Source organism: Sphaerodactylus townsendi, linkage group LG02 (genome assembly GCF_021028975.2).
Source record: "Sphaerodactylus townsendi isolate TG3544 linkage group LG02, MPM_Stown_v2.3, whole genome shotgun sequence".
NCBI lineage: Eukaryota > Metazoa > Chordata > Lepidosauria > Squamata > Sphaerodactylidae > Sphaerodactylus > Sphaerodactylus townsendi.
Genome location: NC_059426.1, coordinates 22,228,995 through 22,300,614, shown reverse-complemented (window position 1 = coordinate 22,300,614; position 71,620 = coordinate 22,228,995). Strand labels below are relative to the sequence as shown.

At 44.6% G+C, this 71,620-nt stretch overlaps 2 protein-coding genes across 2 annotated transcripts in view; both read left to right on the top strand.

Annotated features, from left to right (window-relative positions):
- Positions 1-17,290, top strand: part of LOC125426208 (zinc finger protein 420-like) — a 32,437-nt gene extending 15,147 nt beyond the window's left edge. Inside the window, exons 3-10 of the mRNA XM_048484464.1 lie at positions 408-464; positions 4,331-4,823; positions 5,004-5,112; positions 5,703-5,773; positions 5,987-6,113; positions 6,889-7,302; positions 7,507-8,334; positions 17,154-17,290. Of these exons, the coding sequence (XP_048340421.1) occupies positions 4,401-4,823; positions 5,004-5,112; positions 5,703-5,773; positions 5,987-6,113; positions 6,889-7,302; positions 7,507-8,334; positions 17,154-17,290 (2,109 nt within the window). The 5' untranslated portion in view covers positions 408-464; positions 4,331-4,400. The remainder of the gene's footprint in view (positions 1-407; positions 465-4,330; positions 4,824-5,003; positions 5,113-5,702; positions 5,774-5,986; positions 6,114-6,888; positions 7,303-7,506; positions 8,335-17,153) is intronic.
- Positions 17,291-36,765: 19,475 nt separating this feature from the next.
- DUSP19 (dual specificity phosphatase 19) lies at positions 36,766-47,288 on the top strand. Its single transcript, XM_048486114.1, has 4 exons — positions 36,766-37,202; positions 37,745-37,791; positions 38,317-38,469; positions 44,460-47,288. Exons 1-4 carry the CDS (start codon positions 36,977-36,979, stop codon positions 44,676-44,678), a joined length of 645 nt encoding a protein of 214 aa, XP_048342071.1. The 5' UTR covers positions 36,766-36,976; the 3' UTR covers positions 44,679-47,288.
- The last annotated feature ends 24,332 nt before the right edge of the window (positions 47,289-71,620 follow it).

Here is a 71,620-nt window from a genome sequence, read left to right as displayed (position 1 = left end):
TTTGACAGACATGAGGCATGAGGGGAAAACAATTCAAGCTAAACAGTATGGCTGCCAACATTTAGGTGGGTCTTGTTGATTTCCCAGAATAACGACTGATCTCCAGCCTGGAGAAAATGGCTGCTTAGAAAATGGGTTCTATGGTACCACATCCCTGTTCAAGCTCTTTCCCCTTCACAAACACCACCTACCCCAAACTCTGCCCCAAATCGCCAGGAATTTTCCAACCCAGAGATGGCGGCCAAATATACAGTCTACTTTTAACAATGTAACTGGAAGTTGTGATCAGGGTCGAATGATCTTGCAAACTGATACTGGATGCAGGAAATTGTGTGGATAAGGAAATACGGGGAAGATGCCCCAAGGGGTACAGTTTCCTACTTGGTGTTTTCTCCTCCCTTCTCCAGGCACAGTTGTTGGAAGAGAAAAAGGTGGCACATGCATGAAGCAGAATCATACGTACAGTGAGTTTTTCTTCCTATTTTAATTAAGGTTAACTAATTAAGTGACCGCTGAGGGGTGGGGGCGGAAAACTCAGATTTTGCACTGGGCTACATTTTCCCTAGATACGCCTCTGCAAAGATGTTCAGGAATACACAAAAGAGGGCTCTGCTGCCAGCTCCCTGCCTCTCTGGGGTCTCCCAAGAAGCCCAGTTAACCTGTACCAGTTGGGGGCAACAAGTGGGTTTAATCCTGCTGTGGGGGGGGGCTGTGCTTTGACCCACAATGGATGGGCGATGCTTTGGGGGCCCTTCCCCTTCCTGACCATCTCAGCCCCACGGAAAGGAAAGCCACAAAGCCCGAAATCCCAGAAAGGCCGCCAAGAAAGGGGCCAGGAAGCCATTTCCTTCCTACCCAGCCTCCCAAAATAAGAGAGGAGACTTTGCAGCACCGCCAGCCCCTTCTGAGTGAGTCAAGGGAGAGTTGCGGGGTAGATTGGGGAGAGGGATTGCTTAGGGTCAGATCCCCTGGGGGCTCCTCTTAGGACAAGTGAGGGGAAACATATGCCCCCCCCCCCGAAAGGGGAATAAGCTTTGGGGACCCTCCAGTCCTGGCTTTTCTCTGGGGCATTCACTGCATGTGCGAATGGGGTGTGTAACAGCACCCACTCCCTGAGGCAAGACAGAGGTCCCAAAAAGGGAGTGAAGCCTGTTGCTGAGGGTGGTTATTTTGGATAGCTGACTTTGGTGGCCTAAGGCACTCCCCTCAACTCACACACACACACACACACAAACACACACACACAGAGGCCTCTTAAACAGAAAATCCTTTGAGGGGACACTAAAGTATACATATAAAGCTGCCACCAGAAACTGAACCAAATGGACCGTATAGGAAGGCTTTTGAAAGCTTAAACACAAACTGGATTTTTATTTAACAGACTTCTCAGGATGATGGTTCAGAGAGGCACTCAAGCGTTACTTTAGGCAGATACTTCTTAGTGGTTTCAGAGCAGTTTCAGTAAGATGGCTTTCAGTACAGACTTTAGGGTTAAAACACACAGGTGACTCTGTAAGGGCAAACCTCCCACTCACGGTCCAGAACCCTCTCCTTAAACAACCACCCTTATCTCCAAAGGGGATTTTCACTGGCTTAGGAGGATCTCCATGTAATAGGTGTCTCTTTAGTCTCAGCAACTAGGCCTCTAGCCTCTGGTGCGCACTGATCCTTCCTCTCAGTCTCTCTGAGATCACTCAGAGGAATCTGGCCACCTAGCCTTCCTCTCGCCATCTCTCTGGCCTCTCTGCCACGAGACATGATCTATAGACTGACTCTGAGGAAATGACAGGAATCTCTTCATGTCACACCGCCTCTCAGTCTGCTTTCAAGACTCTCAATTCACTGTCTGCTTACTGACAGGCTTCCTGCTTTTATAGCAGACGGTGGCTACCAGCTATAGCATTACAGCCTAGCCAATCAGGCTGCGATCTGGCTGTTACTGTGCCTTTGCGAATTAGCTCCATAAAAGCCTAATCTGTCACAAGGGTCATTCGGACTGGCTGAGTTTACAGAGGACATCTCTACATTCAGGTAGGCAAAGCCCTGAGCAAAGAGCTGGGGTGTGTGTGTGAGAGAGAGAGGGGGGGGGGCTGATGGGTCAAGGCTGAGGAGGGGCAGGAGATTTGGGGGAGCCCACCCCATTACTTGTTGGCAGCCTTGTCCCAGCAGGCCTTTCCTTCCTTCCAGCTTAGCATGCAGAGCAATGCAATCGTCTCCTTTGCTCTTTGGGAAAATGAGGAAGAGCCCCCCTCCAATCCCTCTTCTTCTCTCTGGTGAAATCCTGGTCCTCGGAGTTATAGGTTGCTTTCCTCCTACCCTGGAAGTGCGAAGTCACTTTGACATTATGAACCAGAGAGAAAAGATCTCTTCAGGTTCAGCAGTGCCAGGGGCTGAATGGAAGAAAACATTGAAGGCCGCTGCTCAGCACCCCTCGGAGACATCAGTCTCTAATCTGATTCATACAGGCGGAGACAGCTTCCTGCAGTGCTAGCTTTCCATGTGCAGGGAATTTTCTGTGATGCAAAGGAATATTTGCTGTTGCCAGTTTCATGGCTGGAATCTCCCACCTGCCCCCTTGAGCCTGGCAGTCTAGTTTTTAGCTGTTAGTGTGTAGCTATGGTCTGTGCATCTTTACAGGACTGGCTTGACATAGGAAAGAAAACAGGCCCAAACTGGTATGTGTCAATTCTTGTTTCTCATACTTCATAACTAAAGTCCTTTGCCTTATGAACAACAACAACAAAAAGGTTGCTGGTCATTTTCATAAATGCACATGTCCCAAGGTGAAAGCACACAAAGACTTGAACTTCCTCAGTTTCTTAATTAAAAATATTTATTTGATACCGTCTTTGAATTAAATGGAAGTTACACTTTGTTGGGAGTGACCTTAGAGATATCAAGCTGAACATGGTGAGACACAATTTCTCATGTACGCACCCCCACACCTTGTGGGAGTTTCCACCTTCTGATCTTCAGGCATTATCAATGATTTAAGAGGTATCCTTTCTGAGACCCTGAACTGAAAATAGTAATTTTATTTATTCACAAAAGCCTCTGAGGGCAGAGAAGTCAGTCAAGCCTAGATGCTGAGCCTGCCACTCTGGGGGTAAAAGTAACCCCAAAAAGCCACCCCCCCCAAAGGGTTGCTGAGTTCCAGGTGGGGCCTGGAGTTCTCCTGGAATTACAGCTGATTTCCAGGCTCCAGAGATCAGTTTCCCTGGAGAAAACGGTAGCTTCAGAGGTGGAACACTATAACATCTGTGTATGAAACTGGTGTTCTGTTGCTGGTCATTTAAATTCTGCAAAAGCAGCAGGCCTTCTTTTGCTTTGATGCGTCAAAATGGGCATGGGAGAAGGGAACTTCTTCCTGCATTAGAGTCATACGCAGCCCCACCCTAAGACCCTGAATGCTTGTGGGGTGGAGCTATGAACTGGTGTCCAAGGCCTGCCCAGTACAGGAGAAGAAAATTTTCTGAAACATGTTGCCAGGATTCACAGTCCAGCAGCACCCCAGTATCCATGGAAACACTACTGGTGCCCACCAACCATTGCACAAAGTGACTCCCCTGCGACAGGGAGAGGGGCAGAGCATGCTGGTGAGGCCACACCTCTCGGTATCTGCCTCCTGCCCACCAAGCACAGAAGGCCAAATTCTCCCTCCAGCACTGGGGTTTGAGTGGGAGGAGCATCTTTTTGCCAGGCAAGTGAGTTACAGACCCCCAAGCAGCACAACAGAGACAAACACAAGGGCACAGTCGCAGGAGGCCTGGGCTCAGGTCCTAGTAAGGCCCTAGTAAGTATTTTGGTTTGTGCTCTGTCTCATCTACCATCTCCCTTATGTGGCATTGCCAGTATCCAGGTAGGACCTGGAGATTGCCTGGAAATTGCAATGGATTCATTTCCATATGTAAAGTAGCTCCTTTGGGAGGTGGACTCTAAGCCTTTATACCCTTCCCTCCCCTGGTTCCATCCCAAATTTCCAACCTAAAATGTGCAGTCTTGTATATTCAGAAGGGTGCATTGCCACCTTACCTCCTGTTCATCCCAGCAGCCGTTGCGCCCCATTCCAAATACAAACCATACCCCTGTCGAAATCCCACTCTGTGCCAGTGTCAGATTTATATGTGCCCTAGGAGGAAACCACTTAGGTGTGCATATGTCCTGACACATCCAAAGCCCCCGGGACAGGCCCTAAACTTAAACTAACCTCTTTCAAGAGCCAGAAATACAAGCCCCAAGGAGCACTTTTGTTTTCATCCAGTGTGTATCAGCATCACCTCTTTCTCGTGTTTTGCTTGTGTCCCTCTGCCCTTCATCTCCCCTGGAGAAGCCTTTTTTCATAGCCAACGGAGAAAGGCATCTTTTCAGAGTCGAAGGTGACTGAGTGGACAAAGAAGGAGATGGAACAACAGGACCCAGAAAGAGTGGGACATGGCAAGAGATCAAGGAAAGGCCCCCGTCCCATCCAAGCTGGGAGTGGTGTTGAATTCCGGGAGAGAGCTGTGCCGGAGATCTGGAATCAAGAGCCCCTGAACGTGGAAGTACTTTGCCGACGCTTCCGGCTGTTTGGTTACCATGATGCTGATGTGCCTCGAGAAGTTTGCAGCCATCTGCATGGACTTTGCAACCAGTGGCTGAAGCCAGAGAGGCACTCCAAGAAGCAGATCCTGGACCTGGTGATCCTGGAGCAGTTCCTGACCATCCTGCCCCCAGAAATGCAGCGCTGGGTTAGAGGGTGCAATCCGGAGACCAGTTCCCAAGCGGTGGCCCTGGCAGAGGGCTTCCTCCTGAGTCAAGCCGAGGAGAAGAGGCATGCAGAACAGGTGAGGGCTTTTCTTTCTGCTTCTAGGGAATTCCTCATCCCTCCAGATAATTCCCCAGGGTTGAAGGAAAACCCTACTAGGCCTGCTAATGGATAGGTGCAGAGTCTGTGAGTGGAGCAGGATGCATTCCTCAATGTCTTCCATTCTGTCACTTACCTGTCTCCCCCACTATTACTTCAGAGGTGGGATTCCCCCGTGAAGATCAAAACTACGTTCTCTGAGAGGGAAAGAGCTCCGTTGGAGGAAGGGCAGCATGACCAGGAACTTGTCCAATATGCTGTCTTACACGGTAAGGACTCATTGTTCCAGGACAGGATTAGAACACCCAGTGAATTTGATGTGTAGAGAGATCTGGTGAGGAAAAAAGTAAAATGCTTCTTCACACAACTTGTGACACTCATTGTTCATAGGAAGTGGAAGCTAATACTTTTTCTTCTGTGTGTGTGGCTCAGGGGAAGTAGACTCGGTGTCACACATCTTATTGCACTGTAAGTTACATAAAGGCGAAAGGGAGCTTTTAATCCAACCATTGTTAACCCGTCATGTATACTCATTTATAGATAATTCAGACACAAACTCTGTAAAAATACTATTAGAAGATCATGTTCCCTCTACATTTTAGAAGGTAGCCAAATTTGGTATACTGGTAAATAACAAGTGTAGATCACTATTAAGACAGAGAGCTGGATTGTGTGATGACAATTGTAGTAATACCTGAAATCAGTGTTATTAATGAATAGATTTTATATTGGATTTTATATTTTGGATTTTTGTACAAATGGAATCCTACGTACTGACTTGTATTCTGACTTTAAAATATTGGCTGGCCTAAAGGCCGTAATAATAAACTAACTTCTTCCATTTTTTCCTCCCTCACAGGCAGTGAAGAGACAACACTGATCCCTTCTGCTTGTGGAGGTGTGAAAACAGCTGCTGCACCTTCAGTCCAGGTAAGAGGGATAAGCAGGAAACAGCCTGGTTCCCCCTCTTTCTCTCAGGCAAGCTTTTCTCCTGCAGTTGGTGCTGAGGGGCAAGAGGCTGTAAATGCCACTCCTGATACTTAATCTGAGCTCTCCATAATGCAGCCTCCCAGAGTACCCTTTTTCAGCATCCTGTCTCTGCCTGACATGACCTCTGATGAGGGAATCTGCTTTTTCTTTCAGTCTCTGGTTTCCTTTGGGGAGGTGGCCGTGTATTTCAGAGAGGCAGAATGGACATTGCTGGATCCAGACCAAAGAGCTCTCTACGAGGGCGTGATGCTGGAGAACTACGAGAGCGTGGCCTCTCTGGGTAAGGAACTTTCATAGGTGTACATTTCTACCTTTGGGATGAGGCCTGAATCAAAATCCTGAACAGCAATACATTGTGTTGAGGCCTGGTCCATTACTTGCTCCCTTTTGGAGGCCTCGGGCTGTCGAGATCGCAGCGAAAGTGATATTCAGCGTGGCCAAGTAGAGTGGCCCAAGCCACCTGGTTTGCTCAGAACAGCTGAGGGCAGCTAGAGAGTGAGTCCTGGCAGGAGGCCAATGGGGGACTCAGAGGCCCACAGGACAACTCTGACAGGAGCCACATCCTAATTTCTCAATGGACAATCATAAGAAAGCACTTACCTCCAAATGAGATTAGGGTGATGCTCTCTGACTGTTGCCTGAGAGTTGAAAAAAGGGTCTAATTCCCGACTTTGCATTGGGTGAGCTTGGGCTCGTTCCAGTTCTTTCAGAACTCTGCCAGCCCCACCTACCTCACGAAGTGCCTGTTGTGAGCAGGGAAAGTAAGCTACTTTGAGGCTCATTAGTGTTGAGAAAAGTGTGGTGTTAAAATCTTCTCTTCTACTTGTCCTCTTCAATCATCAATAACAGAGATTGAAAAGAGCTGTGTGGCAAGTCAAATGTGAATGGTGGAGGAAGGATTCCTTGCCACTTTGCCCTCTGGGATAAGGTGTAGCCAGCAGCTCAGTTGTGAGGAAAGGTTCTGATAAAGGAAACATTCACCCATTAATGAGCAGTCCCTGATGGGTGAGTTGGCTTCTTGCCTAGTGCTGACTGGACCTTTTTCTTTCTTCCAGCAGCACAAGTAGAAAAGATAGTTGGAGGATTTGAGGGATTCTCTATGGGAAAAGCCAAGGATCAAGATTGCAAAGGAAACTTTGAGGACGGAGACAGACCAGAGAGTAAAGAGGGAAGCCATGCAGTACAGAGGAGAGACAAGCCCATTCTGTACAAAGGAAGAGGATTTTGTGAAGTCCCAGTCCAAGAAGTGAGATCAACCCCAACAAAAAAGAAGGAAGGCATCCATGCTAACCAGAGAAACCTCTCCAGGAAAAATGAAAAAGTGACCTTCAGAAAGACCTTCAGTAAGAACATCAGTCTTATTTCCGAGAGACAAATTCCCTCTGGAGAGAAACTGTACAATTGCATGAAGTACGTGAAGACCTTCAGTCAGAAATCAGCCCTTTCTTCACATCTAAGAATTCACTCAGGTGAGAAAGCATATAAATCATTACTTTGCAAACCAAACCATTCTGATGCAGCGGGTTTTCATGTCTTTTTAAATTGTGTATTAATGTACACTTTACTATACAGAAGCAAAAAAGCCACTGCAGTGTTTTGTCTGTGGATGGAACTTTAAGGAAAGATCAGATTTCCTTATGTGGGTGCTAACAGGATCCCTCTTTTTATTCCAGCAAGAGATGAGCAGTTGACTGAGGACCATGAGCAAGTGCATGAGCTATTGCCAGAGAAAGTGAAGAATGGAGATTTGAAAGGAAACGTCAGGAATCAAAGCAAACCAGAAAAACAGACAGAACGTCACATGGCTGAGAAGAGGGATGAATCCATTTCCGGCCAAGGACAGGATTGCCATGAAGTAATCCACACACTAGAGGAAACATATAAGTGCTTGGAATGTAGAATGAACTTCTCAGATCACAGTCAGTATGCAATCCATTTGCAAATACACAGTGGAAAGAAGATCCATCAATGTTTGGAGTGTGGCATGACTTTCCTTCGCAGAGCAAAGCTCCGGAGGCATCAGGGAACACATCAAGGAGAGAAACCTTCTAGTTCCTCAGACTGTGGCAAGAGCATTTCACAAAAGTCAGATTTTTTTCAACACCAAAGGACTCATTCAGGAAAGAAGCAAAGAGATTCAGTCATAGTAGCACTCTTCAACAGCACCAAAGAACTCACACAATCGAGAAACCTTTTCAATGCTCAGAGTGTGGAAAGAGATTCAGTCAAAGTGGCACTCTTCAATGGCATGAAAGTGAAGAATGGAGATTTGAAAGGAAACTTCAGGAATCAAAGCAAACTGGAAAGGGAGAAAGGAAGTCACATAGCTGAGAAGAGAGATGAATCCATTTTCAGCCAAAGTCAGGATTGCCATGAAGTAATCCACACAAATGAGAGACCTTTTGAATGCTCACAGTGTGGAAAGAGATTCAGTCAAAGTGGCACTCTTCAACAGCATCAAAGAACTCATACAAATGAGAAACCTTTTCAGTGCTCAGAGTGTGGAAAGAGATTCAGTCAAAGTGACCATCTTCAACAGCATCAAAGAACTCACACAAATGAAAGACCTTTTGAATGTTTCGAGTGTGGAAAGAGATTCAGTCAGAGTAGCAATCTTCAACGGCATCAAGCAACTCACACAAAAGAGAGATCTTCTGAATGCTCAGTGTGTGCAAAGAGATTCAGTCAGAGTGGCAATCTTCAACAGCACCAAAGAACTCACACAAATGAAAGACCTTTTGAATGCTCGGCGTGTGGAAGAAAGGGTCATGTACATATTCAAAAACACAGTATAATGAGAGCACAAAAATGCTTTCAATGTGGAAAGGTCTTCAGTTGCAGATCAAAGCTCCTTGTGCACCAAAGAACCCACACAGGAGAGAAACCTTTTGAATGCATAGAATGTGGAAAGAGATTCAGTCATAGTAGCACTCTTCAACGGCATCAAAGAACTCACACAAATGAGAAACCTTTTCAGTGCTCAGAGTGTGGAAAGAGATTCAGTCAAAGTGGCCATCTTCAACAGCATCAAAGAACTCACACAAATGAGAGACCTTTTGAATGTTTCGAGTGTGGAAAGAGATTCAGTCAGAGTAGCAATCTTCTACAGCATCAAACAACTCACACAAAAGAGAGATCTTTTGAATGTTCAGTGTGTGCAAAGAGATTCAGTCAGAGTGGCAATCTTCAACAGCACCAAAGAACTCACACAAATGAAAGACCTTTTGAATGCTCGGCGTGTGGAAGAAAGGGTAATGTACATATTCGAAAACACAGTATAATGAGAGCACAAAAATGCTTTCAATGTGGAAAGGTCTTCAGTTGCAGATCAAAGCTCCTTGTGCACCAAAGAACCCACACAGGAGAGAAACCTTTTGAATGCATAGAGTGTGGAAAGAGATTCAGTCATAGTAGCACTCTTCAACGGCATCAAAGAACTCACACAAATGAGAAACCTTTTCAGTGCTCAGAGTGTGGAAAGAGATTCTGTCGAAGTGGCCATCTTCAAGAGCATCAAAGAACTCACACAAATGAGAGACCTTTTGAATGTTTCGAGTGTGGAAAGAGATTCAGTCAGAGTAGCAATCTTCAACGGCATCAAGCAACTCACACAAATGAGAGACCTTTTGAATGTTTCGAGTGTGGAAAGAGATTCAGTCAAAGTGGCACTCTTCAACGGCATCAAAGAACTCACACAAATGAGAGACCTTTTGAATGCTCACAGTGTGGAAAGAGATTTAGTCAAAGTGGCAGTCTTCAAGAGCATCAAAGAACTCACACAAATGAGAGACCTTTTGAATGCTCAGAGTGTGGAAAGAGATTCAGTCATAATAGCAATCTTCAACGGCATCAAGCAACTCACACAAAAGAGAGATCTTTTGAATGCTCAGTGTGTGCAAAGAGATTCAGTCAGAGTAGCACTCTTCAACAGCACGAAAGAACTCACACAAACGAGAAACCTTTTCAGTGCTCAGAGTGTGGAAAGAGATTCGGTCGAAGTGGCAATCTTCAACGGCATCAAAGAACTCACACAAAGGAGAGACTTGTTGAATGATCTGAGAGTGAAAGGAAACTCAGTCTGAGTGGTACTCTTCAGCAACATGAAAGAACACAGGGGAGAACCCTTACATATACTTGGAATGTGGAAAGAGATTCAGTCAGAGGGGTGGTGTTGAACAGCATCGAAGATCCACACAGGGGAGAAACGTTTTGTGTGTTCAAAAAATGGAAAGAGATTGAAGATAAGCAATGTAAAGAAAGAACAAGAGATTATATTTTAAATGAGAAAGGAAGTATTTTACTTTATGTCACTTTATATGTAGTGTATAATTTTTACAGATTTTTTCTCTTCCTCATTTTTTCTTTTCTTTTTTCTCATTTTGATAAAAAAATTCTGTTTTTTCACTATTGAGTCAGAAATTGTAACTTTTCACGTTTTCTCATTTTTCGTACAAACATTTATAGATACATGTAAAAAGGCGACTGCTAGATCAAGAGTTTCAAGTTCTGCAGGACAAGGCAAGAAGCAATTGCTCCCCCCTCTTTTTTAACATCAAATTTAAAATCAATCACATGGCAGATTATTTGAGTTTACTTCAGGAACCCAAGCATAGATGGATAATCACTAGGGCTCGTTGTAACTCCTTCCCTTGCTCTATGCTACAAGGAAGGGTTCCAAAGAATCGACCTGCAAGAGCGGAAATGTCCTCATTGTATCACAGCAATACAAACTATGGAACATATATTGCTTGACTGCCCCAAATACGAGGGATCTAGGACCAGACTCTTTGCTCTTTGTCCTGTAATCTCTGTTGTGGGGAAGATTACGTTTCTACTAAATAATTCTGCCTCCGAGATTTTAACTTTTGTAGCTAGGTTCCTTATAGAAACTTTGGAATGATTACCTGCGATGGTTTGGACAATGTTGGCTGTTATATGGATTCTATGCCTAATAAAGGTTTCTCTCTCTCTCTCTCTCTCTCTCTCTCTCTCTCTCTCTCTATCTATCTATCTATCTATCTCTATCTCTCTCTATCTCTATCTCTCTATCTCTCTAGAAATGGTTATGTATTGAATTGTAACAAAAGTTTCTGTTTTCTTATAATGTTATTATAAATTATATTGCACTTTTTAAAAATAAAATTAAAAATTTGTGGAAAGAGATTTAGTCAGTCTAGCAATCTGGCCCAACACCTAAGAACCCAGACACAGGAAAAACCTTTTCGAGTGCACAGTGAACCCAGAAACTGGAAAAACTTTTTCTCCCCCTCAGCTGAGGCACCCCAATGTCATCCCCCATCTTCTCATTGTTTCTTTTGAAGAGAACCCCTTATAAATCCTGAAGTAGAGTGGGCATATCTTTGGGATAGATTTGAGAGAGTCCATCTGCCTGCCATGGGCAGAGAACATTCCATTACAGAGGCAGGAGGTCACCAGGACTTTTATATAACTCTCCCCAGTTCCATAGCCTGTGAACAGTGGGCCTTTCCCCACTTTTCCTGCTGCCGCCGTCACTGCGCGCTGCTCTGAGTGCGCGGCATCCGGGCGTCCCAACGACCCCGCGCTCTGCGCAGGGTCATCCAAAGGCGCCGTTTTCGCCAGCGCCAGGGATGCCACGTACTGAGGGCGCGCAAGAGCGGCAGCGTCGGGGCAGCTGCGCTGTTGCCGCCCCTGACGGGGGGAGTGCAGTGGGACCCCGCGCTACTTGCGGAGAGTAGCGCGGGGCTTAAGGTAAGTGGGGAAAGGGCCTGTGATATATCTACTTCAAGAGTATTTCATTAATACAAAACAAGATCATTTCCAGTTAATGGGCAATGAGATCATAATGGAAAGAGATTCAGTCAGAGTATCAATCTTCAACAGCATCAAAGAACTCATACAAAAGAGACCTTTTGAATGCTCAGTGGATGGGCGATGCTTTGGGACCCTTTCCCCTTCCTGACCATCTCAGCACCACGGAAAGGAAAGCCACAAAGCCCGAAATCCCAGAAAGGCCGCCAAGAAAGGGGTCAGGGAGCCATTTCCTTCCTACCCAGCCTCCCAAGGTGGGAAAGGAGACTTTGCAGCACCGCCAGCCCTTTCTGAGTGAGTCAAGGGAGAGTTGCGGGGTAGATTGGGGAGAGGGATTGCTTAGGGTCAGATCCCCTGGGGGCTCCTCTTAGGACAAGTGAGGGGAAACATATGCCCCCCCCCCGAAAGGGGAATAAGCTTTGGGGACCCTCCAGTCCTGGCTTTTCTCTGGGGCATTCACTGCATGTGCGAATGGGGTGTGTAACAGCACTCACTGAGGCAAGACAGAGGTCTCAAAAAGGGAGTGAAGACTGTTGCTGAGGGTGGTTATTTTGGATAGCTGACTGTTGGCCTAAGGCACTCCCCTCAACTCACACACACACACACACACACACAACAGAAAATCCTGTGAGGGGACACTAAACTATACATATAAAGCTGCCACATCAAATGGAATGTATAGAGAGGCTTTTGAAAGCTTAAACACAAACTGGATTTTTATTTAACAGACTTCTCTTCTCAGGATGATGGTTCAGAGAGGCACTCAAGCATTACTTTAGGCAGATACTTAGTGGTTTCAGAGCAGTTTCAGTAAGATGGCTTTCAGTACAGACTTTAGGGTTAAAACATGTACAGGTGACTCTGTAAGGGCAAACCTTCCACCCATGGTCCAGAACACTCTCCTAAAACAGCCACCCTTATTTCCAAAGGGAATTTTCACTGGCTTAGGGGACCTTCCAATCAGGCTGCGATCTAGCTGTTACTGTGCCTTTGCAAATTAGCTCCATAAGAGCCTAATCCGTCACAAGGTGCATTCAGACTGGCTGAGTTTACAGAGGACATCTCTACATTCAGGCAGGCAAAGCCCTGAGCAAAGAGCTGGTGTGTGTGTGTGTCTCCATTTGGGGCTGAAATCCTCACAGTGAGGACTCAAGGGAAGGAAAGGTGAAATGTAGGACTAGGATCTTTTAGCCAGGAGTCAAAGCTTAGAGAAAGGAATGGGGGATGCAATGAATGGGGAGACGAGCCCCCTTTGTTAGGCACAGGAAAGGGGTCCTGTGTTCAGAGCTAAGGCTCTGTCCGGTTACTCACAAATAACCATCCATAAGCTTCTTCAGTGTTCAGAGTTTTATTGTTTCAATTCTGCGCAGAAGAGGGAACTCTCCTATGTTAGCAACAGGGAGGAGGTTCAAAGGGGCTGTTGCTTGCGTAACATAATTTATAGTTACAAAAACATACCTCCCCGTTCCTTGCTCATTGGGTTGAGTCAAGTAGACGTACAGACCTGGTCATCTTATCCCACCTCTTACCACACCTTTCCATCCCATATTCTTAATGTAACTTGAGTCTAAAAACACCTCATGTACAAAGTTTCTATAGCAATCAAGTCTTCTGCTAACTCTTATCTATTTTGTGAACATCTTGCTAGCTAATCTCTACTGAGAGGCCCCGTTCCTTTCAACTTTAAGGCTTGTGCCAGGCTGTTCCTTGGCAGCCCTTGCATTCCTCTGTGTTTACCTGATTTTCAGCAAACTCAATAGTACAGGCCCCATCAGTTTCGTTAGCTAAGATGAGTTTATGTAACGTCCTCCACCCTTTGTGCAGGCTACTATATGTGTGTATATATATATATATGGCTTAAAACACTGTGAACTATATATGTGTACATATCAATCCATCCTTTTCCTTTTCCATACTGTTTTAAGCCACTAAGGCTTGCATTTACATAATTGTATTATGTTTCTCTGCGTTGACTTGGTGCTCCTCTAAAATAAGTGTGCTTTTCTGTGACTAGAGCCATTGAACCTTGCCACGTGTAGAATGTGCACAGCTGCCCAAAAGTGATAAACATTGCATACAAATACATATAATAATCCATTACTATCACCATTAAAATAAACATAAAGACATTTTTCAACCACAGATAAGAAATTCAATTAGTAAGCCACCCAACCCATCTCTCAAGCAGAAAAAGACTCTCTAGAGCATACCCAACTTTTTGAAACATTTGCCACTAATAACATTAACCTTACTACTTTATGAAACTCATTATTGTAACATCCTGCCTACACCGGGGAAAGGTAACCCTCACATCACTAATATAATGCATGTACTATATGACACCACTTATATTAAAAGAATTAATTACAATATTGCCACCCATTTCACCAATTAGAGTACTGTAGGCCTCAGTCCTGATACCTCTACCACCCGTTACTCAAAAATCTATTAGTCTCAGAAGCTCAGGAGAGCTTCTTTTCTCTCCATTTCGCATAATACTTGATAACACCGAAGTGCACCCTCCCCACTATCCTAGAAAACTCCTATCTCTCCCATTTCTACACAAAGTCCTTCATTTTTCAAAATCAAGAGTCCAATAAGGAAGTCAAAGGGGTTTTAAGAAATTAAAGAACAAAGTTCTGCTTAATTTATTCTCTGAAGTATCAAAGGAGTTGTCTTCTTATATAGTTTTCAAAGCTGTGTCCAATGTCCTGAAGTTAAATATTAAAATTTAAGTTCGGAGTTTGTTGTATCCTGAAGCCTTTCTTCTCAAGGTCAGTTTAAACAGCTGGTCTGGATGCATAACAGCAGTTCAGGCTCAAGAGGCAATGAAGCTTTGTCCCGTATATAATGCGCCCATCCACGTTCTGTCCTTACTGATACCTCTGTCGTCAACAGCACTTAATAAGGCCCGTCCCACTTTGGCTCTAAGGACTCTTCCTTCCAGTGCTTCAACAGGACCCAGTCTCCAGGCAAGAACTTATGAACTGGACTCCCGTGGCGGGATCTGGTGTAATAAAGCCGCCTGCCGTAAAACAAAACAAAAACAAAGGCCAGACCAGCAGCATATTTCCTAATAAACAATCATTGATTTCAGAAATTACCCCCTCATGTGGTAAGATGACATCCCATACAAAAATGCTGCACATCACTTAAAAAGCAAAAAATATAATCCCATGGTTATGTTTAAACTCTGAATAAACTAAAAGAAGGATTTTTATTTAAGGCAAACTCTTCCTTAACTTGGCCAGAATTTGCTTGACTATATTTACCCATGTTCCAATTTCTATTTTTCCCAACTTTTCTTTATATATATTTCATAATTACATACTCCTTGACCTTTCCCCCTATATTACTTTCAAAAAACTATATATATATTTAATACATTTTACAAAAACACAAACCCTTTTTCCCCTTACAAATTTTATAATTTTTACACAATTATCTATCCTATCTCTCATTATAAAACTTTATCAAAAACATTTATTGTTGTTTTCCAACACACTAATACCCCTAGTGGCTTACCCCAAGCAGCACCAAACAGGCTACTGCTCTACCAACCCACCTAAGACCATCTCCCATAAACCACACCCTTGATTCTAGAGCAACTTCCCTTTCCCCTTCTATCCTAGAATCCTTTTTTTCCCCAAAAAAAGTATGACACTCCCTAAAAGCATTCCATCCTGGAATTTTTTTTAATTTTTGTAATGCCTAATTCAATTCCCAATTACATGAAAGCTTCGCATAGGAGAATTTGGAGCTGACCAGAGTATTAAGAGCAGAATCTCCCCTGCCTCCAAAAAATTTTACTTGTTTCCCCATCCACTACTGCAAACCCATTGTGCCTTTTCCCTTTATTACCCTAGAAAACCCATTTAAAAACAGTCACCCTCCTTTGTGCTATTAAGTGTCCCAAATATTTTTCTTCCCTTTCCACTTGGTCAGCCAAAATTTCAGAGTTACTTGTTTGATGCCCTTTAACATATAGCACTGATACTTGGCCTGGGAGTTCTAGAGCTTCTAGAACTTTTTCAACTAACTGTTCGTGTGCCAAAGATTTCCCCTTTGTATTCAAAAGACCCCTTTCCTTCCATAATTTCCCAAAGGTCTGAATAACCCCATATGAATATTTTGAATCTGTATAGATATTTACATTCCCATTTCTTCCTCTAACTGCAATGCTCTCCACAGTGCATATAATTCACATGCCTGGGGCTGACCAACCAAGGGGGCCAGGAACCTTGCTCTAGAATTTCAGTTCCATGAAAAACTGTATATCCATTATATCATTTCCCCTCTACCATTCGAGAAGAGCCATCGATGAACAAATCTGCTCTCCTTCAATGGGATCTTCCTCCAAGTCCCATCTTGTTTTAGTTTGATAGTGTGTCAATTCTAAACAGTCATGGCCAATTCCTACTTCTATGCTCCCATCTACTTGCAGGAAAGATGCTGGGTTTACTCTTGAGTCTGTGTTTAACACTAAATCTGTTTGTTCCAGTAACACAGCCTCATATTTGAGCAACCGAGCATCTATCATGAATTTCTTGGCAGTTTGAGTCAACAGTGTTTTAACCTGATGCGAGGTAGTCACGTCTAAAGCCCCTCCCAAGGTTAATTTTCGTGCCTCTTGTACCATGTGAGCTGTTCTCATGTGAACATCCACCCACAAATGAAAAACCTTTTTCCAATTTGGAAGTCCTAAAGCTGGACTTGATACCAATTTTTCTTTTAGTTTAGTAAAGTTTTGAATAGTTTCTTCTTCCCAATTTAACTATTCAGGTTAATTTTGTTGTAATTTAAAATATAAGGGCCGAGTCAATGCGGCATAATCTAAAATCCAAATCTGGCAAAATCCTACCAGCCCTAAAAAGGCTCTTAACTGTCTCTTTGTTTAAGGTAGAGGTATTTGAAGCACCGTTTGACTTCTGGCCAGGTCAATACTTCTTTTCCCTCCCCTAATCACATGCCCTAAATATTTAACTTCTTCCTCTGCCAATTGTACCTTACTTTTTGATACCCTTAGTCCTTGTTCAACAAGAAAATTTAAAAGTAACACTGTAGCCTCCTCAACTTTCACCTTTTTCCCTCCAGTCAATAACAAATCAACGTAAGTGATTAGGGTAATTTCTGGGGGCTTTTCCCACCCTCCTCTTTTTAACATTTTCAATGTATGTCCCCCCCTTCTTTTAGTACCATGAGAAAGAGAGAAAAAATTTCTCTTTGTCAACATTCCCCCCCCACGCATAATTTTATAAACTTCAATCATATCTCCCCCTTCAAACGTCTCTTCTCTAAACTAAAGAATCCCAAACACTGCAGCCTTTCCTCATAAGGAAAGTGCTCCAATCCCTCAATTATCCTCATTGCCTTGTTTTAACATACACATAACTTAAATAAGAAAAATAATTGCTTGAGCCAGATTGCCTTTCACCCCCCCCCCTTTCTAAGTGGAGCTGGCAAACCAAAAGATTGCCCTTCATCTCACAGTTAGGAAAGGGTTAATCCTTTATCTCTCCTTTTTCTTCAGGCATGCAGCCTGCTATCTCATCTTACGTAACTCAATACAGCTTGTTCTCCCTGAACAATTTGGAAGCAGACAGCCTGTCAGGAAATACTGCGTTCGTTCCTGGAGGCTCTACTCTTCACTTTAAATCTGAAATTTAAAATTTTAAAAAGTGCAAACATGTGCCCCAGTTTCCCCTAGTTTTTCCTGCAGCTATTAAAAACTGGTTCCTGATACTAAAACCTCTGTTTGAAATTTTTGGGGTCTTTGGAAACTGGGTACAAGGCTACATTATCTTTAAAAACACTAGGTTCAAATTTCTTAAAATTTCTTAAAACTACTATGCCATTCATATTTTGTTACATTACTGAAACATGTCATTTCATTAAGGAAACTGACTAACTCAGCCCCCTTTCCATCCTGTTACTTTAACTTACTCAAAACATACTTTTATTACCTCAAAAACACATTTGCTTTCTCCTAATTAATGTTGCAACATTTTAGCTCCCCTCTCCCATTTGCCCCTGTAAATAAGGACTGAGGACCAGCCTCATGTTATCCTTTTTACAATTTATGTTTTATAAATGTCCATCCTATTTTCAATTTACTTTCTTATTTAACTGCCATCATAGATTCATCTTTAAACATCATTCTGCTTCCCCCTCCTTTCTGCATTTTATACTCTGATTCCTTCTCGAGGCAGAGGGTTGTTTATTCCAAGGGTTGCCGCCCCCTTTTCTTCCTCTCTCTGCCTCTTTCTCATTTTCCACATTCCTTAAACTAAAAACTCTTTGGCCGTTTCCGCACGGCCAGGAGGCGCCCCCACGCCGGCAAGAGTGCTGCCGGCGTGGGGGCGCAAGCCCGCTCGCCGCATGGCTTGGTAGTGGAGTGAGGCCAACAGGCGGCAGGCGGCTCCGCTGTGGAGCCGCCTCTTTACTCAGCCCCACTCACGGTGTCCTCCTGCATTGATAAGCCTGCTGGCGTGTAGCCCATGCGCTGCCCTCCGACCCTGGAGGTGGGAGGGACGATGGAAGGTGAACTCGGCACCAACAAGCGACGAGGAGGACACGTGAGTGGAGCGGGGACGGGGAGACAGCGTCTTCCGGCCTTGATTCGCTTACCAGCGCCAGCGAGAGCGCTTCCTCAACAACAACCGCTTTAAAGGTTGTTGTTTAGAAGCTGACCTGGCGCCACCCTGGGGGGAAGGGGCGCAGTCAGATGCGCTGCTGCGTTTGCAGCAGCGGCAACGGCTGACCTGGAGGCGGCGTTTTTACCGCTCCAGGGCGTGGATTCAATTGGCCGTGCGGAAACGGCCTTTGCTTCTCCATGCCTCTAGTCTCTGTAACTAAACAGAAACGTTAACATTCTCTTGTATGGGGGCAGCTGCAGCTCCCCCCTCTTTCAGTCCCCGCGTACGGCTAAACAGCCTCTCTCTCTCACACACAAACATGATCGAACCACTGAGTAGGATTTTCCTCCCTCTCCTGTTTTAAAATATTGCTCTAAAAGCATTTTTACTTTTTACTTAGAACAGCCTGTTTTAATCCTTTTTATCAACAATATTTTCTTAAAATAAAAGAGCTCTAGAAATTAGCTAAACTCACAAAAGAAAACTTTAAATACAATAGACTTTTTACACTCTTGGCTAGCCATTTAAACTTTTAATTCCATACCTTTAAAACAATAGGTCATCTTGGTCCCACTGACCTCAACCTTATTGCCAGGGGGGTCTCCGGGGGTACAGGTGGTCGCCCATATGCCTTACCACTCAACAACCTCCCATCTAGAACCTCTGAAAGAGCGTACCCTTTCCTCCCTTTATTCTACCATTGCACTAGTGCCTTAAGGGGGGTCTGAGGGGCCGTGCCCCTGTCTTGGACCTCTGAGAAGGCATCCCTCCTCCTCCCTCTCCTGTGTAGTGTATTTCAATAACCACTACTCACCAACTTGTCCCTGTTTCAGGACCTACTCCAGGATATTCCCTGTTTCAGGAATCCTTGCTCCAACTGTTACCTTCAGGATAGTCCTATTTCAGGAATCCTTGCTAAAAGTCTGAGGACTGAAGAATTGACTCTAAAAGTTGTCGAGTCTTCAATTCTGATGCTGAGCTGCAGAATGAACAGTGGCCCTGTCCACCTAAAGGCCCGCAGAACTGTCAAACCAGAGCTAGATCAGATTGAATTCCCGATGCGGGCCCGCAATTGTTAGGCACAGGAAGGGGTCCTGTGATTCAGAGCTAAGGCTCTGTCGGTTACTCACAAAAATAACCATCCATAAGTTTCTTCAGTGTTCAGAGTTTATTGTTTCCAATTCTGCGCAAAGGGGAACTCTCCTATGTTAGCAACAGGGAGGAGGTTCAAAGGGGCTGTTGCTTGCGTAACATAATTTATAGTTACAAAAATATACCTCCCCGTTCCTTGCTCATTGGGTTGAGTCAAGTAGGCGATACAGACCTGGTCGTATCCACCTCTTACCACCTTTCCATCCCATATTCTTGATAATGTAACTTGAGTCTAAAAACACCTCATGTACAAAGTTTCTATAGCAATCAAGTCTTCTGCTAACTCTTATCTATTTTGTGAACATCTTGCTAGCTAATCTCTACTGAGAGGCCCCGTTCCTTTCAACTTTAAGGCTTGTGCCAGGCTGTTCCTTGGCAGCCCTTGCATTCCTCTGTGTTTACCTGATTTTCAGCAAACTCAATAGTACAGGCCCCATCAGTTTCGTTAGCTAAGATGAGTTTATGTAACGTCCCCCACCCTTTGTGCAGGCTACTATTTGTGTGTGTATATATATATATATATATATATATATATATATATATATATATATATATATATATATATATATATATATATATATATATATATATATATATATATATATATATATGTATATATATATATATATATATATATATATATATATATATATATATATATATATATATATATATATATATATATATATATATATATATATATATATATATATATATATATGTATATATATATATGTATATATATATATGTATATATATATATATATATATATATATATATATATATATATATATATATATGGCTTGAAACACTGTGAACTATATATGTGTACATATCACCTTCTCCCCCCCACACTTCTCACAATCCTTCTTGATCCAGAAAGACACACAAACAGCAAAGTCCTCCAAGAAGGAAAGAGCCATAGGAATGAAGCCCTGCAAGAGACATGAACAGAAAGGGACATTTTAGCTGCTCTAGACTGGAGAGGGGCTGATGGATCAATACTACTTGGAGGGCAGAAGGAGATTTGGGGGAGCCCACCCCATTCGCTTTGACCCCTCTGCTTGATGGCGAAGCCTTGTCCCAACTTGGAGACCTTTCCCTTCCCTTCCAGTTTAGGCATGCAGAAGTAATGCAATGGAGTCTCGCTTTGCTCTTTGGGAAAATGAGGAAGAGCCCCCCATCAAATCCCCTTTCTTCTCTCTGGTGAAATCCTGGTCCTCGAGGTTATAGGTTGCTTTCCTCCTACCCTGGAAGTCTTGAAGTCACTTTGACATTATGAACAGAGAGAAAGATCTCTTCCAGGTTCAGCAGTGCCAGGGCTGAATGGGAAAACATTGAAGGCAGCTGCTCCAGCACCCCTCGGAGACATCCAGTCTCTAATCCACAGTTCAGCTACGAAGAGAGGAACAGCTTCCTGCAGTGCTAACTTTCCATGTGCAGGGAATTTTCTGTGATGCAAAGAGGAATATTTTGCTGTTGCCAGTTTCATGGCCTGGAATCTCTCCACCTGCCCCCCTTGAGCCTGGCAGTCCTAGTTTTTTTTTTGGCGCTTCTGTTAGGTGTGTAGCTATGGTCTGTGCATCTTTTACAGGACTGGCTTGACATAGGAAGAAAACAGGCCCAAACTGAGGTATGTGTCAATTCTTGTTTCTCATACTTCACCAACTAAAGTCCCTTTTGCCTTACTGAACAACAACAACAAGAAAGGTTGCTGGTCATTTTCACTTAAATGCACATGTCCCAAGGTAGAAAGCTTACCTACTTTGAAAGACTTGAACTTCCTCAGTTTCTTAATTAAAAATATTTATTTGATACGTCTTTGAGATTAAATGGAAGTTACACTTTGTTTAGGAGTGACCTTAGAGATATCAGAAGCTGAACATGGTGAGACACAATTTCTCGTCACAGCACCCCACACCTTGTAGGGAGTTTCCTGCACCTTCTGATCTTCAGGCATTATCAATGAAAGTTTAAGAGTGTATCCTTTCCTTGAGACCCTAGAATGCTGAAAATAGTAATTTTATTTATTCTACAAAAAGCCTTACTCTGAGGGGCAGAGAAGTCCAGTCAGAAAGCCTAGATGCTAGGCCTGCCACTCCTGGGGGTAAAAAGTAACCCCAAAAAAGCCACCACCCCAAAGGGGTTTGCTGAGTTCCCAGGTGGAGACCTGGAGTTCTCCTGGAATTACAGCTGATTTCCAGGAGGCTCCAGAGATCAGTTTCCCTGGAGAGAAAGCAGGTAACTTCAGAGGTGGGAACACTATAACATCTGTGTATGAAACTGGAATTGTTCTGTTGCTGGTCATTTAGAATTCTGCAAAAGCAGCAGGAATTTTACCTTCTTTTGCTTTGATCGTCAAAATGGGCATGGGAGTAGGGACCTTCTTCCTTGCATTAGAGGTCATCTGCACATGGCCACACCTAAGACCCTGAATGCTTGTAGGGGGTGGAGCTATGAATTGGTGTACAAGGCCTGCCCAAGTACAGGAGGAAGAAAGATTTTCTGGGAAAACCCATGTTACCAGGATTCACCTGCAGTCCCAGTCCAACTGACACTCCAGTATCCATGGAAACACTACTGGTGCCCAGTTTCAATCATTACACAAAGTGACTCCCAGCTGCTGGCAGCCCTTACAGGGCAGGAGAGGGGCCAGAGCACATGCTGGTGAGGCCCACACCTCCTGGGATCAGCCTCCCTGCCCACCACACACACAGAGGCCACATTCTCCCTCCAGCACTGCTGGGTTTGTGAGTGGGAGGAGCATCTTTTTGCCAGGCAGAGTAGGAGTTACAGACCCCCCAAGCAGCACAACAGAGACAAACACTACAAAGGAGGCACAGTGCATGGGAGGCCCCAGCCATGGAGTGAGTTACAGACCCCCAAGCAGCACAACAGAGACAAACACAAGGGCACAGTGCATTGGGAGGCCTTACTAGGTCCTAGTAAAGGCCCACTAGTAAATATTTTGGTTTGTGCATCTGCATCTCATCTACCATCTCCCTTATGTGGCGTGCCAGTATCCAGGTGGGACCCACTGGAGAATTGCCTCACGGAAATTACAATGGATTCATATTCCATATGTAAGTAGCTCCTTTGGGCCAGGTGGACTCGAAAACTTATGCCACCCTTCCCTCCCTGGTTCCATCCCAAAGGTTCCAACCCTAAAATGTGCAGTCTTGTCTATCTCAGAAGGGGTGCATTGCCACCTTACCTCCTATTTCATCCCAGCAGCCGTTAAGCCCCATTCCACTGAGAACCTTACAAACCACCGATGTCATGAAATCCCACTCTGTGCCAGTGTCAGATTTACCTTATGCCCTATAGTGGGAGGAAACCAGCTTAGGTGTGCATATGTCCTGACACATCCCAAAGCCAGGGACAGACCCTAAGGATTGAGTAAAGGTGGGATCCAAAATTTTAGCAATAACAGGTTCCAAGTGGTGGTGGTGGATTCTAAACGGTGGAAGCCCAGCTGCCTTGCGTCCAGTCCCTATTGGGCAGGGAGGTTTGCTGATAACCCCTTCTCGGCACTCAGAAAAATTAGTAACCACTTCTAGGAAGTGGGTGAGAACTAGTTGGATCCCACCTCTGCCCTAAACCTCAAGCTAACCTCTTTCAAGAGCCAAGGAAATACAATGACCAAGGAGCACTTTTGTTTCATCCGAGGTGACTGTATCAGCATTACACCTTTCTCTTTTGTTTTCCTTGTGTCTCTCTGCCCCACATCTGCCTGGGAGAAGCCTTTTTCATAGCCAATGGAGAAAGGCATCTTTTCAGAGTCGAAGGCAACTGAGTGGACAAAGAAGGAGATGGAAGAACAGGACCCAGAAGGTGAATGGTACATTAGGCAGAAGAAGAGCCAGGAAGGCCCCACGTCCCATCCAAGCTGGGAGTGGTGTTGAATTCCGGGAGAGGAAAGAGCTGTGAGGAGATCTGGAATCAAGAGCCCCTGAATGCTTAAGAAGTGCTTTGCCGGCGCTTCCCGACAGAATTTTGCAGCTACCATGACTTACTTTCGTGTGCCTCGAGAAGTTTGCAGCCAGCTGCATGGACTTTTGCACAACCAGTGGCTAGAAGCCAGAGAGCCACTCCAAAGAAGCAGATCCTGGACCTGGTGATCCCTGGAACAGTTCCTGACCCCATCCCATACCCCCCAGAAATGCAGCGCACTGGAGTTTAGGGGTGCAGTCCGAGGAGACCAGATTCCCCAGCGGTGGCCCCTAGGCAGAGGGCTTCCTCCTGGAGTCAAACCAGAGAGGAGAGGAGGTAGGAACAGGTGAGAGAGCTTCTCTTTGAGCTTCTCCTAGGGAATTTCTCATCCCTCCAGATAATTCCCCAGGGTTGAACCCTACTAAGTCTGCTAATAGACAGGTGCAGAGTCTGTGAGTGGAGCAGGATGCATTCTTCAGTGTCTTCCATTCTGTCACTGACCTGTTTCCCTCACTGTTATTTCAGAGGTGGGATCCCCCCGTGAAGATCAAAATTCTCACGATTCTCACTGAGAGAGGAAGGAGCTCCGTTGGAGGAAGGCAAGCATGACCAGGAACTTACCCAAAATGCCCTCTCCACGCAGTGGAGACTCATTTGTTCAGGGCCGGGATTAGAACAACCAGTGAATTTGATGTGTAGAGAGTTCTGAGTGAGGAAAAAAAGTAAAAATGCTTCTTCACACACAACTTGGGACACTCATTTGTCCATCATTTGTGATCCCCATAAAGAGGGATTAGAAATTCATGGAAGCAGTTCCACACACTGGTTACAATATTCACATCGCTCCTTCTTTAATTAGAGGGACTCAAGATGGCTTCACAGAAAAATCTCTGCCAAGCTCTTCAGCGTTGTGAATAAGCAGAACCCCTCCCACAATTTACCAGAAAGTTTTACAGAACTTTTGTGAGTGTATATAGAATGATGGATTTCACAGCCCCAGGAACAGGGGTGTATAAAGAATTATTTATGCAGCAAACAGATTAGGAAGTGGGAAGCTAATATGCTTTTTCTTCCATTTTCCCTCCCTCTTAGACAGTGAGAGAGAAAGAGAAACTTGGTGATCCCTTCTCTTTGCTTAAAGGTGTAGAAAACAGCTGCTGCACTTACCAGTCCAGGTAGGAGGAGATGATGAGCAAAGGGACCTTCAGCCTGGTTCCCCCTCCCATTCTACCAGGCAAGATTTTCTCCCTGCAGTTGGTGCTGAGAGGGCAAGAGGCTGTAAATGCCACTCCTGATACTTAATCTGAGCTCTCTCCATAGTACAGCCTCCCAGGTACTCTTTTTTCAGCATCCTGTCTCTACCTGGCATGACCTCTGATGGGGGGGAATCTGCTTTTTTCTTTTCAGTCTCTGGTTTCCTTTGGGGAGGGGTGGCCCGTGTGTATTTCAAGAGAGGGAGGCAGAGTGGGCATTGCTGGATCCAGACCAAAAGAGCTCTCTACGAGGCGTGATGCTGGAGAACTTCACGAGGCGTGGCCTCTCTGGGTAAGGAGGGAGACTTTCATGGAGGTGTACATTTCTACCTTTGGGATGAGGCCGCTGACAGATCCAAAATCCTGAACAGCAATACATTTGTGGTGAGGCCCTATGTTCCCTTACTTGCTCCCCTTTTGGAGGCCTCGAGGAGTGGTGAGATAGCAGCGAAAGTGATATTCAAGCGTGGCCAAGTAGAGTGGCCCAAAGCCGCACCTGGATTTACTCAAGAACAGCTGAGGGCAGTGTTGTGACCATCACCCAGAAGCTAGAGAGTGAGTCCTGGCAGGGGAGACCAGTGGGGAGACCTCAGAGAGCCCCCCCCTCAGGGCTGACTCTGATGACAGGAGCCACATCCTAATTTCTCAATGGACAATCATAAGAAAGCACTTACCTCCATATGGGGTTAGGGTGATGCCCTCTGACTGTGGTCTGAGAATTGAGAAAAGGGTCTAATTCCCGACTTTGCATTGGGTGAGCTTGGGTTCGTTCCAGTTCTTTCAGAACTCTTGTCAGCCCCGCCTACCTCACGAAGTACCTGTTGTGAGCTGGGAAAGTAAGCTACTTTGAGGCTCATTAGGGTGGAGAAAAGTGGGGTGTTAAAATCTTCTCTTCTACTTGTCCTCTTTAATCATCAATAACAGAGATTGAAAAGAGCTGTGTGGCAAGTCAAATGTGAATGGTGGGAGGGAAGGGATTCCCTTACCACTTTGCCCTCTGGGATGAAGTGTGGCCAAGAGATCAGTTGTGAGGAAAGGTTCTGATAAAGGAAACATTCACCCATTAATGAGCAGTCTCTGATGGGTGGGTTGGCTTCTTGCCTAGTGCTGACTGGACCTTTTTCTTCTAGCAGCACAAGTAGAGGAGTTAGTTGGAAGATTTGAGGGATTCTCTGTGGGAAAAGTCAAGGATCAAGATTCCAAAGGAAAGTTTAAGGATGGAGACAGGCCACAGAGTCAGGAGGGAAGCCATGCAGACCAGAGGAGGGACAAGCCCATTCTGTCCCAAGGAGGAGGCCTTTGTGAAGTCCTAGTGCCGTGGTGGTGAACCTATGGCACTCCAGATAATCATGGACTACAATTCCCATCAGCCCCTGCCAGCATGGCCAATGGGCCAATTGGCCATGCTGGGAGGGGCTGATGGGATTTATGGAATCCCTTGAACATCCTGAGTGCCATGGAGTTCCACCACCTAATCTTGAGAATGAGATCAGCACACCAAAAAAGAATGAAAGCACCCATGCTAACCAGGGAAACCTCTCCAGACAAAATGAAAATGTGACCTTTAGGAAGACCTTCAGTAAGAACATAAGTCTTATTTACGAGAGGCAAATTCCATCTGGAGAGAAACTGTACAATTGCATAAAGTGTGCAAAGACCTTCAGTCAGAAATCAGCCCTTCACATGTAAGAATTCACTCAGGTGAGAAAGCATATAAATCATTACTTTGCAAACCAAACCGTTTTGATACAGCGGGTTTTCATGTCTTTTTAAATTGTATATTAATGTACGCTTTAATGTACAGCAGCAAAAAAAACACTGCAGTGTTTTGTCTAAGAAAAGATCAGATTTCCTTATGTGGGTGCTAACAGTATCCCTCTTTTTATTCCAAAGAAGAGAGATGAGCAGTTGACTGAGGGGCAATGAGCTGTGCCAGAGAAAGTGAAGAATGGAAATTTGAAAGGAAACTTCAGGAATCAAAGCAAACCAGAAAAAACAGACAGAGCGTCCACATGGCTGAGAAAGAGGGATGAATCCATTTTCAGGCAAGGTCAGGAATGCCATGGTAAGTAATCCACACACTAGAGGAAACATATAGAAGTGCTTGGAATGTAGAATGTAGACTTCTCAGATCACAGCCAGTATACAATCCATTTAGCAAATACACAGTGGAAAGAGATCCATCAATGTTTGGAGTGTGGCATGGCTTTCCTTCCATGCAAACAAAGCTCCTGAGGCATCAAATAACACATCAGGGAGAGAAACCTTCTAGTTCCTCAGACTGTGGCAAGAGCTTTTCACAAAAGCCAGATTTTTTTCAACATCAAAGGACTCATTTTGGAAAGAAGGCATTACTTTGTTTAGGGAGGAAAATGACCTTTTTTGGTAGAAGAAAGGGTAATGTACATATTCCAAAACACAGTATAACAAGAGCACAAAAATGCTTTCAATGTGGAAAGGTCTTTAACTGCAGATCAAAGCTCCTTGTGCACCAAAGAACCCACACAGGAGAGAAACCTTTTGAATGCATAGAATGTGGAAAGAGATTCAGTCAGAGTAGCACTCTACAGTGGCACCTGAGAACTCACAGAAAGGAAAGACCTTTTCAGTGCTCAGAGTGGGAAAAGAGATTCCATTGGAGTGACAGTTTTCAACAGCATCAAAGAACTCACACAAATGAGAGACCTTTTGAATGTTTCGAGTGTGGAAAAAGATTCAATCATAATAGCACTCTTCAACAGCATCAAAGAACTCACACAAAGGAGAGACCTTTTGAATGTTTCGAGTGTGGAAAGAGATTCAGTCAGAATGGCACTCTTCAACAGCACCAAAGAACTCACACAAATGAGGGACCTTTTTTGAATGCTCAGAGTGTGGGAAAGAGATTCAGTCCCGAAGTGTGCAATCTTCATGACATAAAGAAACTCACACAAATAGAGACCTTTCAGATGCTCAGAGTGTGGAAAGAGATTCAGTCAGAGTGGCAATCTTCAACAGCACCAAAGAATTCCACACAAAGGAGGGAGGCCTTTTGAATGCCAGGTGTGGAAGAGTTTCAGTCATATGCTTGCTCTTCATGACATCAAAGAACTCACACAAAGGGAGACCTTTTGAATGTTTGAGAGTGTGGAAGAGATTCAGTCAGTGGCAATCTTCCAAGCGGCACCAAAGAATTCACACAAAGGAGAGGCCTTTTGAATGCTCAGAGTGTGGAAAGAGTTTCAGTCATAATAGCACTCTTCAACGGCATCAAAGAACTCACACAAAGGAGAGACCTTTTGAATGTTTTGAGTGTGGAAAGAAATTCAGTCGAAGTGGCAATCTTCAACGGCATCAAAGAACTCACACAAATGAGAGACCTTTTGAATGTGTTTGGAGTGTAGAAAGAGATTTAGTCCAGTAGCAATCTTCAAGCAAATGTCAAAGAACTCACACAAAAGAGACCTATGAATGTTCAGTGTGTAGGAAAGAGATTCAGCCGGTACGTGGCACTCTTCAAGCGGCATCAGAGAACTCACACAAAGGAGAGACTTGTTGAATGATCTGAGAGTGAAAGGAAACTCAGAGTGGTGCTCTTCAACAACATTAAAGAACAAAGGGGAGAACCCTTATATATGCTTGGAATGTGGAAAGAGATTCAGTCAGAGGGAGAAAATTAGAAAAAAGGAAGTATTTTACTTTATGTCACTTTATTTGTAGTGTAAAATTTTTATAGATTATTTTCTCTTCCTTTTTTCTTTTTCTCTTTTTTGTTAAAAATTTTGTTTTTTCACTGTTGAGTCAGAAATTATAACTTTTCACATTTTCTCATTTTTCGTACAAACATTTATAGATACATATAAGAAATGGTTATGTATTGAATTGTAACAAGTTTCTGTTTTCTTATAATGTTACTAAGCGGGTCCAGCACACTTTGCTGTAGTAATTGTCCTTCTCATCACAGTCCACCTTACCACAAAGATGTCCCATACAGGTCCAATGATCCATAGCATAGCCTTTTGGGGTGGTCAAATGGAATCCCTCTTTTCCTTTTCAATTCAAGGTTGTTATATAGGTGATGTCTTGTTTTTTAGTATAAAGGTAACCCTTTCCATTCCACAATGGAGACTGTCCAGAGTCACAGTCCCAGCTGTCCATTAGGTTGGCAGCACACAGTCCTGGCTTGAGTTAAGGCAGACATAGTCCTGGCTTGGGTGTAAGGGCAGAACTGGGGAACAAGCAGGCTATCCCAGTCCAGGCAGCAGGAGGCAGGGTGGTGGCCTTCAGCTCAGATCAAGGCCAGCTCCCTGGGTTTCTTAAAAGGGCCATATGCAAAAGAAGCGGAGCCGGTGGGGAGTGTTGGTTCGGGCATTACCCCACCCAAAGTTTTCTTAGAAAGAAAAAGGCAAACTCCAGCTTAAGCTTTTAGCAAAAAAGAGAGCTGTGGCAAATATATGGATGAGGAAGTGGGTAAAGTGGTGTGGTTGGATGTGAGGGAGGGCAGAGTGAGGTGTGTGAGAGGATGAGCTGGATGTGTGTATGAGAGTATGTGTGTTTATTGTGGTAGCAGTGGGTGAGGCACAGAGAGTGAAAGTTACCCTGCGTGGTGAGGGGGGGGGACCCCACCTAGCCTTGGCGATCTCCTCACGACAAAAGTGTGTATGTGTTTCCCACTTCCCTACGTGCACTACCCTAACAGTATTACCCTATTTACTATTTTCACTGCTCATCTCTCTGCCCATCTGCTTGCTTGAACATTCTAAGGGTATACCAACCCCTCAAGGGACCACAGACATGCTACCTGCACGAACATTCCTAAAAGAGTGACAGTTAAATACAGCCGGCTTGATGGCCTGAATTGCGCCAGGAAAAAAGGCGTTTTACCTGGCTCAGGTATGGACTTTCCGGCGCATTTAGAGGTCCGACACTTACCTGCCATAAAGGGGGAGGAATGTCATGTGAAAATTTGGGGGAGATCCGTCCAGCCGTTTCGGCGTTAGGGCGTGACTAACAAAGTCACTGTTAGCTTTATAGATAGATAGATAGATAGATTATAAATTGTATTGCACTGTTTTAAAATAAAACTAAAAAATTATGGAAAAAGATTTAGTCAGTCTAGCAATCTGGCCCTACAATCTAGCAATCTGGCCTAAGAACCCAGACACAGGAAAAACCTTTTCGAGTGCACAGTGAACCCAGACACTGGAAAAACCCTTTTTTCCCCCTCAGTTGAGGCACCCCAATTTCATCCCCTGTCTTCTCGTGTTTTTTTTTGAAGAGCACCCCTTATAAGTAGAATGGGCATATCTTTGGGATAGATTTGAGAGAGCCCATTTGCCTGCCATGGGCAGAGAACATTCCATTACAGAAGCAGGAGGTCACCAGGACTTTTATATACCTCTCCCATAGTTCCATAGCCTGTGAACAGTGATATATCTCCTTCAAGAGTATTTCATCAATCCAAAACAAGATCATTTCCAGTTAATGGGCAATGAGATTCATAATGGAAAGAGATTCAGTCAGAGTAGCAATCTTCAACAGCATCAAAGAACTCAAAGAAAGAGCTTTTTGAGTGACCTGAGAATGAAAGGAAACTCAGAGTGGTGCTCTTCAATAACACCAAAGACCACAGGGGAGAACCCTTATGTATTCTTGGAATGTGGAAAGAGATTCAGTCAGAGGGACGCTTTCCAACAGTATTGAACGATCCACACGGGGAGAAACCTTTTGAGTGCTCAGAATATGGAAATAGATTTAGTAATCTGGCCCAAAACTTTCTGCTTGTCAATTTAGCTGCTCTTGTGCTGTAAATGGTGCAAGTACAGGATTTTCTGGAGTGGGAAATGGTCCATATGTGCTACTTAGTGTTTGATTTAGATCTGATGTTTCAAAAATGACACAATATAAAGGTGAGGAGAGTCATGGCTCTGTGCTAGAGCACTTCCTTGCATGCAGGATGTGCCATGTTCAATCCTTGGAATCTCCAATTGAGACAGACCTCAAACTAAAACCCTGGAGTGTCATTGTAAATGAGAAGATGCTGACCTTGGTAGACAAATGGGCTGCTTCAGTATACTGTCAATTCATTGTGTTCATGTATTTTTAAGGTTCTTTGTTTGCTTTTGTTTTCTGTTGTGATTGTGACAGAGCATGGAGAAACTGCCTCATAACCAAGTTCTTAGGGTAACTGACATTTTTGTTGTGCGCACATTTTGGTGCATGTACATCTGGTGAAACACACATCTTATCATTGAGGTATGACGCAGCTGCCTGACTGGGGTATACACAGAGCATAAAGTAACAAACTGACCCGTCAGTGGTACAACATAATTTGGAGGGAATTGTGGAGGGAAGGAATAATTCAGTTATTAAATTCAATAAATTGCAAGGTATCAATAGACCTGGGTGTCTTAAATTGTGGGCTGGCACCTGAAAATGAACCACAGCTCTCACAGGTAGTGTGTATCTAACCATGCACTTCCAGAAAGAACAAACGAAATATACTGTGGGAAGTAAGGCAGACAGGCAGAAAGAAAGAGTTTGGGAAGGATGGAATAAAAAACAAAAAAAAGACATAGAGGGGCTCCGCAGGAAGGGGCGAGCAACACTGCACACCCCTACAAAATGCCCTTCCTGTTTCCGTTTTCGGGAGTCTCCAGCCCCTCCCCTCTGACTTAAGCCACCTCGCCTGGAAGAGGGAGGAACCCCTAACTGGTTTCCTCCATCTAGAAAGAAGCTGTGAAGGGGGGGGGGGACACCCTGGCTAAGCAGGGGAGGCCCGCTTTATGGGTGCCTCCTAGGGACCAGGAACTGCGGGGCACCCCTCCCTGTTGCATTGCCGCCCAGCTCCCCTCCCTGTTAGCACCTAACCCTTACCCACCTTGGGGCTGGTGGCCCCCTTGCTGGAAGCCACATGTAAGCACAGAACGCAGAGACAGCGGAGCACTTGGGGCGGGCACCTCTGGGAGCCTCATAACCAGCCATCCCTGCCGCCATCAAGGGCTCTGGACATCTGGATCCCATGCAGCTGTTTCCCTGAAGCGGTTGGGCAGCAAAGGCTCCTTCCTATTCTGGCTGCAATATGCCCTGATCCAGTGACCAGCATTGGGTGGGGAGGCTGCTGACAGAATATGCCCCCATGTGACAAATTGAAGCTGGGCTGGGTGCTTCAGCACTGTCGCGCTCCCCCTTACTACACCTATGATTCTGTATTCCAATTCTAATTTTGACCAGCATGGAGTTTGCCTTTTTCACAACAGCTGCACCCTGGGTGGATATTTTAGTCCAACTATCCACTAACACCCCAAGATCCCGCTTTTGGTTTGTTGTCAGTGCATATTTGAAATGGAGATTCTTTTTGCCCCTCTACTCATTCCTTGAGTTGAATCTCATTTGTCGTATTAATGTCCATTCCTCAGTTTGAAGGGATCCTTTTGGAGCTTTTCGCAATCTCTTTGTCAAGGCCCAGCTCCCTGGTGCTGCTTGCAACCCCATTCCCTGGGGGGTGGAGATGCCCTTCCTCTGTCCTCAGATGGGACTTCTCGAGGCTGGCTTCTGGAAGGCCTTCCCACAACTGACAGGCCCTGTGCTGATCCAAGGCTGAGCGGGTCAATCCTGCCTCGCCATCCAGGTCCTCAACATCTTTATACTCTTCCTCCAATCCTGGATCCTCCCCCAGCTCAGTCTCCTGGCTCTTCTGCTAGAGTCCTTAAGAGTCTCCTATCTCCTCCTCCCTGCAGCTGTGCAGGACCGGTGCCTGCTGGCTTGTCAGACCTGTGAGCCAAGGGCTGATGAGGCCTTCCTGGGTTCCTGCAGTTCCTCTCCTGACAGCCTGCACTGCCAGGAGTCACCCCTGCCCTGGGTGTGGATTGACACCCGCTTCCTGCTCTCCCACAAGCCGTTTCCTCCAGCCTACCCCCTCCTCTTTCCTTGCCCTCAAACGGCTTCCCTATGTCCATCTCCCCCCCCCCCTAATATGCTTCTGGCAGGAGATCAGAAGCCCTTTATCCCCCCTTATTTACCTGCCTCCTGCTGCTGAGGTGAGTGAGGTCAGTGCAGCCCCCCCCCCCCCGCAAGGTGTCCTGACCGTCCCGAGCCCCAGGCCGTCAGAGGGAGGGGATACCACTGGCCCCATGAAAGACCTTCCCCCTTTGCCGAATTATTAAGCAGGCCGTTCCTGGCTATAACGATTCCCAAAAATGTTTGAAGTAAACGGGAGAGCCTCGCAGTTTGCCAGGAAGTGGAGACTCCAAGATCCCATATCCAATATAACAGTTGCACACTATAACGTAAGGCGCTTATATTTATTGCTTTTCGCTGCCACCAAAAATAAATTAAAGCCCACAAAAACTGATTCTCAAACGGACACCACCTTGACTGGGGAACACAGACACACAGACAAAAATAATAATAAAGACTGGAGAGGTTTGTATAAGATGAACACAAAACTTAAAACTTTTATTTGCTGGCTTTAACACAGAGGGCTTCTCAGGTAAACTGGAGAGGTTTTATGCTTGTTGGTTTCAGAGAGAAAGTTTGCTTAAGTGTAACGGTTACTAAGTAAGTTTGGTTCTTAAAGCTTAGCGGTTACAGAGTAATATTGTTTGTAAACGTAACGGTTTCAGGCACTTTACTTCAGTTACACAATGAACACTCGCAGGTGTCCCTTCCCTCCAGATTTTACTTTACAAAGGTTTCTCAAAGATGTTACTGTGGAGGTTTGACCCTCCCTCATAAACATAAAAATACTCAGTCCGCTGTTCCTCCTCACAAAAATAAAACACTCAGCCTATGCCCAGTGGGATTCAGGCACAACAGCCTCCCTCTCCCACACTCCCAAAATCTGGCTTCTCTGCCACAGGAGCTGGGCCTCCCAAGACTGAGGTTCACTGTGAGGACCGACTTTTGGACTGGTACAGGTTTCCCTCACACACACAAAATAAAACACCTGAGGGCGGACACACTCCTCCAAACTCAGGGTATTTAGTTGTTCTGAATAGCCCCCAGCTATTCCTGAACCACAGCAGTGAGAGATCTCTCCGATTCTCCTCACTCTGTCACTAAAAAGTACCCGAAGGCACATACGCTCACACAGAGCCAAACAGTCCGAAGACTCAAAAGCAAGAAGAACCAAAGTTCAAGAACCCTTCAGCATGCAGGCTGACAGAATTTATAGACTCTGCTTACTTTCCTCTGGCCAATCAGGGCTGGCCAGGGCTTAACTCTTTAGGGGGCGGGTCCACCCTGGAACATGAATGCAGGCTGAATGCATTCGTCACACACACCCACACACCCACACCCTTGGGGAAACAGCCATACTGGAGCTGGGAAGCCCCCAGGCAGTGGTGTGATTCAGCAGGTTCCCACCACTTTGGCAGAGCCGGTTGTTAAAACGGTGCTTGTGAACGACCAGTTGTTAAATTATTTGAATCCCACCACTGCCCCCTGCAGTGTGCCAGGGGGTGTGGGGAGAAGCACCAAACTTTCTCTCCCTGCCCCCCTCTCTGGTCTTGCGCTTTCCATTCCTGCCATCATCCTTGGGGGGGGGGATTCTGCTGTCTTGAGACCTCTGCAGTCCCCTTTTTACCTGCCTGCACTGGCCTCTGCCATCTACCAGGGCTTCAAGGGTTGTACAGGTGGGGCTTTCATTCTGCCATTCCTCCCACAATGTGACCTTACTGCCTGCCTGCCTGCCTGCCTGCCTTCCATTCCTCCCTCCCTCCCCCTCTGCCTGCCCACCCGCCTTCCCTGCCTTCCCTCCCTCATCCCTCCCTCCCTCCCTCCCCCCTGCCTGCCTGCCTTCACACAGCTAGTCTCCCTGCTCATGGGCTTCCTAGACAGAATGCTGGACTAGATGAATTTGGGGTCTGACTCTGCTGGCCAGTGGAAGGGAACCACCCCCTTCAGGTTTCACACCAGTGGGGGCAGCCACTGAAGGCAGTCAGACCTGGCTGGAAGACTCAACTAATACAACAAAAAATGAACACACACACACAGTCATTCCTCTCAGCCCCTCACCATCTTTCAAAGGGGTCAGATTATAGGAGAGGTGGAGGAGTGCAATTTCACCAATTGCCCTGGGAGCCATTTTCTTTAGATCTGTCCTTGGCCTTGCTGATGGTTTTAGCAGAAAGGCGGGGCTCAGCTTTCTTTCTGTCAGGGCTGGTCGACAGTGGAATTCACTTCCTCGGAGAGTGGTGGAATCTCCTTCTTTGGAGGTTTTTAAATTGAGGCTGGATGAACATATGTCGGAAGTGCTTTGATTGTGTGTTCCTGCATGGCAGGAGGTTGGACTTGCATCTAGAGACACCCCTAGAGACACCCTCGCTATTTTCTTTAAGCCTCAGTTATACCCTTAATTAGAATGGTCTTAGTTGTTTTTCTGTACAGTTTTCTGTGGGAGGGAACCTTAGTTAGACCCCCCCGGGCAGCCGCTGTGATGCTGGAATCCACCCCCAAACAGCATCACTTTCAATGGTGTTTAAACTAGAGAGCCCAAATTCTCCTTTTAAATCCACCTTGCAGGGAGAATCTGGGGTCCCTAGTTAAACAACATTGAAAGTGATGCTGTTTTGGGGTGGATTCTCCCCCACCCTGAAACAGCATCACTTTCAATGTGGCGTAGTGGTTAAGAGCAGGTGCATTCTAATCTGGAGGAACCGGGTTTGATTCCCAGCTCTGCCGCCTGAGCTGTGTAAGCTTATCTGGGGAATTCAGATTAGTCTGTGCACTCCCACACACACCAGCTGGGTGACCTTGGGCTAGTCACAGCTTTTCGGAGCTCTCTCAGCCCCACCCACCTCACAGGGTGTTTGTTGTGAGGGGGGAAGGGCAAGGAGATTGTAAGCCCCTTTGAGTCTCCTACAGGAGAGAAAGGGGGGATATAAATCCAAACTCTTCTTCTTCTAAACTGAGGACCTCAGATTCTCCCTTTAAATCCATGCCGAAGGGAGTGGATTTAAAAGGAAAATCTGGGGAAATTTGGGGGGGGGGTGCCTGCTGTCAGGGGTGCAATTGTTAAGCTAGAAGCACCAAACTTTCAGGGTATGTTTAGGAGACTCTCCTAATGATACCACTCAGGCTTGGTGAAGTTTGGTTTAGGGGGTCCAAAGTTATGTAGCCCCCATCTCCTATTAGCTCCCTCAGAAAGCTGCTTTTATGAGCACTGAGGCCAGGGGCGGGGCTTGGGGAGGTGTGGCCGCACCCCCAGGGGCGGGTGGGTGTGGCCTTGCCCCCGAGCCCCCCCATAAAAACTCTATACCTATGTCACTGACAAGAAGAGAAATAAAAATCCATCTTAGTTGGAAAAAACACAGGAGGGAGGGTTAGTGGAGAGAAATTAGTGGACAATGCAGTTATGAGAAGGAATTGTAGTTTTGGGGGATACAGATCACCTTTATGAATGCAGGAGCTACCTGAAAATCTCTTCTTCCACACCTCAATGCACCTAGCAAAATTTGCCACTGCCGGGCTACTCTTTGCTCATTGCTCACAATCAGCTGGTTCAGAAGCAACACCAAACTGTCAGCACATAGTTTCCAATTCTGATTTGGTTGGAGAGGCATAAACCATAGAAAGGGAGAAGGGAAGGAAAGGAAAGGAAAAGGGGAGCAGCTGCAGGTACAGACTTGGTCATGGAATGCCAAACCATCACAACAGGGCCATCGTTTCAAAGACTAAAAAATAATTTTTTTGCACAAGTTCACATTTTCCTCTAGCATCAGGAAGCAAGCGTTCAAAAATGCCAAAGGAGATAGCTTGAGCTCATTATATGGGAAGAGACAGTTCATAAATTAAACAGCGGTATGAAACAATTTAAACCCCAAACCACCTTTGTGCTGTTCTGTATAGATATGTTATCAAGTCCTTGTAGGGTTTTTTTTGCCTGTAACCAGTGTCTCATTTTACACGCCTGAGAAAAAAAAAAGATTTATCAGGCAACCTCAGCTTTACTAAGGATTCCCTGTTTTACCTAGGATTCCTCTTGCTGTATTCCCACTTAATCACTTTATTTTTTTTCAAAACATCAATTTGACACGAAGGAGGAGACAGAAATAAAGGCACCATCGGATCCAATCATGTGCTCGTGTCTTATTTCATCTGTGCCGGAGGCTCAATGCTTCTGACATAAAGGGATTCTTAACCAATCAGAAAACCGATCTCAGAGACCAATGAAAAGCTGCCTTACACAGCAGTCTTGTGTACAGGAAGCTAAATAGACACAGTTTCTCTTTTTGCCTGCTGCTTGCAGACTCTGCAGAGGAGGAGGAGGGTAACCACTGGGTTCACAGCACGCACTGGGGATGCGACACCCGGCAAAAGAAAGTAGAACAGGCAAATAAGCTTTCTCCTCCCCCATTCCCTTTTTTGCTATTAGCTTGAAGGCTTCTTTGCTCATGTAATGCACTCGCTCACCCAAGAAATCAGATCCTTTTCCAGGACTAATTTAAGAAAACAATGTACCAGAGTCACCACTTTATCAGGGAAGAGGATTATAGAGACGTGGAAGGATGCCCGAATGCAGGTGGTCGAAGCAGCTGATCTCAGTGACGGCGATGCCTGCGGTTACGTGCAGGACCTGAGTTTGGATCTGCAAGTGGGTGTCGTGAAACCCTGGCTCTTGTTGGGTAAGTATGAAGGTGGAACCAAATAAATGGAGTATACGCTGCACAGTATCTTTTATGGGCTTCGAATGATGGAAGGGTACGTCTTCTTTAATTGTATGCTGTCAAATTCATTTCCTAATTACTGAATGTTTATCGTGTGTCTCTGGGGTCCATAGCATTGAAGAAGAGAAGAGTTTGGATTTATACCCCAGTTTTTGCTGCCTTTAAGGGGCCATCCCTCCTTCCCTTCCTCTCCCCACACCTTGCGAGGTAGGTGGGGCTAAGAGAGTTCTCAGAGAACTGTGACTAGTCCAAGGTCACTCAGTAGGCTTCATGTGGAAGAGTGGGAAAACAAGTCCAGTTCACCAGATAAGACTCTGCCACTCATGTGGAGGAGTGGGGAATCAAACCCAGTTCTCCAGATGAGAGTTCACTGCTCTTAGCCACTACACCTTGCTTGCTCTTGTATCAATCACTTCTCTCTCTAAGAGACCCGGTGGTCTCAATGTCTGCATGTAATTCCTTTCCCAAACAGTGAGATGACATGTCTTCTCTCCTTACAGGATCACAGGATTCTGCCCATGACCTGGAGACCATGAAAAAGTACAAGGTAATGAGCAAAACCACTATAGATCTCTCTTGGGTTCAGCATACATTGAACATTTCAAAAGGTTTGATGTTCCCCTCCAAAAAGATTTTGGCCATCTTTTAATGGCATTGTAAACAGTAGTGGAATCTGATCCTTTTTTTAGGCAGCAAGTAACTGATCCTACAGATATAACCAAGGAATAAGTTCTGCTAAAACATAAGGAACTTGTTCTTGTAACATCTTTGGAACTAGGGTAGCAAAACGTCCAATGAAAAACTGTGCAGGTTCAGTTGGGCTGTCCTTATATTCTTCTTTGTGCTTTGTTACTTCACATTATGTAAATTATCGAAGTGGTTTGTTTCTGCACATTCTGTAAATTATATTAATAGTTACTGAAAAATATTTACGCTCATGAGGAAGATGAGAAGTATAAAATGTAATAATAATAATATTCCTTAATGTTGGATGCAGATTCACAACCATGCCAAAATTTTAGAGATTGCAGAAGTAGCTTCCTTTCTTGACAATTGCTCTTCTTTATTTTAGGTTACTCATGTTCTAAATGTTGCCTATGGAGTAGAAAACGCTTTCCCTGATGACTTCACATACAAGACTATCTCTATCCTTGATCTGCCTGAGACTGACATTGTGTCTTATTTTCCTGAATGCTTTGAATTTATTGAACAAGTCAAGTTAAAGGTAAAGGTCTCAAACGAGAGGTGCACAGCAATAATTTTTCAGCAAGGGTGGCGTCACAAATGCTCATTGTGACACGATGGTCTTAATGCTGCTGATGTAACTTGAGCCCCTCCTAATTGTTGAACAAGAAAACCTGAATGTAAAATGAAACCAGGCGTATTATCACAATAGCGTAATTATTTATGATACTCATTTTCATATAGCCAAGCAAATCATCATTGCCTAGTTTAAGTGAAAACGTTATCGACATACTTAATCCTGACTCAAATATTTTTAGTTAATGAAATTATTTTTAAAAGAGAGAATATAATTCAATCCAGAGGTCACTTCTGCACATGTAGAATAATGCACTTTCAATCCACTTTCAATGCAATTTGCAGCTAGAGTTTACTGTGGGAAATAGCAAAATCCACTTGCAAACAGTTGTGAAAGTGGATTGAAAGTGCATTATTCTGCATGTGCGGAAGGGGCCTAAGTATTGCTTATTATCTTAAAATACTAATATTCTCTGAATAAGTGTAGTTAATACTTGATGGGATAGTATGTCATAAAGCAAGCCCAGTGGTTTGGACCCTAAGAAGTGCAAATGGAATAGGGCTGTCCTGCCCCCTCTTTCCTGATTTAGTGTCCTGTACTCTGAAAAGCTATCCCTCAAGATCAAGGGAGTGGGAACTTCCTCTTGCCTCAGTGAAAAGCTTTCCGTTTATTCACAAAGTTACTGGACTCCAGCCATCAGTGCTAATTGGACTACATCAATCTTTTCATTGCTGGCTGGTGGAACTAAGCTGAATATGAAAATTAACACTGATATTTATATATTTTACCAGGACTTTGCCTTTAATGAATAAAAGATTACCTCTTCACTAGTGTATATTGGGTTTTCCAGGTTGTCTGGCCATGTTCCAGTAGCATTTTCTTAGTAGTTAGGAGAAAATGCTACTGGAACATGGCCAGACAACCTGGAAAACCCACAACACACTAGTGATTCCGGCTGTGAAAGCCTTTGACAATACATCACCTATTCAGATTCAAAATGTATAAAAGTCCTGTGCTGTCAGACATGACACACATTGTTCAAACAGATAGCCTGCTTGGCGTGTTTCTTATAACCCTTTCGTTTGAACTGCAAGGAGACAGCGCCTTGTCAAATCTGATTCTAGGTTATTCCATGAGCTCTGCCATTTTCATTATTTACATAGTTTGGAATTAAGGAAGATAATATTGCTTCATCACTCATTGTGCTATTTTAGAACGGAAGAGCGCAGCATATTGTTTACAAGTCACCTGAAACGGGCATTCACTTAATGCCCTCCTTGACGTTTCCAGTTACAGTTTCCACTTCATTTCCAAATTAGAGTTGCTGCTTTAACAGTGCAGTCCTAAGTAGAGCTAACACCCTTCCGAGCCCCTTGGAATCAATGGACTTAAAAGGATGGAACGCTGGTTAGGTTTGCAATGCCAGGGCCGCTGGTTTGCCTTGGGAATTTAATTTTTCATTTCTTTATTCATTTTTAATTTTTAATTTCTTTATTATACACTTTCATTACAGAGCCACTTCATAATGCAAGATGCTTTTGTTAGACCAGTGGAAACATTAGATGATTTGCCTCTCATGAAAAGTAGCACAAGTTAACGAAACACAATTATGAATCGACTCAGTAGGGCAAACAAATCTGTAACTGAGGACTTTCTCATCATATCATATGTTATTAAATAAACTTTCGAAAGGCCCAAATCTTAGGTGTATGCCTGGCAAATTATGGAAAATTCATGGAAATTATGGCCTGAAAATTATGCCTGAAAATTATGGAAAATTCTTATAAATAAACAAGGAAACAGGCAATTAAACTGCACATAAAGGTAGGTATGTACTGTTGAGTTAATTACTCTTAGTTTCAAAGGGGTGGGTTTTTTTGCCCATGTCACAACTGGCAAGGCAAGAGACATTCAGAGGTGGTTGGTTTTAGCCAGCTTCTGTATAGCAACCCTGGTATTCTTTGGTGGTCTCTCAACTGAATGCTATCCAGGAATGACCCTGTTTGGCTCCCAAGATCAGGCTATCCTGGGCCATCCAGGTCAAAGCAATATAGTTTACAAAGATTCAAACCAAGGGAGCTGGTGAATCTTTCTGAAGTGTCCTTCACCAGCTCAGCAAAAGGGGAAGTGGAGGCCATGACTCTCAGGATGCCTTAGAAGATGATGGATAAATGTAAAGTTTATTTATGTATTTAATTGGATTTATATCCCACCCTATGTCTGCAGGGCTCAGTTACACCAGCATCATACTTTGCATTTATTAAGGGACTGGGGTCCCCATTTCTACAACTATTTTTTTTACCATTCTGCAATAGCTATAAACCAATCATATATGAAAGAAAAAGTTATCAACTTTTTACCATTGTGGTAGGTTTTCACGTGGGAGGCTGTGACCTAGTTTCTTCCTTGCTTCCATGACCTTGGTCCTTATCAGTTAATTGGAGCCAGTCTGCTAGTCCAGACAGTCTCTCACTGTTTCAAGCAATTAATTGCTCCACTTGGCAAAACCTATCCCATTGAGAGCAACAGAGATTCTTTTTCATCTTTCGCTTAAGATGGCTGAGACCTGCTTTAAATTCCTGCATATAGGCTGAAGTTGGAGGTGGTATTCTGTTCTGATTTATCCTGGGTGATTTGCTGTAGGCGGCTATATGCTTAGTAATAGGAAGCAGTATATTAGGATAATTTGATCCAGAGTTTCTATCAAATGTAGATTTAATAGATTGGCATTCAGTTGTTTGCTGGAACTCCCATGAATGTGTGTGTGTGTCGGTGTGGGGCGGGCGGGCAGTATTTTATTATTCTCATCTTTCCTTCCAAAATAACATTACAAAAAGGTTTCCAGTACTTGGAAGCGATGTCGTTGGGAGACCAAGGGGATGTACTGGGAAGATGGGACTGGAAAGCAATGGGGCTTTTTGGCAGCGGGGAGACTTCGGGGCTTTTCCCTGCTCCCTGCATTGCCAAAAAGCCCTTTCAAAATACAGTTAAAATTATAAAATTCAATTTAAAACATATAAACAACTAGGAGGAGGGCCAATAGCCAGACAAAACAAAAGAAGTCTTCACCTGCTGGCGAAAGACACTGATAGAGGAAAACAAGTGACTCTCCCTGGACAGGGTGCTCCAAAGTTTTGGTGCCACAATGGAGAAGGCCCTTCCTTTGGTTGCCACCCATCTAGCCTCAGATGGTAGGGGCAACCGCAATGGGGCTTCCAAAGATTACCGGAGTAAATAAGCACCCACTCACAAATTGGGGAAATGAACAGTGGACCCAAATAGCATGAAATGGAAACTATGGCAGACTTCACGAAATACAAACTAGGCAAGAACAAGTCTAAGGGCCAACAAGATTTCCAGGGCGTAATCTTTCGAGTGTAAGCTTTCCATGGTCAATTTAATTCTTCCTTCATTGGTTATCTGACAAAGTGCTTTGATTCTTGAGAGTTCATACAATGGAAATCTTGTTTATCTTTAAGGTGTTTAATGGGCTCAAATCTTGCTTTTTTTTACTGCAGACCATTGCAGCTACCCTCCTGAAATTATTTCTATGCAAAGGTCAAATGTATATGGTGTATGTGGTGTTATATGATGCATATGGTATTGACACAATGGCCCTTTCAGCACAAATAACCTAAAATGTTTCAAAAACATTTTCAGCCTCCTGCTTTTTTTTTACAGTGAGGTATGTCTGCACACACCCTCTTGAAACAATCCCATTACATGATTTTTCCTCTTTTTTTTGGGTTGAGTTCTATGTTGAATTGAAGTTGTAATGCTTCATGACCTTCTTCTGCATTCTATACTCCTCATATACTTGATCCTTTGAAGATCCCCCACCCCCCGGCACCAAAATAAAAGAACAAACAAAGAAATGCTGCAGATAAGCAGGCAAGGGGAGAATGGAGTGAGCTCAGAAAATGGCCCTGGGGAGGACATTCAGGGAAGCAGAGAAGACATTTTCAAAACGCTTCAACCAGAGAATCGTTTTAAAAGGGGATTAATTTAAAATCCCATTTTGAGGCTGGAAATAAAAGTTTTGGGGGGTAAAAACAATGCAGAACCCCGTTAAGAAAATGTTTTATTTCCTGCCTCGAAACATTTTTAAAAGTTTGTGCAGAAAGGGCCAATGACAACAGCAAAAACAGTGGATAAAAATCTTTATGCCTTTCCCATACAAAGTCAATACAAACAGTGAACAAAATCAAGACCTATGCTATCCAACCTACTGATGCATTTATCAGTAATTATTCCAGAGGGATGTTAGTCTGTTGCAGCAAAGGAAATAGAAGACTTCTGTTTTAATTATCAGTAAGTTAGACCATATTTGTACATGTATTTGATAAGTTTATATGCCATGCTTATTGGTTCATCTGGCTCAAGGCAGCTAAGTATGTATAATAATGTAATATGTGTGCTATGCATTTGATGATATAATTTGTATTTCTTTACAAAAGCTTTTTTGGGTTAGTGCTTACAGGAGCCATTCTAAGAGGGGTTACTCAGAACTCAGTACTATTTTAATCAGTGGGGCTCACTCCCAGAAAAACCATATTAGAATCACGAGTAAAATAAGAACACAAGAAAATTCCTGCTGGATCAGACCAGTGGTCCATCTAGTCCCGTGATGGTGAACCTTTGGCACTCCAGATGTTATGGACTGCAATTCCCATCAGCCCCTTCCAGCATGGCCAATTGGCCATGCTGGCAGGGACTGATGGGAATTGTAGTCCATAACATCTGGAGTGCCAAAGGTTCGCCACCACTGATCTAGTCTTACATAGTGACCAAGCAGTTACTCTGGAGACCCAACAACAGGGCATAAAGGCTGATGCCTTCTCCTGGTGTTGCCTTCTGGCCAGAGGCGTATCTAGGGAAAATGTAGCCCGGTGCAAAATCTGAGTCCCCCCCCCCCCCCCCCCCGTATGCGTGGCTGCCTTCCCCCATCACAACCAAACATGTCACTTGTCTTGAAGTCAGAGTGTGAACCTGGGGGAAAGAAAGAGGGGTGTGGGGATGATTTTCCACACACCCCACATGACCGCAGCCTAGGGACATTTGACCCCATATATCCTCCTGGGCAGAGGCAGATTTGCTGCCTCTAAATGTGGAGGTTCCCTGTAGTCACCAGAGTTAGTAACCGCTGATCTTCCACGAATCTGTCTAACCCTCTTTTAAACCTGTCTATGCCTGTGGTCATCACCAAATCCTTTGGTGGCGAATTCCGCATTTTAATCACTCATTGAGTAAAGAAATATTTCCCTTTTTTCCATCATGAATCAACCGCCCATCTGTTTTACAGGATGCCCTTGAGCTCTAGCATTTTGGCAGAGGGAGAAAAAGTTACCTCTGTTCACTATCTCCACCCTGTGCATAATTTTATAAACCTCCACAACACCCACCCCATTAGTTGCCTCTTTTCTAAACTGAAAACTCCCAAACTCTTCAGCCTTTTCCCATAGGAAAAGTGCTCCCTGCCTTATTTGTTTTGGTTGCCTTCTCTTGTACTTTTCCCGGCTCTGCAATGCCATTTTAAAGATAGGGTGACTTAAAAGGAGCAGCAGTGGCATAGTGGTTAAGAGAAGGTGTACTCTAATCTGGAGGAACTGGGTTTGATTCCCCGCTCTGCCGCTTGAGCTGTGGAGTCTTATCTGTAGAATTCAGATTAGCCTGTGTACTCCAACACACGCCAGCTGGGTGACCTTGGGCTAGTCACAGTTCTTCTGAGCTCTCTCAGCCTCACCTACCTCACAGGGTGTTTGTTGTGAGGGAGGAAGGGTAAGGAGTTTGTAAGCCCCTTTGAGTCTCCTTACAGGAGAGAAAGGGGGGATATAAATCCAACTCTTCTTTTTCTTCTTCTAAAAAGCCTACGGCTGAAGAGCAAATGGTTGTGAAATCTATTGTTGACTGCAGTGGCTTTCTAAATGTGCTCTGTTTTTCCTTTTCTCTTGGAGGACGGTGTGGTGCTTGTTCACTGTAACGCAGGAGTCTCTCGTGCTGCCACCATTGTCATCGGCTTCCTCATGCATTCAGAAGGACTCAGTTTTTCTCAGGCTTTTTCTGTGGTGAAAAATGCCAGACCTGCCATTTGTCCAAATTCTGGTTTCATGGAGCAACTTCACAAATACCAACAGTGCAATAATAAAGCAAATGGAACCTTAAATGATATCTGAACCGGGGAGAATTCATCTTTGTAGTTGCACTGAAATGGAAGATGCAGCCAACAATTTTGGCTGCGTTCATGGGACACACCCAGAATTGCCTCGTGAAGCTGAACTTGGTTAACATTCATGCTCTTATGCATTGCTTCAAATCCATTTCCGGTCAACTAATTCTTCTGTGTGTGTTTCTTCTTTTTAAAAACATTTTCACAGTAATGGGTGTAGCAATAATCAATCAGCTTGGATTTGCAATGTAGCTGCTGTTCTGCATGCAACTGTCTTCTATTGATGCAAGTTTGTATAGGGTCCTGAACAGGAGTTATAATTTTTCCGGCCTATCATCTATTTTCAGACAAAATTATTTCATAGCAGTCACAACAATTTATTTGAACCAAAATGATCAAATATCATAGGCAGGGGGGTTGGCTTGCTAGTTGGTCAAACGCAAGGAAATGTCAGTTTACTCCTGAAAGTTGCTGGTAGGTGCTCGAAAAGAAACATGTCAGCCCGTTTGCCATGATGTCACATGACATTCAATGGGTGTCCAGTTTGCATGATTGTAAAAACACAGATAATAAACATTCCTATAAAAATAAAACATTTCTTGATTATATCTTTGAAATGAGTTGTGTTCCCTTATTCACTTTGGGCAAGGCTGTTCTCCATTATGGGAAACACTGTCCTCCATTATTCCATAGGTGCAACACTGTTCTCCATTATACCCTGTGGGCAAGGCCATTGTACCTTGTGGACAAGGCTTTCCTACATTATTCCCTACAGGCAAGGGTTTCTCTCCGTTATTCCCTAGTGGCAAAGCTGTTCTCCAGTATTTCCTGTGGGCAAGGTTGTCCTTCAGTATTCCCTGTGGGTTAGGCTGTCCTCTAGTTTTTCCTGTGGGCAGGCTGCCCTCTAATATTCCCTAGTGGCAAGGCCTCCAGTATTTCCTGTGGGTAAGGCTGTCCTCTGGTACTTTCTGTGGCAAGGCTGTCCTCCTTGTGGGTAGGGCTGTCCTCTGGTATTCCCTATGGCAAGGCTGTACTCCAGTATTCCCTGCGGGCAAGGCTAGCCTCTGGTATTCCCCGTGGACAAGGCTATCCTCCATTATTTCTTGTGGCAGAGAAGAACAAATCGATGGGCTGAGAGGAGAGAGCAGCTGTCCCCTGTCCCATCTTTCTCTGCCCCCCACCCCCATGCTCCTGGCTGTCAGGAATAATGGAGGACAACTTTGCCCATAGGGAAGAATGGAGCAGAGCATTAGCTGCAGGACATAATGGAGGAAAACTTTTCTCATAGGAAATACTGCAGGAGAACCTTGCCCACAGGGGGTAATGCAGGGCAGGAAAAAATAAATTTAGGAAAGCAAAAAATGGATCATATTGACATGATTGTAGAAATTAAAGAAATAAGGAAAGATATAAAAGGATTACCCTCTGGTCTTAAAATGTGAAAGATGATGTGAAGGCCTTTTAGACTAAAAATGAAGTACACCAGAAAGAAAGCCACCAGCAAACTGAGAAATTACTCTGTCTGGTGTCAAAGCAAAAAGAATGCAAACTAGAATCAGGGCCATGCCAGAGAAGGTTGGAGAAGACCTTAAAAAGATTTTATCCCAGAACTGGCAAGACTTGAGTCTTTACCCATTAGAGAAACTGAAGCTATGGTAACTGAAGCTATGGTGGATGAAATATACCAAGTAAAGTCAGTGGCTGCTAAGAAAAAAAATTGCCCAAGGATTGTGTGATATATCTGACAAGAAGATCTTTCAAAGAAGAAATTCTATCTAATCACTACAGTCAAAAAATGCAGTAACAAGGCCAGAATTTGATTATAATGAGGGAGCTGCCAAGAAAGACTTTAATGAATCACAGGGAATACAAATTTCTTACAGACTCCTTATGGGTAAATAAAGAAATTCCTTTCAGATGGCTACTACCAGAAGGTCTCAGCTTTACCTTTAATAGAATTGACCAGAAAATCACAGATGTCCAGACTGCAGGAAAATTCTTCAACAAGAACAAAAAAGATCTGCAGTCAACCTGAAGACATTACTCCCCTCTCTTTCTTATTGTTTTAACTTTAGAGTATATACTAACAAACAAATATAAATTCAAGGATCTACAAGGTGAGTTAGAGTTAAGGGATTTGGAACAATTTGTAATCTTCAAAAAAATATAACAAATGACTCATATATCATAGGAGTTTGTAACCATTAGAAAGGAGGAAAAAAATCTAGGTAAAAATGCTTAACATATATGTGGATATGATGCCTAAATCTGGTTCTGTATAAGTTAGTAAATGGTGATGGGGCTGGTTTCTATAGAGATGGGGGCGGGGAAGAATGGGAATGGCTGGTTTGGAAGTGGAGGGTACTGTTTTTTGGTAATGATGTACACAGGGTGTAAGTGAGATGGGAGGTCGATTAGTTTTTCTTTACTGTTTATTCTTTGTTCTTTTATCCCGATGTTTGCTTGTTCTTTTGGGCGTCACTGTATGGGTTTGTGGTGATTTTGTGGGGGATGGGGGTTGACACTGCTTTCTGGTTCCTTTTCTATGTGGGGTGGCTGGTCTACCATGTTTGTAGTTGTCTTAGATTATAAAATAAAAAAAATATATTTTAAAAAATCTGAATCTCCTAACTGGTCTTGCTGTGGTTCCAAACTGCCTCTGAAGCTCCGGGAGAAGCACTGATTGGTTTTCAAACTGTTTTCCTCTAAGGCTGTTCAATCCATTCCGATTACCAAAGTTCTAAGAGCTCTGTCACTGTAGCAGAAGAAAGTGCCCCCTCCTCTCACTCATGATATCCAGTATCTTTGTCTGAAGGGGGAATTAGAGCTGTTTCCAGAGATACAGTCCCCATTCACTCCAGACTGCAGTGTCCTGTTGGAACCACCACACTCAGTTCCATGGTCCTAGGTGCACCACACCCATCATGGCAGCATTATCCACTCTACCTCTCATCACCATTTTCACCATTACAGAAGGGGGGGGGGTGACTGTGCTAGAATGCCCAGATCTGAACAACAGGTCAGACCTTGGACCTGACCATCAGCTCTGATTTGGAGTATGGCCACACCTACGGCAGCACAAGAACAACCACTGACCTCAGAACCAGAAGAAGAGGGAGCTGTATCACATTCTTAGCACAGGGGTGCTGTGTGGTTTCCAGGCTGTATGGCCGTGTTCTAGCATCAATCCCTCCTGACGTTTCGCCTGCATCTGTGGCTGGCATCTTCATCCTCTGAAGATGCCAGCCACAGATGCAGGTGAAACGTTAGGAGAGATTGCTGCTAGAACACGGTCATGCAGCCCGGAAGCCACGCAGCACCCCAGTGATTCCAGCCGTGAAAGTCTTCGACAATACATTCTTAGCACAGCTCAAGTCTCCCATTGGATCCATCCTCAGACGATACAGTGGGAAATGTTGATTCAGTTTCACCTAATAAGGACATCCACTTGCACATGGAGTAGATGTTGAGGGTGGGTGTCCCTAGACATCCAGGTGACTTCATCCACGACTAAACACAAAGTTTAAACATTGGGAAGGCTCTATTTTGATTTGCTGGGTACCATTGCTTCTTTAATGTTAGAAGGTGTATTAGACATCTCCGCATCTTGGGAGAAGCCTGACAGCATTCTGGCTGCACCTAAAAAGGTGAAAAGATAGCAAGTTGTGTCTGCATCTGGGTCTTTCTGGGATTTTCAAATGGTGTTCTTGGGCTTATTCAATCACTCACTCACTCACTCACTCACTCACTCACTCACTCACTCACTCACTCACTCACTCACTCACTCACTCACTCACTCACTCACTCACTCACTCACTCACTCACTCACTCACTCACTCACTCACTCACTCACTCACTCACTCACTCACTCACTCACTCACTCACTCACTCACTCACTCAATCAATCAATCAATCAATCAATCAATCAATCAATCAATTTTATTTATATCCCACGCTTTCTTAACAAAGTTAGCCTAAGGGCAGTCCTTCCTTGTTATGCTGCTTGCTGTTGGCATTCCTTGGGGTACAAGGGAAATGTCTGTTTCAACACTCCTTTTGGAACTTTGCCTGGCTGTTCAGGGGTGTAAAGGCAACCAGCTGTCTGCAGTGTAACTCTGCTTGTTTTCTTGGGGTGCCAAATACTCCCCCATGCTTACATTGCCACTCTGCCCATCTTCTTGAAATTGCCAAATATTTTCCTCCATTCATTATGAGATGATTTTAATTGCTCATAAAACTAGGATTCTGAAATGTGTTAGCACTGAATGGACCCTTGAGGAAGATGTTATAATTTCTAAAAAAACCTGTACAGTCTCTCAAAATGCCATCCAAATCGGGTGGGAAATTACTTATTTAATATGTTTTTATCACACCTTTCCTCTAAGGCACTCAGGATGGCTGGCACACGTGACTTTCTCCTCCATCATTTCATCTTCACAACAACTCTGAGAAGTAGGTTAGTGGGAGACAGAATGCCTGGCCCAACAAGGCAAACAGTGATTCAAACACAGATCTCCCTCATCCTGGTCCAACATTTAAACCACATAGATGTTGATGACGCTTCTACCAAATTGTGGACTGAATAATTAAAAACTGGACACCCTTAACAGTAGGACATGATCTTTATCCATATTCTCAGGTATATTATACGGCAAGATGTCTCTCTTTCGGCTCCCAAATTTACATTGGCAAAGTGCCATTGAAGTGTAGCTGTATGTTTGGCCAGATTGAATAGCCCATGAAGTCTATAGGTTGGTGGTACATCTCTGTCACCATTTCATCTGAAATGGCGAAATTGAGAATGAGTAGGAAAATGAAAAGAACAGCCAGGAAAATCACTAGGAAGACACCAGTCAGCCACCACACAAAGAACCAGGCACTCTTCACCCTACGGAACAAAGAAAGAGGGAATTACAATTTATAAACAGAAGGCTGATTCTGGGTCTGACTGACCACACTGAAAATATTAGTTTGAGGTCAGAAAGGATGGAGTGAAATTCAAGACTAGTGCAGGTGCATTGTTACAAGGCTGAATTGATCTCAAGAACACATGACAATGAGGAGCCTGTTTTGGGGCACAAAGTCTGATTCTTAAATTTTTCTGTTTTTTATTAATGTGTTATTGCTAGTGTTGCCAACCTCTAAGGTGTTGAGGTTGACATGCAATGTTCTAAATGGCTTGGGCCCTGCCTACCTGAGGGAGCGCCTGCATCCATATGTGCCTGCTTGGGCATTGGGGTCACAGGGGGAGGCACTCCTGGTGGTACCTCTCCCCGCCAAGGTGTAGGGGGTGAGTGCATGTGGGAGGGTTTTTTCCGTGATTGCCCTAGACTCTGGAATAGCCTCCCCTAGGAGACTGGCCATGTGCCTACCCTTTATTGGTTCAAATGCATGGCGAAGACCTTCCTTGTATTGTTAAAGGCTTTCATGGCCGGAATCACTGAGGTGCTGTGTGGTTTCCAGGCTGTATGGCTGTGTTCTAGTAGCATTTTCCAGGGGGCAATCATGGAAAAAAGCCCTCCCACGTGCACCCACCCACTACACCTTGGTGGGGAGAGGTGCCACCAGGAGTGCCTCCCCCTGTGACCCCAATGCCCAAGCAGGCACATATGGATGCAGGCAAAACGTCAGGAGAAAATTCTACTAGAACATGGCCATACAACTGTCAGAACTGCAACTCCCAGCATGCACCAGCTCCCGCCTTTTTCCACAAAGAGCGGGAAAACAAACTGGGAAGCTACATCCCACTGGAGCTTCAGAACCAATGAGAGGCCAGGAGCTGGGGGGAGGGGAAAAGCTGATTGGTTGCTGCCTGTTTTTGTAAATAGTACAAATACTGGAACTGAGGTCAAGAATCCTCAGTTCCAGCACCCTGTAGTTAGGGCGACAGAATTCAATAAAGTTCCTTTTCTAAAGTTAGCTTTGTCTGAGTGTGTTCAGCCTTACAACAGCCCGGAAACCACACAACACCCCAAAGACCTTCCTCTTTGTGTAGGCATTTGGTCAGCCTTCTTAGAACCCTCTCGACAGCTGCTGGTCTAGAGGGTAGAGGTGAGGAAGTTGGGGTTATTTGAAAGCTATTTTTATTGTGGTTTTAATTGCTATATTTTATTGATTATGTTTTTACTGTGTTTTTTATTGTTGTTATGTAAGGCACATTGCTAGTATGAGATGGGGTATAAAAACACATCTCTAATTAAACTTCAGTCAAAAGGAGAACTGAAAATTTCAAGGGAAAATTTTACCTAGTCTCCTTGTAGATCATGGAAACCCACTTAACCTTATTTTGATCCCAGGAAAGCCATTTACCTATAATGAAACTGGAACGTTTCTCTGAAAACATCTACATCATTAACAATTTGTGGATTATTCAAGGGGAAGAAAATAACCAACAGTAAACTTATTTTTCAGTAACTTACCACCACAGTCTTTGGAGAGATGTTGCTGTCCTTTTTATCCCTTTTTCCTATCGACATCAATAAATGTTTTAAAAAAGAAGTTAACACATGTAATTGCAAATAAGCAAAATGAGGAATTTACAGCCCAATCCAAGGGGATGGGGGGGGGGAATCGACATGTGGAGGTAGTGTAAGCCCATGCTGCATGGCAGATTTGCCCTCCCCAGGGCACTTACCCCAGCAGTGGGCCAAACACGCTAGCAGGTGGATACTGCAAAGCTCTGGGATGTCTGAACATGGTGCTGCATCAGTGCTCCTACACTGCCGCTGGCCCCTGTTGGCGCAGTGGGGCATGCTGTTAATCAGCTTCAACCCCAGCTTTGCAGGCTTTCAAAGGTGGGGTGGAAGCTGATTAGCAGCATGCCTTTCAAGAAATAAATGTGCCAAGGTACCTATCTTTGCCATGTTATGAAAGTATCAACATTCTGAAAAAGGGACTCCTGCAAATCAGCCTTTTTAAAATTCAGATAATGGAATGACTTTCATTTATTTATTTAATGTATTCCTTGTTTAATCTTGTAGTCAAAACATATTACAGTATTTGGGAATGGTCAAAGATTTTTAAATAGGCCAGAAGGGGTACCGGAGGTTCTAATCCATTATAGGAAAGAGAATACACTAAAATTCTATTATGTTAAATTACTCAGCAATCTTACAATGAAACTCTAATTGAGCTCAGGCTTAACAGACAGTGTAGTCTCCATGACCATTTTTAACATGTATTGATACAGCATCCCCCTTCAAACCTCTCTTGTGTGGCACAAATGGCCACAAGGGAGCTGCTAAGTTCCAGGTGAGGCCAGGTGATCTCCCAGAATTACAACTTCAGTCTCCAGACCATAGAGATCACACATGCTGGGGAAAATGGCTCTTTTATAGGATGGACTCTGTGGGATTGTGGTTCCTCACCTACACTTCCCTCCCCAAACTTTGTTCTTCTTTGTCCTTTGTTCTCCCCAAATCAAATAATATAAACTGAACCCGGTGTAGTGGGAAAATGCAGAAAATAACAGTACAACCTACCACATCATTGATTATCAAAACAAGAACGCTTACAATAATAATATTTTATAATATATTGGTTTATAGAAGACATTCAGTCTATTTTAAGGTGACCAGACGTCCCGCTTTTGGCAGGACAGTCCCGCCTTACACCAATTTGTCCCGCGTCCCGCAGGGTTTTGTACCTGTCCCGATTTTGCCTTCTGGGGCGCTCCCGGTTCCCCCCCTGTCACAAGGCGGGAAACAGGGTAGCGCCCCAGAAGGCAGTGCGGCAGCCTCCCGCGCACGCAGCCGGAGCACACTGCCTTTTGGGGCGTTCCCCGGTTTCCCGCCCTGTCACAGGGTGGGAATCCGGGGAGCGCCCCAAAAGGCAGCGCGCTCTTGCGGCTGTGCGCGCGCGCGCACCCATCCCCGTCCCGGTTTTAAAAGGTGACAATCTGGTCACCTTAGTCTATTTAGCTATTGGAGGAGTGTGAGATTTACGTGTGTTTGAGGTGTCTGCACCAGGACTTACCTTAATCCTCCATTTTGTCATTGTCGTTCTTCTTCTATGTATTTTGGACATTAGTTTTCTTCAGTTATATTATTATGTGGTTGTCTAGTATTGCTCTTTATATGTGGTATTCACATGCACAATATATTCTTTGTCTTCTGATCACGTTACACGTTGCTGTAAACTTTCTTTTTTGGTAGTCAATGGTGTGTTATACTGTTATTTCCCAACCCCAAATCTCCAGGAATTTCCCAACTTGGACATAAAAAAGCATGGTGTAGTAGTTATGAGTGGTGGACACTAATCTGGAGAACCGGATCTGATTCCCTGCTCCTCTACATGAAGCCTGCTGGGTGACTTTTGGCAATTAAACACAATTAAGTTATCTTTTAGCCACCACTTTCAGGAGCCATACATCAGTGGAGATGGCACTTTTGAAATTATTTACCTCTGGAATCTTACCATCCACACAGAGGAGCTCTGTTCTTTTCTGACCAGGAGTCCCACTCCCCTATTGCTGACTAACACTGGCAGAACTATATCTTTATGTCTGAATACTATTACATCATAATGCCAGGAATCTTGTATAATGGTTGCTTGGAAATAAGCCAAGTCTCACACGTGAACAGGGTAACCTGGAATACAAGCCAGAATTCCACAATCTTGTGCCACCACTATTTTGTTTCATCATAGCTACAGTTTGATAACTGGCCACATTCTCATTCGGTCTTTCAACAGCTAAGCATGTGACACGGGTACCTGTATTGCCACTTCATGTTCCTTAATGCACTCTTCTACCTTCCAATTCTCATGTTTCATCTGGAAAAGAAACACATGTCTTTATTATCCCTGTACTCTTGTAATATTCCTTGCCATGGATTTCTTGCTCAGCACAATTGTAGGTTTTGGTCACAGGAATCCTAAGTGTTTTATTCCAGTTGACACATTAATGATATTTGCAGCATGGGAAGTCAAATTTTCTGCTGCTGCAAATCTCAACCTCCTAAATTGATTAATGGTTTGTAGCTCTGTATGGCCGCTTCAGCACGGCCACGATGGGGGTTGGGTCGGTGTACATGACGCTGACCCAATCCCCCCAGGATCGTTCACATGAACGGTCCCGGTTGCGGTGGGGAAGACGGCGCCGCAGAGCGCCATCGTCCGATCAACCTATCTTCTCTGCGACCGTCCGGCGCGTCGCCGAGGCCAGGGGGGCCAGACGGTCACAGAGAAGGTAGGTCGACCGGGCACAGGGAGGAGGGATGGTGCCTTCCAGCCACTGCCGTTGCTCAAGACGGGTAGCTGGCTGGAAGTCCGCCATATTTCAGTAGAACCTTGCTCGGAAGCCAGGGAAACGGCGCTTCAAGCACCGCCGAGGAGCGAGGTGGTGGTGGCTGGCAGCAGCTGGCTTTATGCGAACGGCTCCCTGGGGACGGCGTTTTTGCCGTACCCAGGGCGCTGTATTAGGCCCGTGCGGAAAGAGCCTAAGTCTCTAGTATTCTCTTGAAGAATACCATTTGCAAGTTGGTTGTAATCTTCTTATCTGTTTCCGTGTTGGGAAGAATCTTTTCTTATCTGTTTCCTTGTTGTGATGAAAAGCAAGTTTTAAATCTAAATAAATAAAACAAATATTTGAAAACCCATACAGGAGTCACAAAATTTGATTTTAATTTTGTAGGATATGTGTCTCTGGTTTTTCCCCAGAATGTATTTTCCCCCTTGACATGCTATTAGTTTAACATGTATATTTAGTAAAGCATGCTTACAACATTATATATAGAGATTACAACACTGTGAAGGCAAATGTTGGGAGATGTTGGGACTGTTACTACAATGAGCAGAGTTTTAGGAGCATTTGATGTAATTTCCATGTGATGCTCAAGGATTTCCCATTAAGTGCTATGATAAAGACCACAGAGACTCAGAAGAATTCATAGAGGGCCCCTATGAAAAATACTCCACGATTTCTTGAGGAATTCCCTGAGAGGCCCAGGCGATTGGGAAGCCTGATATATGAATGGTACAATATTGGTGAAAAAATGGAAAAAAGAAAGGAATAAACAGTTGTGTAAAAATGATACCAGTAAAATATTTAAAAGAAATGAAAACATGATTTTTGCTCAGATTCACACATTATAGTTGGGTCTATCAGCCACCTATCTTAAGAACATAAGAAAGCCTGCTGGATCAGACCAGAGTCCATCTAGTCCACTCGCAGTGGCCCACCAGATGCCTTTGGAGCTCACATGCAGGATGTGAAAGCAATGGCCTTCTGCTGCTGCTGCTCCTGAGCACCTGGTCTGCTAAGGCATTTGCAATCTCAGATAAAGGAGGATCAAGATTGGTAGCCATAGATCGACTTCTCCTCCATAAATCTGTCCAATCTTCTCTGCCTTTTCTCCCACTAATATCATGGGGCCCAACAGTGCTTCATTTGGGCTGGGATGTGTGTTCTTTGTGTGCAATGAGTTTACCTTTGCTAGAAGTTCATCCTTCTCAGCACAGGACAGTTTGCATTCCTGAATCTGCCTCTTAAAAATGACAAACAAAAACATGTTGTTCATTTCTCCGGATGAAACACACACATGCATGTAAATAGACATCTCTTTTCTGCAGAGGCGTATGGGGGGAAATAGCGCCTGGAGACAACTCCTTCTCCAGGTGTCCCCCCCCCCCCCAGGCTCCCTGCAGCCCCGCTTCTGCCCTCCCCAGAGCCTGAGCTGAGCCAGCCTCCATGCTTTAAAAAGCACGTCCCTGGAGGCCCATTCGGCTCCTGCTCTCCCCAGGCTTTGGCGAGGGCAGAAGCCAGGCTGTAGGGAGCCTGGGGGTGGGGCTTGGGGGCAGAGTCACACCTCCGAGCCCCACCCCCAGCTTCTGTGCTTTTAAAAGCGTGTCCCTGGAGGCCAGCTCAACTCCTGGTCTCCCCAGACTTTGGGAAGGGTAGAAGCATAGCTGCAGGGGGGCAGAAGCCTTTGCCCGCCACATCTCTGGAGGCTGGCTGCTGCTCTCCCCAGGGCCTTGGGAAAGCAGAAGCCGGCCGGCAGGGAGACCGGGAGGGGAGTGGGGTCCTGCGGCATCTGTTGTTATGAGGGAAGGGGGGAGAATTTCTTTTTCCAAAATTATTTTCCAAGGTCGTGCCATTAACTATTTTTTTTTATTTTTTTCTTCTCTTTTAAAAGAAGGATTATATTTCATGTCTCTTTGAAGAGAAATCAATGTACACTTTTGGAACTTCTGCCCAGGAAGAGGTTTTATGTCACACACCACAAGGTGATGGCCCAGCAGGATGACAGGAAAGTTCAAGAAGATATTGCCTGCTTCTGAGCCTCTAAAGAGCGAAAATCCACAGAACTTCCCTTCCTGCTCCTCTGTTCTTCAGATTTCTTTTTTGATCCATTTGGAAGTGATTAGAGACAGACTCTAATTTCTTAAAGAGCAGATATGAATTGTTGAACGGCAGGGAGGAATTAAAGGAGAGTGAGGATAAATCCTGTGCTAAAATAGACTATTGATTTGGAGATAGGGATTGAAATCCAGAGTTTTTATGAGTGAAGGCTAAGATGCAAGCATGCATGGTCAACCCCCTCTGCAGTCAAGAAGCACTAACACTGCAGTTCTGTGAACTGAACTGCAGTTCAGTTGCACAGTGGCGAATAGGAAGGCGCTCCAAAGGGTGATCACCACTGCACAAAGGATTATCGGCTGCCCTCTCCCCTCCTTGGAAGAAATCTATAATGCCCGAAGCCTAAATAAAGCCCAAAATATTCTAAGGGACCCGTCTCATCCAGCACACTCTCTTTTTAAACTGCTACCATCTGGCAGACGATACAGGGCCCTCAGAACTAGGACAAAGAGGCTTAGAGACAGCTTCTACTCTAGAGCTGTGGCTATGCTAAACTCCGCTGCTTCATATTGATGTATTTGGGGCTGTGTAGGGATGGGTGGAGGATGATGATGTATGAGTCTGAAATTGTGTGCATCGAGGAATGCTGCTGTAAATTTCGTTGTGCGTGCACAATGACAATAAAATGCTTATGCTTATGCTTATGAAGAGTTGCTCTGGTCTAAGTTCACTGATGTAAATGGACTTAGATTGGAATAATTTTGCATAGGACTGTTCTATGGTACCCTTCAACAAAGAACTTTTCCCACTGATGTTTCTAACCTCCCAAAGACTGCCTAGCATGTATAGGTCCATTTCCCCTGACAATCATTATTCATAACTCTGACTGTTTTGCATACATTTCTTCAGTTCGGAGTCTTTATTTGTTCTAAATTTACTCACTCGTAATTTATTGACATGACAACTGAGCTGCAGGTACTCGTGGTGATTGATCTGCTGTGATTCTGTTAAAGCAGCGCTCTGATTTCAGACACAAGACACATACAAATACCTAATATCAGTTCAGCAATATTCCATGGGATCCTTGCAGCTGTCAATCAGTTTGGGTTATTATTCATTTATTTAATTCACTTATACCCCATCTCTCTCCCCAGTGGGGACCCAAAGCATGTCCCATTGAAATAATGGCGCAAAAACTCCAAAACCCCACAGATTTAAATTACAAGACAATAGAATCCTGCCCAGAAATAAGCAATCCTCCCCCACAGCTGAGCTCCAAAGTTATAAAGAATTTTTTTCTGAATGCATGCCCCAAGTAATTGAAAAGTGGTATGGATAGCTTTCTCTTGTGTAAAGTATCCTTTCCTTGCTTGTCAGAAAGTCAGAATGATACATTCAGGTTATATCCTGTCCTTTCTTGGAAATTCTCTCTTAGGTTGCTATATAGCTAGCATGTTATTTGCAGTGGTGGGATCCAAAAATTTTAGTAACAGGTTCCCATGGTGGTGGGATTCAAACTGTGGCGTAGTGCCAATGGGGCTGGGCGGGGCACGACAGGGACGTGGCCAGGCATTCCGGGGGAGGGGCATTCCTGGGCGGGGCTGTGGCAAGGACGCAGCCACTGCGCCGGTCCTTGGGCTGGAAACGAACGCACGCGAGGCGAAGCAGGCTGCCACGCGACGCTCGGGTGCACCCTCCTGCTAGACTGCTTCAGGTTCTGCGCGCTACTGCTGAGAGGAGGGGCGTAACTAAGGCAAAAATCACGTGGCAAAATCACCCATTAGTAACCCCCTCTCGGCACACACAAATAATTAGTAACCTACTCTCGGGAACCTGTGAGAACCTGCTGGATCCCACCTCTGGCTATTTGCATCTCTCAGCTTTCCCATGCAGTATGTTGGTTTTTCTAAAGAAAGTGTTTGATTTCTAATCAGAACACGTGAAAGCCACAACTGAATGTCTTGTTCAGTCCCATCCACAAGTTCAAGCGGGCAGCTGTGGCTCCGCAGCTGTGCTGCCCTGCTGCTCCCAAAGTGATTGTCGGCAGCACGTGGAGCAGGGAAAACCCCTGTACCTTTCCACTTCCAAATAGCCCCATAGGGCTGAATGGACAAATACCGCTGAAAGGCAGGCATAAGTCTGAGGGCTGGTGTGCCACGCAACTGGCCCTAAACCAGTGGTAGGATTCAAATAATTTAACAACCGGTTCCAAAAGGACTCAGTGGTGGGATTACAACCATTCTCTGAACTAGAAAAAAAAATTAGCTACCGGTTCTACTGAATAAGTGCGAATAGGCTGAATCCCACCACCGCCCTAAACCCTAGGAATTCCCTGGCCTGTCCCCACCATGCTGCCATCCAAACAGAACACCAACACAGCCCTGCTGAGGCCCATCCTTCCGGGTTTTGTGGCAGTGGTGTTGAGGGATGCGCAGCCACTGGCACGTCTGTCCCCTCTGGCAGATTAAGTTCCCCAAGGAGGGCAAATGCACCAGTGCAAGGCCATGCTGCCCCCTGTGATCCTTTTGCACCCCTCCCCCCTTTTGGATGGGGCTGCCCAGCAGTATCCATAAAACTCTTCTCCAATACCACATTTCAAACGAATCTACCTTTTTACTGTGTGTAAAGAACCAAAAGACTTCATCAAGACTGCTTCATTTGTTAGATTTTCAATATATCTTTCTCTATATAATACCTTCAGAAGATCGTTATAACATTTTATCAGAATCTCATAAAGTGCATCTTGCTTTTTCTTTCTGTGCTAAAAAGTAAACTCTCTCTGGAGAGATTTAAGATTTCAAGATTTCTGAAGTCATAGGTCGGGGGGGATCCAGTTTTTTTGGGGGGGAGAGAGGACACAGAAATTTGAGAAAACTGAAATATAGGTAGTGCTTACTTTCCTCTCAAACCTAAATTTATTTCACTGAACAACATCATGTATAACTCAGTTAACATATAAAATTGTGCTATTTTGCATATCTATTGAATTTAAAAGTATAAATATATTCATTTTCTATAAGAAGAGTTGCAAGTATAACCAGTATTGGAGAAAGAATGGCAAAATCCTGCATCTCATGCTGCCATAGCACATGTATCTTTAATTTCAGAAAAAAATAGGAAAAAATAAAAGTTGGAGATAGAAAACAATTTCTGCAGTTGACTAAAAAGAGTATTATATGGCAGAAACTCACAGAATTGCAATAAGTAGGTCATAAGAACATAAGAACTAGCCTGCTGGATCAGACCAGAGTCCATCTAGTCCAGCATTCTGCTACTTGCAGTGGCCCACCAGGTGCCTTTGGGAGCTCACATGCAGGATGTGAAAGCAATGGCCTTCTGCTGCTGCTGCTGCTCCTAAGCACCTGAGCACCTCTCACAAACCCAACTCTCTATATTCCTAATGATCGAATCACCCACTACAAGGAGCCCCCCACCTCCCCGAGGGGTATCCTCAGTGCGAGAGGATATCCTCTCCACCAGCTAAGGAAGGGGTCCCATCTAAGGGAGCATCTTCCACCACCTCAGACTGGCACCCTCCGTCACCCAGACTCTCATTCTCCATGACATCTGAAGAGATGTCACCTTGGGAGTGGGACCCGGCTGCTAGGTCCCTGAAAGCCTCGTTTGTTGCCCTCTCTGCCTCTCTCAGCTTCGCCAGGTCTGCCACCTTGGCTTCAAGAGAACGCACACGTTCTTTGAGTGCCAGGAGCTCATTGCAGCGAGGGCACACCCATGACTTCTGCCCTAGGTCTACCAGCATATTTGCATAAGAAGGTAAATTTTATCACATTGAAAAATTAGTACTAATAATGTATTATCATTAAACATAATGTACTAGATTAATTGTTACCAAATTATTTACATTAAAACACATTTTATTAGTTGTATGTTTCTATAATATAAAAGGATTGTTTCTGGCACTCCCCAAAATTTTCCAGTTTTTTGACAGGAAAAAAATTGAGAAAGTTCTCAGATTTTTTAATACTTTAGTTGGAATGAGAAGAATGCTTGATAATACAAGTTTTTCTCACTCAAAAAGACAAAATTTCATAGAGTTTTTCTTCAGCACTCCCCCAAATTCCCAATTTTTCCAATTGTAAAAACTGAATTTTTATGCTGTGCTTTTTGAGTGTGAAAATCTCACCCTGAGAAGCATTTTATGGAGAGAGAAAAAAAACCCTTTAGCATTTATTTCACTGCTCTCACAGATTTCCTAATTTTAAAATAAGTTCTTGGGAGAAAAAACAGCAGTGGAAAAATTGTGTTTATTCCCCTGATTTCTTCTATTCTTCTCCTTTCAGCATTCAAGTCTCTTGTTGTAAGCAGTTTAGTACAGTGATGGCGAACGTTTTCGAGACCGAGTGCCCAAATTGCAACCCAAAACCCACTTTTTTATCGCAAAGTGCCAACGCGGCAATTTAACCTGAATAACCCCCTCGAGCAGGGGCCAGCCTGCTGTAGCCTCCAGCAAGTCCCACATGCACTGCTCTGCACCTCTCTAGCATCTTTGCTGCCTCTGCCCCCCACTCCCCGGGCAGCAGTCACCTGGAGCACAGGCACCAGGCCCGCCAGCCTCCCTGCTCGCTGAGGTGCATGCACATCAAGTTCAGCGGCCCAGGCCAGCCTAGATGTCGGGGAAGGCAATTCCCCCACACATGACAAACTCTGTGCACACGTGCCCACGGAGAAGGCTCTGATTGCCACACCTGGCACCTGTGCCATAGGTTCGCCACCACTGGTTTAGTACATACCTCCTCTGAAAGCTTGGACATTTTCCGGTGCAAATGTTCTTTGTCCGTCTTCTGTGGGAAAGAGAGAAAGAGATGATTGTGAACAGCTGAAAAGCTAACAGACAGCAGACTTCCATTCCGTTAGTGATATTTAAATTCATGGTTGCCTACCAGCTTTTTAAGGTACTCTTCCTCCAGAGATTCGGATACATGCTCTTCTTCCATTTTTTTTCTGACTGCTTGGATTTCTGCCTCCAAAAAAACATTTCTGTCCTCAAGCTTCTTTATCCTGTATACAGTCCAGGGGGAAATAAATGAATGAAGGACTAATAATATAGCAAATGTGGTTTTAGGATGTGACATGTGGTTAATGTGTGTGTCTATGTTTCCTAAAAATAATTATTTCCAGCAATAAAGGATATGAGGACTCAACAATTTCTTCAGTGCCATGATCAGTTCAATGTATACCTTCTGAGTTCAGCCCTCAAGGCCGTCACATCTCTCTGTGAATCCCAGTACTTTGCCCTGATGTTGTCCACTTCGTTAAGGATACACTGAAGTTGTTCTTTCAGCCGTGTGTTTGTGTACCTGGACTGGAGGAAAGCTTCTTCTGTTGTCGTCCACGGGTCACTAGTTGGGACAATAAAGGAAATAGTTATCTCTCTGGGTAGCCAAGAGAAAGATTTCTGCATCATATCATGCAGTGAGGGGTTGTTCTTTAGGTACGTGGGGTTCTAGGCTGTGGCTCAGTGAGAGAGTCTCCGCTTTGCATGCAGAAAGTCTCAGGTTCAATCACCAGCATCTTCTCTTAAAGTGAACCAGGTAGTAGGTGTTGTAAGTCCTCTAACAATATAGAGGACACCGCCCCCTGGCTGCCAAATATGACTAGGCACCAATCTGGCGTGCAATGATCTCATTAATGAAGGTGCGGGTGCATCTGTTTTAGTGTTGGTTTATCACCATCTGTTTTAGTGTTGGTTTTATTTTTGTACATTGGTTTTAAAGTTTTTTAATCCAAAATATAAATAAATACAAAATAAATAAAAAGGGCAATAAAGTGCTAAGCGTGCATCAAATATATACAGAACATGTACAAAGCAGCAACAGTTATATACAGGAGCAGAAGTCCAAAAGGTACATCGATATTTCGACATAAATACCCCAGTTTGGTACACGTTCTTCACAGTCACTATAAATACCAAGCGTCCATGCAGGTATAGGAGCAGCAGTGGCGTAGGAGGTTAAGAGCTCGTGTATCTAATCTGGAGGAACCGGGTTTGATTCCCAGCTCTGCCGCTTGAGCTGTGGAGGCTTATCTGGGGAATTCAGATTAGCCTGGGCACTCCCACACACGCCAGCTGGGTGACCTTGGGCTAGTCACAGCTTTTCGGAGCTCTCTCAGCCCCACCCACCTCACAGGGTGTTTGTTGTGAGGGGGGAAGGGCAAGGAGATTGTAAGCCCCTTTGAGTCTCCTACAGGAGAGAAAGGGGGGATATAAATCCAAACTCTTCTTCTTCTTCTTCTTCTATTATGGAGATATCTTAGCTGTGTCAGGGACATGAGAGAAGGACCAACATTTTTAACCCTGTGAATAGACGGCAAGGTTTATATGACCACTGAGGAAGGCATTCCAAAAACGTGATTTACTGCGGAAAATGTTCTGCTGGTTGTTATTGTCTGCTATCAACCAACTGGGAGATCAGTACTGATTTGCATTGCCAACAGACCAAGAGATCAGCTGAACTGAGACCTTAAATTTCACAAGTGTTCATACATGTGCTGATAAAAGAGGTAAAGGGGGCAATCACCCGGTTAAGTCCAGTTGGATATTATAATACTTGTATGAACTCTTGTTATTTATAGTGACTGTGAACAACATATACCAGTGGTGGCGAACCGATGGCACGGGTGCCAGAGGTGGCATTCAGAGCCCTCTCTGTGGGCATGTGTGTACAGAGTTCATCATGTGGGGGGGAAATCGCCCCCCACCCATCTTGACTGGCCTGGGCCACTGGACTTGATGTGAGTGCACCTCAGCGAGCAGGAAAAACTCGGCTGGCGGGCCTGGTGCCTGTGCTCCAGGTGGCTGCTGCGCGGGGGGTAGTGGTGGTGTAGAAGCGGCAGAGATGCTAGAGAGGTGCAGAGCAGCGCATGTGGGACTTCCTGGAGACTACAGCAGGTTCAGGTTAAATTGCCGTGTTGGCACTTTGCGATAAATAAGTGGGTTTTGGGTTGCAATTTGGGCACTCAGCCTCGAAAAGGTTCGCCATCTCTGACATATACCGAAGTGGGGTATTTATATCAATATATCGATGTATCTTTTGGACTCTATGCTCCCAAATGTGAGCGTTGCTGCTTTGCACATGCTATGTATATTTTTATTGCACACTTAGCACTTTATTGCACTTTTTGCACCTGCACCTTCGTTAATTAAATAATTGCACAGGAGCGTCATGCCTAGTCAGAGCATGGTGACCTCTGTATGGTTAGATGTAAGACCTCTGCCTGAGGCCCTGGAGAACTGCTGCCAGTCTGAGTAGACAATACTGACCTTGGATGGACTGATGATCTAATTCAGTGTAAGGCAGGTTCATGTGTGTTCATGTATGGGGAGCTATTGGTTCAGATTCAGAAAATCTGCCTATGGTAGATGCTGTTGGTCGTGACTCTTCCCCTCCTTGCAGGACGCTAGGTTGGATCCAGAGATCCACTGACACAATGATCAAGAATCATTCTGCAGGGATGATGGGTCTTCCCCACTCCTCCAGAAACCAAGGAAGCTGATTCCCAGGTTTGTGGGATCAATGTGGATTGTTGGGCTGCCATTGGAAGAGGTAGGGGGTGAAATCATTCCTTTCTACCTCTGATAGTAAGGTTGGCATCACCAAAGGGAGAGATAGGAAGGATAATTTTGCCCCCTTTATCCCTAGTGGGGATCCCAAAGCTGCTGGGAAATTATAGGCCAGTCAGTTTGACATCTGTTCCTGGTAAATTAGTAGAATCTATCATTAAAGATAAAATTATTAAACATGTAGAAAAGCAAGACCTGCTGAGAAAGAGTCAGCATGGCTTTTGCAGAGGCAAATCCTGTCTTACAAACTTACTAGAGTTCTTTGAGGGTGTAAACAGGCATGTGGATAAGGGGGAACCAGTGGACATTGTCTACTTGGATTTCCAAAAGGCTTTTGACAAAGTTCCTCACCAGGAGACTATTGAGAAAACTCCAGCAATGAAGGAATAAAGAGGGGAAGTCCTCCTATGGATTAAAAACTGGTTGGAGAAACAGGAAGCAAAGAGTGGGTGTAAAATGGGAAGTTCTCACAGTAATGGGAGAGATGTAGGAGGTGGAATTGTCCCCCAGGGAGTCCTCGCTTTTGGGACCAGTGCTCTTTAACCTATTCAATGAATGACCTGGAAGTAGGGGTGGGTAAGCGTGGTGGCTAAGTTTGCAGATGATACCAAATTATGTAGGAGTGGTGGAGGAACCACAAAAGGGATTTCTGTGAAGAGCTCCAAGCGGACTCCTTTATAGAATTAGGGTGAGTGGGCTAAGAAATGGCAAATGCAGTTCAATGTAGCAAAATGCAAAAGTGATGATGATGCACATAGGGGCAAAAAAAATCCAAACTTCACACCACCTACAAGCTACAGGGGTCAGTGTGCTATCAGTCATAGACCAGGAAAGGGATTTGGGCGTCTTAGCTGATAGTTCCATGGGAATGTCAACTCAATGCATGGCAGCTGTGAAAAAGGCAAACTCTATGCTGGGGATCATTAGGAAAGGAATTGAGAATAAAACTGCAAAGATTGGTCATGCCCTTATATAAAGCTCGTAATGGTGCGACCAAGACTTGGAGTACTGTGCCCAGTTCTGGTCGCCGCATCTCAAAAAGGATATTGAGGAGATAGAAAAAGTGCAAAGAAGGGCAACAAGGATGATTGAGGAACTGGAGCACCTTCCCTATGAGGAGAGGCTGCAGCGTTTGGGACTCTTTAGTTTGGAGAGGAGACGTCTGAGGGGGGATATGATTGAAGTCTATAAAATTATGCATGGGGTAGAAAATGTTGACAGAGAGGAGAAATTTTTTTCTCTCTTTCTCACAAATACTCAGGAACCAGGGGCATACATTGTTAGAAATGCTAGGGGAAAGAATTAGGACTAATAAAAGGAAACACTTCTTCACGCAACGTGTGATTGGTGTTTGGAATATGCTGCCACAGGAGGTGGTGATGGCCACTAACCTGGATAGCTTTAAAAGGGGCTTGGACAGATTTATGGAGGAGAAGTCGATTTATGGCCACCAATCTTGATCCTCTTTGATCTGAGATTGCAAATGCCTTAACAGACCAGGTGATCGGGAGCAACAGCCGCAGAAGGCCATTGCTTTCACATCCTGCATGTGAGCTCCCAAAGGCACCTGGTGGGCCACTGCAAGTAGCGGAGAGCTGGACTAGATGGACTCTGGTCTGATCCAGCTGGCTTGTTCTTATGTTCTTATGTTCTTACCTTCTTCATTTTACCCTCATAACAATCCTGGGAGGTAGGTAAGGCTGAGAGTGTGTGACTGTCCCAGGGTCACCCAGAAAGATCTATGGTATAGCGAGGATTTGAACATGAGCCTCCCAGATTCTAGTCCAATATGCTAACAACTCTATTGCTCTGCCTGTCCATCAAAAGGATCTGGCAAAGAAGCCAAAGGGAATGCCTACCACTGTCCCAAGTAGAGTTGGGGTTACTTCATGAGGGTGAAGTGAATTGCTCATGTCACCCTTGATGTTTTGATACCCGCCATCCACATTTTCTGGAGAAACAAAACCAAAGCAAACCTGAAGGGCACTGACCTGGCATCCTTATTGTTGGTCTCCTTATTGTCTGATGCATCATCTTCAGAAATCTGTGGAGACACATCAAAGCCTTTCAGAATATTTGTCACTTCAGAAAGCAGATAGGACAGCTCCATCTTTTATCAAGTCTTTCAAATATTATTATTACAAGGGTTTTTTTGCGAGGCCTTGCAGATGGCATTTCCTCCTCTATGATTTATTTTTTCCTTTGTTTTGACAGCCTCCATATTTGTTATCTTCCCCACTCTCTTCAGCTATCCCTCCTTCCATACACCAGGGAATACCCCCCCCTTAAAGTTACAGGCATTGTTCCTGTGATTTTGTGAAGTTTTAAATCTGCCGTGTATTTTCTTTTAAGATTTCAGACTGATAATTAATCCTTGTTATTTAGTGCTATTTGTGTGTGCAGTGCTTTTCAGAGTTCCTGCCCCAGAGGAGCTTGCAGTATAAATTTTGCCAGTGGAGAAGGCAAGGAAGGCGGACGGAGGCAGAACAGAGGTGGCAAGGGGAAAAGGCAAGTTCAATTGTGCATGTTTAGACTTCATTACTGTTGGGGATAAGGATGAGAAACACACTGCTCATCTCTTGCTTAGGGGTTATTTTCTCCGCCCTCTGCTTAACCCTTTCAATCACTAAGCGTCAGTGGAGTAGCGGTGGCGTAGCTTTTAAGAGCAGGTGCACTCTAATCTGGAGAACTGGTCTTGATTCCCTGCTCTGCCACTGGAGCTGTGGAGGCTTATCTGGGGAACTAGATTAGCCTGTGCACCCCAACACACGCCAGCTGGGTGACCCTGGGCGAGTCTTTGGAGCTCTCTTGGCCCCACCCACCTCACAGGATATTTGTTGTGCGGGGAGGGGAAAGGAAAGGAGATTGTAAGCCCATTTGAGTCTCCTTACAGGAGAGAAAAGGGGGGAGGGGAGTATAAATCCAAACTCTTCTTCTCTCCAAGGGCTACTTATCAATTATGTTAACATCTCTATACTGCACACACTAAACAGTTTTAATACCCAAAGCACATCCTTTGAAACATGGCTGCCCTTCAGATATCTCTATAGTGGATTCCAGCCTTTTATGTCCAAATTGCCATCCATTGCCACTGCCCCCACAACCATTACATCAGGACTTTGTTTTTATTGTGCATGTTTTCTTGACATTTTAGAAGTCGCCTTAGTCTCTCCTTACATGTTTGCTCTGCAGTGGCGTAGTGGTTAAGAGCAGGTGTACTCTTATCTGGAGGAACCGGGTTTGATTACCAGCTCTGCTGCCTAAGCTGTGGAGGCTTATCTAGGGAATTCAGATTAGCCTGTACACTCCAACACACGCCAGCTGGGTGACCTTGGGCTGGTCACAGTTCTTCTGAGCTCTCTCAGCCCCACCTACCTCACAGGGTGTTTGTTGTGAGGGGGGAAGGGCAATGAGATTGTAAGCCACTTTGAGTCTCCTATAAGAGAGAAAGCAGGGATATAAATCCAACTCTCTTCTTCTTCTTCTTCTTCTTCTTCTTCTTCTTCTTCTTCTTCTTCTTCTTCTTCTTCTTCTTCTTCTTCTTCTTCTTCTTCTTCTTCTTCTTCTTCTTCTTCTTCTTCTTCTTCTTCTTCTTCTTCTTCTTCTTCTTCTTCTTCTTCTTCTTCTTCTTCTTCTTCTTCTTCTTCTTCTTCTTCAGTTGTCCTCATTAGCCCCCATCTCCCCAATACAGATACCGTGGCTTCAAATGAAGTCACCTACACAGACACCCGCCCCCAGACCTGGATCTCTGAAGAACACCTTGATGAAACATTTATGCAATGTTGAGCAGAGTGCATCTGCGGTAGCAACTCAAGGTAAAACTTTTGTTTCCTACTTTGAAGCCATCTCTTTCCATTACATTGGCAATAAATGGCTGATGGGCAAGCCACCTCCCTTCCCCCTTCAGAGAATGTGTTCATTTCAACACACATTACCTGCAAATCTAATTGTGTTTGATGGGGGCCATTTTGTGGGCACCATACAACACCCTCCCCCATGCTTTCAAAAGTATCTTCAGTAAATTCATTTCTCTGCTCTGGAATATACTGGTGGCCAGGAAAAGACCAAGGTGGATATGAGCGGGGAAAAGATCCCCGCGCAGGAGGGGCTGCATAGGAACAGTTTTTCCTCAAGTGGCCGGGACGAAAACAGAGCGCACATCGGTCCTTCGGCACCGCCGGGGGATTGGGAGCCCGCGGGAGTGCCAGAGGATCAGAACGAAAGGCAGGAGCCGAGGAGGGAGTCCAGGAGGCGGGGCTCAACTGGCGTCCCGTGGGCTTGCCTCTTGGAGCCAAAACGGCTCCCAAAAGTGCCTGATTGGAAGCAAGCAGCTCTAAATGACGAGCCTCTGCTGCCCTGCGGTCTGTCTGCCTCTCTATTTGCTTTTCCCTTGCCAGCACAGAATCTCGTTCATGGAAGACCCTAGTGGCAATTGCAAGGAGTTCACCCGGGTCCTTATGGGCAACATTTTCAATGCGATTTAGTTTCTTTCGAATATCTGAGCAACAGCCTCCAATGAAAATGCCATTAAGGTAGACCTGAACATCCTTATCACTGGGATCAAGCTTAGTATATTTGCGGCAAGTCTGCCTGATACGATCCTGGAAGGAGGAGGGGGATTCATCCTTTCCTTGAATTAAAGAATGTAGGCGTGATAAATCATTTCGTCTTGGAATCCCATTCTCAAATCCTGCCAGGATAGCTTCTCTATATGCTGCCAAATGGTTACGGCCCTCCGTAGAATTATGATTCCATTGAGGATCAGTAGCCGGCAGAACTGCATCTAAAGTGCGGCCAGAAAAAGTTTGCTTTTGAGCATCTATTGCTGTTTGGGCAGCTGTGCGGGCAGCTCTTAAAACCAAGGATCGCTCCTCTGTAGATAGAAGCATCTGAAGTAATTGTTGAATATCAGCATAGGAAGGAACATGCGTAGCAAAAATTGATTGCACTAATTCATGCATTTTAAGAGGGTCTGCAGAGTAACCCCCATGCTGATTTCTCCAATTGTATAGATCACTGGAAGTGAATGGAACGTGGATATAATAAGTGGCCACAGCTCCATCCCCCCCCGGTATCATTTGAGCACGCAGAGGAAAGATTCCCATATCTTTTGAATAAAACTGCGTTGGCTTTCTTTTTCTAACTGCCCGTGGTTCAGTGTTGGCAGACGGAGTAGGCTCCTCAGGTTTTTCCTCAGCCGCTCCTTCTTCGTCTGCCGAGCCTGAATCTGACAGCATTCTCCCGTCTACATCTCCCCCCAGCTCACTAGATGAATCGCCGGGAGAGGAGGAAGAGGGAGCTCTGTCTTCAAGATCATTCTCCCCCACCTTTCTTTCTCCCCCCCTTTTCTTTTTGCAAAGCCGTGGAAGGTCCTGCCCCGTCCAAAAACTCGGACTGCGCATGAGTTCCACTTGGGGCTGATGCTTGTGTAATTAATGGCGAAGAGCCAGCCCGGATGATGGCGGGGTCGGGAGGGCCATGGCAGGATGGCACGGAAAGGGCTGGAGAAGTTCCTCCGGTGAAGGTGGGGGGAGCAACCCCTCCTTTTCAGTCTCCGGGTGATCAGTCCGAAGCCTGAATGCAGAAGGCCGCTCACGCACCACAGTCAGTGGGGATCCTTTGGGGGGTGAGGAAAGAAGTTGGACTCAAACTAATTTCCATAAATGTTCTTTTAAGCAAAAGGGCTTCCTTTTCTTTGCCTGTTGCTAAAAGGACCTGATACAGCGACTGGATTGTATACAGGTCAAAGGAGCCCTCTGGTGGCCAACTGTTTCCCCCGTCTAAGCGATAAAGAGTCCAATCTTTCTCGCAAAGACGTCTCAACTGTTCTTTAGACTTACGTTTCAAAGTGGGGGCTAACGCCCTCCAATTATAAAATACACAGGACAAAGCTGAGTCCATAGACTCGAGTCCAGCACCCTCCTTCCCTCTGGTCTTGGAAAACCAAACCATGGTAAGGATGAACTCTTACAGCTCTTACAGTCCTTTTTACTTGTAAGTTTGACAAGAAAAATCCTACCCAAATGTCTTAAACTGATAGTTCGTTTAGGTGATTTGTCTCTCAACTTCTAGGATCCGTTTACGCTTTTGATCCACAAGGGGGGTCACTTTCTAACGTCCTCGGATCTCAAAGGAATCAAGAGGACCTCGGATATCCGGGGCTTTCCCACAGACAAGACAAAACAAAACCTTTTTTATTTCTGACAAGAACCACACACTAAAGCAACATACACACATAAAACACAGACAAATACTGCACCTGTCACGTCGGGAAGATGTTGGTTCCAGAAGAGACGGGTGGGCTAGCAGACGTCTTCGGATGCTCCCCTGGTGTTGCCTGTTAAACTTATTTCCTGGAACTGTGAGCCTGCACGGTTTGTCCAGCCCTTCCTCACCCAGACGGGCCCGGGCAAAAAGGCCGGGGCACGCTCCCCCCTAAGGGGAAGGCGAAGGATCACCGTGGAGGACCCTAATTCCCAAGGGGTTTCGGCACCATCTGTTAGAACTGAGTAATAATAAAATAATAAAAGCTCAAAAAAGGCTTGAGTCAAAATGAAATAAAGCTTTAAAACTTTATTTAGCCAACTCGGGCAGCTGGCAAGATCAGGGGAGCAACGACAAAATGGCAGTGCGTTCTTACTTTTATAGTATTAATGACAAGTTACATTAAAATGGCGACAAAGAATACACCCAAAGTACCTACATCATCAATCAATCATACAAAAAGGTGGAGATTTTCCCTGTTCCCACAGCCTTTTGGGTTTGTCCAACATCCTTATTGGAAGATGTCAGCATTACACTCCTTGATGTTACATGAACCAAAGACCCTTGTTCTCCTTATCATGTATGTTTCAAGTTGCCCTGTTTCTCACACAAAGAGTTTAAACATTCTCACAGGCCTTCTTATTGTTTCAGGAAAAGGGCAACTTTTAAAGTATCTTTTGGATACTGCAGGATCTCAGAATCAGTGTTGTTTGCACTTTTGTATGACTTTGAACCAAGGGGCACCTTTTGGGGTTATCTAGCTGAGTTAGCATTATTAGTGAGAGAATAGGTTTATGGGAAAGAATAGGTTTTAAGGCTTGCATGATTTCTTTGGTTAGCAGCTTTTGTCGTTGCCATCTCTCCATTATAAGAAAAAAATAATGGAGGGAAAGAAAAGTTTGTCTTTCCTTTTATGAGTCCAAAATCCTTTTTCCTTTCATATATTTTCTCTCTTGCTCACACTGTCTTTTAACTTACTCACACTTTCTTTTAACTTACTGTTTCTTTCTTCTTCTTCTGCGCTCATAGTGCTGCTACTGTATCACCAGCAATGTAGTCAGAAACTCTAGTGTGTGTTCTCTTTTCCTACTGAACCATGTTTACCACTGATCACTTTTTAGGGAATCTATCTGCAAATGATGTCCCAGAAGACTTGGTTTCAGAACATCCCCTCCCACCGTTGACCCCCACCTCCAAACACTGATGGTAATACAACTTCATTGTATTTTCATCCCTGCTCCAATATGATCCCCCATGGCAATCCCCTCTTTAATGTAGTGTAACCCATGCCATGTTAGTATTTTTTGGTTTTGTTGGATCTTAGGGCCCAGGGGATAAAAGCTCACTGAGCATGTGCAATTGGTAAGCTTGCTTACTTATTACCAACTGCAAGAGCCCCACCCTCCTGAATTGATCTGGCCTGCAGTAGGAGAAGGAAGGCCTACAGCTTAATTGAGGGAATGACTTATTTTTTTTACAGGCCCAAATTGAGGGAAGACCTGCAGCAGCTACATCAGGTGCAGAAGGCCAGATGAGAGAAAGAAGCCCTGCTTGATTAATAGTTTGGACTTTCTTGCTAATATATATATATATATATATATAACTGAGTCTGCAAGTGGTGGGATCCAAAAATTTTAATAACAGGTTCCGATGGTAACAGGTTCCGATGGTAGTGGGATTCAAACAGTAGCGCCACCGCACACACGCACCTCCAGTCCCTATTGGGCAGGGAGGTTGCTTTAGTAACCCCTTCTCGGCACTCAGAAAAAATTAGTAACCACTTCTAGAGAAGTGGTGAGAACTGGTT

Coding starts and splice junctions, on each gene's coding strand:
- DUSP19 (XM_048486114.1), top strand. CDS start 36,977: ATGCACTCGCTCACCCAAGAAATCAGATCCTTTTCCAGGACTAATTTA. Junction 37,203..37,744: donor GAAACCCTGGCTCTTGTTGG/GTAAGTATGAAG, acceptor CTCTCCTTACAG/GATCACAGGATTCTGCCCAT. Junction 37,792..38,316: donor AGACCATGAAAAAGTACAAG/GTAATGAGCAAA, acceptor TCTTTATTTTAG/GTTACTCATGTTCTAAATGT.